This window comes from Magnolia sinica, chromosome 2 (assembly GCF_029962835.1).
Source record: "Magnolia sinica isolate HGM2019 chromosome 2, MsV1, whole genome shotgun sequence".
NCBI lineage: Eukaryota > Viridiplantae > Streptophyta > Magnoliopsida > Magnoliales > Magnoliaceae > Magnolia > Magnolia sinica.
In genome coordinates, this window is record NC_080574.1 from 133,739,025 (window position 1) to 133,811,113 (window position 72,089).

Consider the following 72,089-nt stretch of genomic DNA (forward strand, 5'->3'; position numbering starts at 1 on the left):
AGAAAAACCGTCCATATTAAGCGTTACAATAACAGCCCAATTGATAATCGGAGCATAGTGATTTTCTTGCCATGGATCATACAAAGTAGAACTAGCATAATGAACGGCTCGAATATCTCATACATGTGGAACGAATTGGAGAGTAGCAATCCAACGGCTGTTAATGCGAGTAACCATCGCATTGTTCTTTTTCAAAAGAAACGAACGTTGGTCAATAAGCAAGCATATTCACAATGGAAATTGTGCGCAGAGAATTCGATTCGTTGTTTCTGACCTAACTTTTCGCCGTTGATCTTGTCGGTCTAACTTTGGATATGAGATTCCCCCCAAAAAACCCAGATTTGAAAATCTTAACCCCATGATGGATGGGATTCTTTTCTTTAAACCTGACCGTTGATGGTTTTTTAATCTTAACCGTCAAGTTGTAGGCTGCTCATCGAACGGTCGCAATCTACCAATCTGGATGCTTTTGGAATTTACCACCATCTACCGTGGGGACTATCAAATCAACGGTTGGATCATCAATATATGGCCCACCTATGGAGACTCCTGTAGGTCAATAAACTCTACGGTTGTAGACGAGCAGTGATGGTGACTCCAACCACTGGAACCTTCCTAGGGCCCACCGTGATGTTTATTTGTCATCCAACCTATTCATAAGCTTTTTCAAAAAAATAAAAAACTTGATGAAAGGAAGATATAAATTTCAGCTCGATCCAAAACTTCTGTGGCTCCCAAGAAGTTTTTAACGGTGGGAGTTCAATCCTAACTGTGTGGTCCAAATGAGCGTTGAATCTGTCTCGGTTTTTTAATAGACCATTAAATTATCTGAGAAAATGGATGAACGGTGTAGATAAAACTCATACATTACAATGTGCCCCATAGAGCCCCTGCGCAGACCTACTTTGTCCAGGTGAGGGCAGGACGCAATTCCGCTTCCACTCAGGACCGACCCACGTGTGCATGTGGAGAGTGGCAAATTCGTAATATGGAGAAAGTCAAGCATGAGATGACTGCGCCCGCGGTTGGCATGGTACCGGGTTCGGACGTCGGGTTTCGGGTCCCAATTAACCCCTAGAGTCCGGCTTGGGCCTGTCACAGAGACCCAGGGATCGGGTACGGGCCTATTTTTTATGCCCGGTTTATGAGTTTGGCCCAAGCCTAGGCAATACAATAGGCATGATTACTAAACCGGCCAATATATAATCGGGTCCATCTTGTTCTGACCCTTACCCGGCCCATTTCCATACCCGTTCCATACTGTCCTCTGTCCCATTCTGTTAGCAGAGGCTGGAATTAGGGCGGTAGACGAACCCCTCGGTTAGCTTGCCTCGGCTCTGACTTGAAAAAGCTCGATTTGGTTCGGTTCGAAACTAAATCCGGGTCGAATTGAGTTGATTTTTTGAGCTCGAAAAAATTTTGAACTGACTTTGAGCTTGCCCAAGCTCGACTTGACTCAAATAAAACCCTAACTCAGATCGAACTCGATTCAAAATAGTTCGGTGACTCAGTTATTTTGGTAATGATGTTGCTCACCAAGTGTTTGATGAACTAACTCAACTAAGTATTGGCTGGTGGCGAGAAAAGTATGGATATAAAACAAATACCCTTGTGTTTTGATTTTGATATTGCTTATTGAGTGTTTGATGAAATACCTGTAAAATTGTCATTGATGCTTTACATACAGTGAGAAATTGAAGATACATTCCATGTGTTGTGAAATGCTACACAAGTGAACACGGGTCTATGTTGGCTTGAACTACTGAGCAAACTAAGCCGGTGGCCAGTTAGGCTCAAGGACCGAGCCAAGCCGAGTTCAAGCTAAGATCAGCTAGTGCCCTAGCTGAGTCCAGCTGTGCCAAGCTCGACTCGTGAACACGTCTAGCTGGAATACCGGAGAACCATCTGGACAAAGTACATGTCGCAAGGTGATGCATCAATCTAAGCCGTCCATCCAGCGATACCTATCATGAGTGCTCTATAGAGAATCCTTACAGGCATTAGAGAATCCTTTCCGTCACTTTTCTTCGCTACCCCCACCGACTGTTGACCATTTCATACCGTAGCAATTGAAAATCACAGTTCAGACGGATCGCATCATCTGACGGAGGCGTACGGACGCAGATTAGGTACTACCTCCGCCTGTCCCGAGTTCGGAGCAGGCAGGGGCTCTGAGGGGCCCACCGTGATGTATGGATTTATCACCACCATCCATCGATTTTGACACATCATTTTAGGGTACAAGGAGAAAAAAATGAGGCAGTTATAATGCTCAAGGGACGACACAGTGGCGATTAAATAACTACCGTTGAAAACTTTTCGGGGCCACCTAAATTTTGGATCAAGCTGATATTTGTGTTTTTCCTTCATCCAGGTCTACGTGATCTTAAGAACAGGTTGGATGGAAAATAAAAATCCTAGGAAAGTTTCAACGGTGGAAGTAATTATCACCACTGCTTCCTATGGTGGTCCACTTGAGGCTTGGATCTGGCTCATTTTTGAGGTTTTATACTAAAATTATATATATAAATGGATAGACGGTGTAGATAAGCCCATAAATCACGGTGGCCCATCAGAGCCCCAGCAACAGGCGGGGAAGTACCTAATCCGCGCTTGTATTTTAAACCTATTGCTGTAAAGGAAAGTAGATGGACGGTCCTGCTGCCGTGGAGAGATGGCCTTACCATATTCCTCTTCTGCTCTTCTACCCACCCTACGTATCACCTCCCCAGTTCTAGCGACCACAAGACGACAAGCTACTGCTGAGCTGTAACCTGTGGGTCCCACCATTATTGCCATTAGATTACATAGCCTAACATTTTTGTCCCCAAGCTAGCGATGCAAGGGGTGGATCCAGTGCCTCGATGTCATTTCTGCACTCGTGGCATGTATGGACAAGATCCAACCGTTTATTTGGTGTTTGCAATTCTAAGTGGGTCATGGTCCAAAAATCAGTGTTTGGCAAATCCCGTCCTCTTAATTGTTACCGTACAAATGAACACTCAAGCACAAAAATCGGCTACTGCTCCATTCAGTGCCAAAAGATCTATTTATTTGACGGTTAAGTAGCTTGATTTAAGATAATTTCAATCCTTGACCAATCAATGGCGGTGGGACACGATAGATGAATGACTGGATCGAACTTACACACACACACGGAAACGCTCACCCGCGAACCAGTTCGTACAAATTTTTTGAGAACCCATCATACGTGATGTGGATCCAAAATCTCAACCGTTCATGTGAAGCAGCACCTCCTGAAACCCCTTTGGGGTTTTACTTTGATCTAAAACTTTGATGGGCCATGAAAAATGAAAATAATTTCCTCCCTTGATTTGCATTTCTCTTTCCTATGGCCCACCAGAATATTAGATCAGGGTGAAATTTTGTTACATGGGGTTTTATGAGATTCCGCATCACATGGACCGTTCATATTAGACACCCAGGGCACGTGTGCAAAGGTGCGCATGTGCGTAGGTGCATAGGGGAGCATGACTCTCTCTCTCTCTTTGTGCACGTGCGTAAGTGCATAGGGGAGCATGACTCACTCTCTCTCTCTCTCTCTCTCTCTCTCTCTCTCTCTCTCTCTCTCTCTATATATATATATATATATATATATATATATGGTACGAGAGAGAGAGGAATGCTTACCTACGCACCTTTTTATGTGCGCACCTTTGGACACATGTTATGGGCGCAAAAACTAAACGGTTCACATGATACAGAACCCATTGAAACCTTATAAGCTCAACTTTCAGTCCGGTACAAAACTCTAGTAAGCCATAGGAAAGAGAAATGTAAATCAAGAGAGGAAATTGTTTCTTTTTTTCATGGCCCACCAGAGTTTTGTATCGGGCTGAAATTTAGGATTATGAGGTTTCAACGGGTGACGCATTATGTGAACTACTCGTGCGCAAAGGTGTGCATGGGTGCTCACATAAGAAGGTCTGCACATGCCCACTTAAGCATTCCTATATATATATATATAGGAAAAAGGTACTATGTGCCCATCCCATGAGGTCGAGCTGCGTGGGCCCCACCGTGATGCGTTTCGAACATCTACCCCATCAGTCAGATGCACCATTCCATCATGGGCCTAGGTCTCACAAATCAAGTCAATCCGTGACTTGTGTGGGCCACACCACATACAGAAGTGGAGAGGGGCCGTGCACCATTAAAACATTCATAATCATTTTTTGGGCCCACCGAGATATGGTTTGCAAATCCAGCCCATCCATTATGTGTGTCCCACTTGGATGAGGGTTCAGACAAAGTTTCAGACGCATGCAAATTTCAGGTGGGCCCCACCAAGTGCTTTTATATGTTTTAACGGTGTCTTCACAAAATTTTAGATGGTATGGCCCACCTGAGTTCCGTATACGGCTGATTTTTGGGATATCCCATAATTTACAGGGGACCCATCAAATGCACGGTGTTGATGGTCGACACGCATCACGGTGGGGCCCACACAGCTCGACCTCATGGGAGTTAATCGTGAGGTCGAGCGCATAGTACCTTTTCCCTATATACATACATACATACATACATACATACATACATACATATAAAACCCCCCAGGACCAAGTTTTACTTTGATCTAGAACTTTGATGGGCCATGAAAAATTAAAACATTTTCCTCCCTTGATTTGCATTTCTCTTTGCTATGGCCCACCAGAATTTTAGATCAGGTTGAAAATTTCTCACGTAAGGTTTCATGGGATTCCGCATCACATGGACCGTTCAGATTAGACACCCATGACACGTGTACAAAGGTGCGCACGTGCGTAGGTGCGCAGGGGAGCATGACTCTCTCTCTCTCTCTCTCTCTCTCTCTCTCTATATATATATATATATATATATGTGGGAAAAGGTACTATGCACTCGACCTCACGAGTCCGTCCCATGAGGTCCAGCTGTGTGGGCCCCACCGTGATGCGTTTCGAAAATCTACCCCATCAACCAAATGCATCATTCCATCGTGGGCCTAGGTCTCAAAAATCAAGTCAATCCGTGACTTGTGTGGGTCACACCACATACAGAAGTGGGGAGGGGCCGTGCACCATTAAAACATTCATAATTAGTTTTTTAGGCCCACCGAGACGTGGTTTGCAAATCCAGCCCATCCATTATGTGTGTTCCACTTGGATGAGGGTTCAGACCAAGTTTCAGCAACATTAAAAACTCAGGTGGGCCTCACCAAGTGCTTTTATATGTTTTAACGGTGTCTTCACATGATTTTAGATGGTATGGCCCACCTGAGTTCCGTATACGGCTAATTTTTGGCATATCCCATAATTTAGAGGGGACCCATCAATTGCACGATGTTGATGGTCGACACGCATCACAGTGGGGCCCACACAGCTCGACCTCACGGGAGCTTATCGTGAGGTCGAGTGCATAGTACCTTTTCCCTATATATATATATATATATATATATATATATATATATATATATATATATAGAGAGAGAGAGAGAGAGAGAGAGAGAGAGAGAGAGAGAGAGAGAGTAATGGTCTCCTACGTATTGTACCACAAGGAGTTTATATGCGAGCCTTCATGTAAGTTGTAGAATTAGGAGAACGGTTGGGATTCAACTTCATTGAGAGAGGGAAAGAAAATTAGAATTGCAAGAGAATTTCCCGTGGAAGCCTTTCACATGAAGATCATGAGAACGCCTTTCAGTGTGAGGCCTACTATGATGTTTGTGATAAATCCCACCCATCCATCCGTTTTTCAAAATCATTTTAGGATATGCGACTAAGAATGAGGAGGTTCACCGTAATTTTCTTCCTTCTCATGGAGGTAAGGTTCTTTGCTCCCTTCTATCCACCTTCACACACAATGATTACACATGTGACATATTCTTTACAATGATGTATTTATTATATCCACACCGTTCATTCATTTTTCGAGATCATTATAGAGCATTATAAAAAAAATGAATCATATCGAAAGCTCAAATGGACCACACCAAAAATAGCAGCGAGGATAATGATTTCACCGTTAAAAAATTCGTAGAGTCCACCATAACATTTATTTTCCATCTAATATGTTAATAAGGTCACAAATACATGTATGAAGAAGAAAAACAAATATCATATTGATTCGAAACTTCTGTGACCCCAAAAGGGTTTCAATGGTAGACATTCAATCTCCCACTGCATTTTGCAGTGTTGTCCACTTGATCTAAATATCTATCTTATTTTTTGGTTCGAGCCTTAATACGAGATCACCAAATGGATGGACAGTTTGGATATAACATATAGCTCATGATGGGACCCACAGAACTGGCTGATGTCAATACAGCAGCTATATAGCTAGTGTGTGTTACACCAGCCAATCTGCTTCTAAAAGTTGCTCGACCGTACAATGATTGGTCAGGCGCCCACTAGGAGAAGGAAACAGATTGGCTACTCCCCCTGCCACCAGCCCCGTGGCTGGTGGTCGGTGCTCTGTGGGCCCCACCATGACGTATGTGTTTCATCCATTCCGTTCATCAATTTTTACATATCATTTTAGGGCCTGATCCTAAAAATTAGAGGGATATAAATCTCAAGTGGACCACACCACATGAAAACAATAGTGATTGGATATCCACCATTAAAATCCTCCTAAGGCCCAATATATTGTTTATTTGACATCCAATTTGTTGATTTGGTCATACAGGCCCAAATGAAGGGAAAAAACAAAAATCACCTTGATCTAAAACTTCTATGGCCCCCAAAATGTTTTTAATGGTCGACGCTCATTCAACAATGTTTCCAATAATGTGGTCCATTTGAGATAGGGATATATCTCATTTTTGGTATCATACCGTGAAATAATCTATAAAAATAGATGGACCGCATAGATGTAACACATACATCATGGTGGGGCCCACAGAGCACCGACCACCAGCCATTGGCTGGTATCGGGGGAGTAGCCAATCCGTTTCCCAGGGAGAATGGAACGAGGGATAGCCACCTCTCTACAAACTCGGATTGGGTAGTGAGTAGCCACCCCTCCACTGCCCAATTCGTAGTGGAAAAGCTCTATAGGCACCGCCATAATATATGGTTTCATACACGGCTGAAACATTTATAGGGACCACCATGATGTAGTTTTTATATCCAACCTATTCATAAGTTGACATAGACATAGATGAAGTGAAAAAAAAAATATAAGCTTGATTAGAAACTTATGTGGCCTTTAAGAAGTTTTGAACGGTGAATGTCATTGTCCCCACTATTTTCTATGGTGGGGTCCACTTGAACTTTATATCTCTCTCATTATTTTTCTCATGCTATAAAACTATCTCTCCAAATGGATGGATGGTATGGATACAACACATGCATCATGGTGGGGTGCACAGAGCTTGGTGACGTCACTTCAATAGTGAGTACCTTGTCACTATCTAATTCGCGCCTGTCCGGGAAGGTATTGTGTGCGAAGGAAGCGGATTGGCTGGTGTTCCACACACACCACCGATTGGTTGGTGTGTTGATGTCACCAAGTTTCGTGGGTCCCATCATGAGGTATGAGTTATATCCAAACGGTCCGTCCACTTGGTGACATAGTCTTAGTACTTGAGCCGAAAAATAAGACAGATCTAAAACTAAGTGGCCCACACTGTAAAAAGCAGTGGGGGATTGAACGCCTGCCATTGAAACCCTTTTGGGGTCACATAAATCATGGATTAATATGATATTTGTTTTTTTAATCTCCATCCAGGTCCGTGTGACCTGATGAAGAGATTGGATGGAAAGTAAATGTTACAGGGGGCCCTATGAATGTTTTAATGGTGGGAATCACGCCCACCGTTAAAAACTTCTTGAGGGCCACAAGTTTTGGATGAAATAGATATTTTTGTTTTCTCATCGCCCAAGTATGTGTGATCCAACGAACAAGTTAGATGGCAAATAAACATCACAATGGGCTTAGGAAGTTTTTAACGATGGGTGTTTAATCACAACTATTTTCCTATGGTGAGGTCTATTTGAGATTTGGATATACTTCGTTACTGGGTTCATGATTGAAAACGATCTGAACAATTAGATGGATGGCATGGATTAAACACATACATTATGATAAACCCATAGAGCACCATCCAATAGCTTCCCAGCTGTATACAATATGCAATTCCCGTAAGAGTGCGGAAATCTTGGCGTGCGAGTCATTATTTTGCAGACTTTCTCATTCTTACTGCTTCTGAATCCCAACTGTGAGTGTAATCTAACATCTAATATGAAAGCTTGCATTAAAGTTCCATGCAGCCTTGTGTGTAGGAGACTGAGACTCTCTATATATATATATATATATATATATATAGGGAAATGGTACTATGAGGTTGACCTCATGGGAACTTCCCATGAGGTCGAGCTGTGTGGGCCCCACCGTGACGCGTGTCAAAAGTCTGTCCCATCAAACTTGCTAGAATTTTCATTTCTCCATCTGGACCTTCACATTCGATCCCTTGAACCCATGTCTCAGATTCAATCTAGACTCCCAACATAAAGCCTACGCTCTGATACCACTTGTTGTATGAAACCACCACACTAAGGCATGGAAGCAAAATTGTAATGAATCAAACATGCAATAGAGAAATGAAAATTCGAGCAATTATAGAGAACACAACGATTTTATGTGAAAATATCCTTACGAAAAAAAAACCACCGCACCAAGTAACAAATGATCCACTATGAAAATAGAATTACAAGAGATGGACAACTTACAGGTATGAAACATTCACCTCTCAAGATTAATTCCCCTTCTCAAAATTCTAAGTCTCTCTAGAACTTTCTCTAATCAACCCTAATCTCGCAATAACATGGATTATATAACTCGGTTACATAATTAGTAACAAAACCAACTCGTTTATGCAAAGTTGTGCACACTGTCGATCGAATCTTCGAACAATCAAGTCCGATCAATGGACCTCGATGGAATCGACTTGATTCTATAGATGGATCAATGATACCAAAAGTGTCCAAAGAGAAAACTTGGTTTTTTAAATATTCTCGATCAATCGAACCCTAATGTTCGATCAATCGAACATATCTAAAACTATTCAAAGACCAAACTTGCTAATTCAAGATTTTCTCGATCGATCAATTAAACTATTGATCAATCAAAGACCCTAAATTTTATCGGATTGAAGGCACCTTGATTAACAACTTGATCGTTGATCACAACTAGTGGTTAACTCAGTAGCTAGATTTCTGAATTTGGTCCTACACATTCGTTTTGGTATAGGTGTCACTAACGTTCAATCAAACATTGAGCCGAGTATGATTCCAGCACACCCACACATTATAATTACACATAAAATATGAATACTGCCCTTGATCACATGTGTGGCCTTATGTTTGATTAAATTATGCAAGCACTTTCATCCATTTAATAGCTATAAAATTAAAGGTTCATAGCACAATAGTAAGTAGTCTAAGTTGAAAGGGAGAACTTGATAGCATTACCTCCATTAGGTTATACTCCATCATAGTGGTTAGTGATTTGGAGAGTCTGGATTGCCATACAGCTATGCCATTTGTACGGATGAGGAGCCTTCGTTTTCCAAGCTGTAGGACCAGTTGTAAACACCTCACAAGCACCCCAATATTTGTTGCATAGGATGTTATAGCACATGTATGGTGATCAGAATCATTAAAGAGGTAGGACTAGCTAGGGGTGTACATGAACCGAGCTAGCTCGGTCAACTCGCTTGACTTGGCTCGAAAAAGCTCGAATCGGCTTGGTTCGAAGCTGAGTTCGATCCAAGTCGAGCTGGTTTTTAGAGTTCGAAAATGAGTTCAAGCTGAGTTCAAGCTGGCCCCAGCTCGACTCGAATCGGTTCAATATATAGCTCGAACCTGGCTCGACTTGGGTATTCTCTGATGTTGCTCACCAAGTGTTTGATGAAACAACTCAATGAAGTGTCGGCTGGTGGCAAGGAAGGTATGTTTCATCAAACAATCCTGTTTTTTCTTGATTTTAATGTTGTTTATAAGGTGTTTGATGAAATATCTGTAAAACTGCTGCTGGTGTTTTATATTCGGTGAGAATTTGAAGGTGTAGTCCATGTGTTTGTGAAAATGCTGCATAGGCGAACTCGGCTCGATCTTGGCTTGAACTAGCTCGAGTTGCTGACCGAACCGAGCCGAGCTGACCAGTCAAGCTCGAGGACCGAGCCGAGCTGAGTTCGACTAGTGGCCGAGCCGAGTCGATCTGAGGCCAGCTCGACTCGGTTCGACTAGATGTACACCCCTAGGTAGGACTAACTATTGACAAACCATGGCCCAAAATTCAGCGCATTTCAACATAATCCTAACCATTTCAAGAAAAATAAATAGTTTTAGAAAAAAATAGACCATCAGTTCCGACTCAATAGACAAGATAAATACTGAATGAATGGTTTTGATTACCCCAGCTTGGGTTGGCCTATTCATGGTCAGGTCCACCATTTAATCCCTTCCTGTCACTGTATCATTGCTCATTCTTCTAAACCATCCATCATTACAATCTGATGTGGACCATATTTCTTTTAAACCGTCCAGACGATGAGGCAAATCAGGACAATGGTGCAATCATCGATCAATGTATTATACGTAGGGCCCATAATTTGGATGCGTGAGATTGGCCAACATTAATTATACTGTGTTTAATCCCTCAATTGATATGATAAGAGACTGATCACACGGTTGAAATCTCTATATTTTCCGTACAAAAGAATCAGATGAGATGGACATTCTCTCCCATTTGGTTCGAGATTGTTGTGACTTTGTAAAGGGTGAGATGATGGGTGGAGGAAAAGAGGATGGTTGACATGGAATCCACACGCTCCTATGTGGACCACGAGTTTTTCTTTGGGAGGGTATCTTGAAAGGCCGAATCAAAGGGGTCCATTAAAGTCAATGAGGTCCATGCTGTTGACATTCCCACCAAGTCAATGCTCTCTCTTTCTTTCTATATATATATATATATATATATATATATATATATATATATATATATATATATATATATATATTGCATATAATGCCTCTAAAATCTTTTTTTTTTTTTAACAAAAAGAGACCCCTTTTATTTTTATTTTTTACAGGGCTCAGCACAATCGAAAACAAACCCCTCCCAATAAAGGAGAGGGTCAAACGCGAGAGGGCATAAGCGCCCGCCTATCTACAAGATGAGCCGAAAGGACAAAAAGAACTACTGAGCTAGTCATTAGATCTAAGCGCACCTAGCCCGACCCTATCCAAAAAGATCATACCACAGACTACCAGAGGAAGGCACCTGAGATGGAGATAGATCGAAGACTATTGAAGGTGACTCCCTTCCCGAGCCAAACCATCAGTCGGACTGTTACCTTCTCTGAGAATGTGAGTGAAAGCAAAAGTTCCTAGTCGGCGTAAGCGGTTAATTCTAGACAGCCAAGGATTCCACTTCCAAGGGGTGTTGGAGTGATTGGTGAGGCTATTAATTATTATTTTTGAATCAGATTCCACTTTCTCTATATTATATTAATATAGAGGAATTCTCTCACATGTGCGCCTTCTTACGTTAGCACTCGTGTGCACCTTTGCTCATGTGTCATGGGCATAGAATCTGAACGGTCCACGTGATGTGGCACCCCTTGAAACTCTATGGCCCAATTTTCAGCTAGATCTAAAACTCTAGTGAGCGATAGCAAAGAGAAATGCAAATCAAGAAAACTATTTCCTTTTGCCATGGGCCACCAAAGTTTTGTATCGGGCTGAAAGTTGGGCTAGTGAGGTTTCAAGGGGTGCCACATCATGCTGACTATTCAAATTTTGTGCCTAAGATACGTGTACAAAGGTGTGCATAGGTGCTCACATAAGAAGGCGCGCAGGTGAGCATTCCTCTCACACACACCATGCATGCAAACATACATACACTCTACTACTACACAAACTGAGTTAGCTTGGTTAACTTGTTCAACTTGACTCGAAAAAGCTCAATTCAACTTGGTTCGAAACTAAGTTGGAGCCGAGTCAAGTTGATTTTTGGAGCTCAAAAAAATTTCAAGCCGAGTTGGAGCTTGTCCAAGTTTGAATCGACTCAAATCGAACCTTAACTTGAATCGACTCAGATCGAATCAGTTCGGTGACTTAGTTATTTTGATAACACTACTCACCAAGTGTTTGATGAAATGACTCAACGAAGTGTTGTTTCGAGTGCATACATTCTTCGCGGGATTGGCTGGTGGCGAGGCATGTATGGATACGAAACAAATCACAATAAAAAAATAAATAAATAATTTACATGATAAAACTACATCTTAATTTTGATGTTGTTTGCCGAGTGTTTGATGAAATACCTGTAAACTACTACTACTGTTTTGCATACCGTGAGAAATTAAAGGTGCACTTTGTGTTTGAGAAAATGTCCCACAAGCTCGAACCAGGCTCGAACTGGCCGAGCTGCTGACTGAACCAAGCTGAGCTGGCCAGTTAGGCTTGAGGACCGAGCCAAGCTGAGCTGAGTGGCGTCAAGCTCGACTCATGTACAGCTCTATTGTGTATGGTATCCAACCTATTCAAGAGGGTTGTCTCACCATGAAATTTGGATGAGCCAAAAGGTAGGCCATCCAAACATCATGTGTGCTGTCGCTTGAATTCGGAGGTTATTGGATGACATATATACAGGTGGGTGCCACCATAGAAAACACCGAACAACCATTCGAAATCCTCCAAATTCATGCAGTAGTCCACATCATGGTGGGATCTTATGTGATTTTGGGACGCTACAATTTTCAGTGGGGCAACCATTCTAAACAGGTTGGGTGATGAGCCCATGCAGCACTTGCAGGATAAGCTTATTCAACTGGACTTGTAGTGGAATTGGCCTCGTACATATAATGCATGCACACGAATTCCAATGTATTTTTGTAGGAGAGAGCCGTGTGATTATACAGGTAAGGAGAGAGGGGAGAGAGTTTTTGTGTGTGCATACGTATCTAGAAGAGAGATTGGTGAATGTACACGTATAGAGAAAAAGAATATATGTATATGCATGTTTATAGAGAAAGAAAGAGAATATATGCATGTGTGTGGAGCGTATGTGGAGAGAGAGAGAGAGAGAGAGAGAGAGAGAGAGAGAGAGAGAGAGAGAGAGCATATGCATATGGGTGGAAAAGGGTAGCTAGGGGTTGTGAATATACAGCGAAAGAGAGAGGATATATAGAGAGAGTGAGAGTAGATAGTGATAGAGATAGAATTATCAACCCGGAGAGATTCTTGGTAGCAAGTGGAGTCTCCCAATGGTGTGGATTGGCGCGAACGTCGATGTTTCGTTATGAATATGCCTCCAAAACCTCAGATGAACACTCCCCCAAGCCACACGATTTTCACACGCTTTAGGAATCATTTCAACCCTTTTTAAAAAAGCATCCCTTCTCTCATCAAGAAAAAACAAACCAAAAAAAGTCCCACTTTTTATGTGGGCCCCAAAAGACCACCCACTACTCTTACATCCTTGACCACTAATCATGGTCCCTCTCTCTATAGGCATTTTCCTACCACCCCTTGCATATAAATACAACCCCAACGAGCCCTCCTTCCCCATCTCCTAACATAGCAACATCTCCATCTCCATCTCTTTTGCCACATACACTTTCCATGGCTGAGTCTTTGGAGTCTTCAAGGTAACTACCACCTTCAATATTTCATCCACAGTCCTTGGATATCATACCAGGCATTTACATGATCCTCCTCCTCCTCCCCTTGTATGTGTCCTTTGTGTCGATAAACATCCATATATTCATGCCTACATGGAACACCAAATAGCTTTGATAGGCTATGGTGATGGTGATGATATTGGTGATGTCTTGATGATGAGGAATCACACATACTAATGCATTCCATTATAGAAACAACCTGCGGAATTAGTATAAAGAAATTGTCATTACAAAGATCAATGTATGAAGGTATACAATTTAGTTACAACTATAAAGATTTAATTACATCTAAACATATGTTTAAATCTTTAATCAACGGTGTATGGTCACTCATGTGTATGATACATCAAAAGACCATCTTTTTATTTCATTTCTTTAATATCTAATCGATCGTTAACAGCCCACGATGCGATTTCTCTCTTTCGAATTACATATTAACATGTTTCATTAATATCATGTTTACTCTATTTTTTAGCTTTTTTTTCTCTAATCAATGTGTTTTCAAGACAAATAAGTTCATGTTCATCGTCACCAGGAATAAATGTGCCGCATGTTTTAGACAATTCAATAAAATGGAGCACCTCGTCGAGCACATGAGGATTTCATACCACTCGGATCACGAGCCCATATGTGGAATATGTAAGAAGCATTGCCGATCATTCGAGTCGCTAAGGGAACATCTTATCGGTAAAACCCGAATTACTATCTGCAATCACCATTGTTGATCTCTTTTGTAGTCTGTGCTGGATAATGAAATGTACTAGTTTGCTTCCCTAGGGCCACTGCCAAAAGTCGAATGTGCACGGATATTCACTGTCCGTGGATGCAACCTATGCTTAAGCATTTTCGATAGCCAAAATGCACTTAGAGTTCACCGATCGATGTGCCAGATGTCGCGGGCCACGCAGGCATGTTAATGCACTAACTCATTATGTTTAAACGTACATAGGTTCATCTAAATTACAGTATGGTAGAATTGAGAGAACTCTTGTTTCTTTTCTTTTCTTTTTCTTTTTTTTTTCTTTTTTCTTTCCTTCTTTAGGGACTTGTTTCTCAAATGTCTAGGCTTAGCATTCATGTTCCTTCTGAAAATGAGATGTACGGTGGTAGAAGAACATATGGCCCACAGGTGGTTGCATTAGCTTGTAAGATGGTCGGTGGTGGCAACGACGGATCGTTAGATCTTTGTGGAAGGGTCTGTCTCATCGATGAAGATGAAAAAATCATCTTCCAAACTTACATAAAACCCAATGCTCAAGTTACAAACTACAGGTAAAAGATCATTTTGAAATTGTTGATTATGCGTCCTTCATTTGGGAGTAAATAGTCTACAGATCATTGTCATAGAAACCTTCAAATTTCAAGAAAAAATTTTTTTAAAAAAAAATATATCATTTTTTTCAGGTATGAGACAACCGGCATTAGAGCCGAGTACCTACACGACGCAATGCCATTGAAGCAAGTTGCAAGGAAGATTCAGGACTTCTTGTGCAATGGAGAAGCATTGTGGAAGATTCGAAACAAAGGTGGGAAAGCAAGGATTCTTGTGGGCCATGGTTTAGATCATGATCTCCAGTGTTTAGATATTGAATATCCAGCACACTTAATCAGGTAATATCTTTAATGATGCTAGTTAACGGCGCATTTTGTTGCACCAAATATCATGAAATTTCATTATATCACCCGAAAGGGACGTTTGGATACTCGATTGGATTGTGATAATTACTTAATTCAGTGAAGTGTAAATGATAAATTTGCAATTATATTACTTTCAAGTTGGACTTGAAATGAATGCAATTGCAATTCATAAGTATACTTTATCTTTATTGAAACGATTATCATGATTTGATTTGACATCCAAACGCGGACTATCTTGGAACAAACCCATATTAAAAAATCAACCAATTTCTAATATATGACCTTGTTATGTGGATATACCTATGTAGGGACACTGCAAAATATCCACCGTTGATGAAAACAAGCAAGCTTAGTAACTCATTGAAGTACCTAACACAAGCCTATCTTGGGCAAGTATCTTGTACCTCTCCATATGTGCATTTTACTCAACAGTCAAATTTCATTTCAATTCTAGACACTTGGGTTTTTTTTTTTAATTTTCTACAGGTATGACATCCAAACGGGTATACAGGACCCATATGAGGATTGTGTGGCCATGATGAGGCTCTACCTGAGGATGCGATCACAAGTTCATCCGACGGATGAAATCCCATCATCGTTTGAATTGCAGAACCGTAACAATTTCGCTACATGGAGGCAGAGAGAACTTGAGCGGATGACGCCGGATGCATTGCTTGAGATTTCGAGGTCGGATTATTACTGTTGGTGCTTGGACTCTAAGCAAGTGTGGGACCCTTAATCTTCGATCTTGATAATATGTGGCCATTTGGAGGTGTTTGGTCACTCAATAGTAATACACTAAAATGTGGTTTTTTAAGTTATATTTGGTTTAAGTTATGGGCTTTGAATCTTAATCCTATGCCATCGGATTTTATGTATTTTGGTTTACGGATGTTGTAATGAACTAAATAAAAATAAAAATAAAGATAGAAATATTGTAATGAACTAAATAAAAATAAAAATAAAGATAGAAATATTGTAATGAACTACTCAATCAATGCTAATGTGATGGAGTTATCGATCCAAACAGGTTATTGGACGTAAATGGCAAATTGGGGTGTGAAATCCATGCAATTCATTGCCTGGGATTTTAGTTTTTATGAGTTCCATTTTACCTAAGTTGTGGCTCAGGAGAATTTGTCGGCCTATTTGGACCCACATACTGAGATGTTCTAATGATTTTGAACCGTTCATGTCCTCAATTAAGCTATGTTCCAATAACCACACTTCAGAGATGATACTGGACGTTGATTTTTCGCATCAAATGTGAGTCATCCATTGAGAAAGTTCTTTTCAATGTTTTAAATTCATCTCCAAAGTGATGATTTGAATAATCCTTTCACTGTAGATCTCGTAGAGTAGCCTGTATAATATAGTGTTTAGAACATGGACGGTTCAGATCATCTGACGATCTAATCATGTGGGTCACGCGTCTAGCGTTGTACATCTGCACTCCAATGCATCTGTAAATACAGCAAACGCTCAAGATCTGAACCATCAATTCAGTGGGCTACACTTGTAGATGTTCTGGATTACAAATCAGGCCAGTCCACTAGTGGCCAGTCTTTTAACCAAATGGACGGATTAAACAAGTTTTTTCCTAGCCATCCATTTGCTTAATACATTGTGACCCACTTGATAATTTCCGACTAGGAAATCTACTACAGTGTGTGGCCCATCTGATGGACTGATGGCTCTTGTACATGCATCCAACATTAACACGTGCGAGGCACGCGCACTGGCGTGCGAATAAATGGGGATGTGTGTACACCTGGGCTTATCAAAACCCGCTAATGAACAATGTCAGCCACGGTCATGCATTGGAATCCGACCCACGGCGGGGTGAGAGAAAGAGTGTGGTTCAACACTAGGTCATGGGTTCGCGAGTATCATGTAATATTGAGTGTGTACAATAAATAAATATATAAAACCATAGTTATTTGTATGCCTTTAATATGATGTCCTAAAATCGGCGGGTCACACTATGGTGATAACCCAAAGGTCAACTTTGATATCAGTTTAACATCTACTCTGTCTAGTGGATATCATTTTAAGATGTGAGCTAAAAAATGAAGCAGATCCAAAACTTAAGTAAGCCACACTAAAGGAAATAGTAGATATGATAACTCCAACCATTGAAACTTCTCGGTGCTTGCCGTGATCTTTATATTCATAAGACATCTAACCCACTAAGATGTAAGTAAAACACAAATCTCAGGCAAAACTTCTATGAGCTCCAATAAAGTTTCAATAGCAAGCCTTCAGTACTCCTCACTGTTTCCTGTGTGTTTGATCAAATTGATAGGGTTATGTAGGAAGAATGTTCAAATTTCTCAGTCTCTAATGAAGCAGTACTGGGAAGAGCTCGATGTTTGCTGTTTGTGGAGGCATGTTAATCTCGTATCAGGTAATAGAAGCTACAGTAGTGGTGGGGTAGAATGCGATAGTGTTTTTAGTTTAACTTCTGCAGGTTATGAGAGTTTGCTGCCTTGATTTCTTGCTTATGGTAGTTTGAATCCATTCTCAACTAGATATATAGGAGGAAGTCCCTGTTCTCCTGTGCAGCGCCTGCTTGGAGGTAGCTTTGGCTAGCTGTTGTCCTCTTTGTGCTTGATGGTTTTGTTATATGGAGGTTGTGTCCCTTGCATGGGTTTTTTTTTTTTTTGGCAGTAGTTGTGGGCTGTTTGCAGATGTGTTTGTGTGCGGATGTTAAATGTTGAAGTTCATTTTTTTAGGTTTAGTTTTTTTTTTTTTTTTTTTTTTTAATTTTTTTATTTTTTATTAGAGTGATGTAATGTGGTTTTTTTTTTTTTTTTTTTGTGCCGGGGACCTTTTTATTATTTTGCACTATGGGACTCACTTACACGTGCATGTGTGTTTGACACATGTCCCCCCTCTCTCTCCTTTTCTACTTTTTCAATCCTAATTTTCCATGCTATCATGAGAATCCAGCTCATTAAATGTAAATCCTCTCGTAAAAGAGAGTTGGTTGTGCCATCTCTTTCCATATCACTTGTAATCTAAGAAAGGAAAAGAAAATAAAAAAGGGAGAGAGATAACAAGGAGAAGTCCAGCAACCCTCAAGCTCATACAAGGTAGATTTCTCTTTTCTTCTTTACATTAACTTGATGATTATCCCTTTCACATCTTCATCTATTGTCTTGTTCTTCTTTCTTCCTTGGTTGTGAATCTTTGCTAGTGTGACCTTGTTACACTATTTAAGAAGCAGATTGTTTCGGTATTGTGACTTTCATTGTTCTCCACATGGTATCATTGCTACAAGGGTGATACTTTTGTCTTAACTCCCTTGGTGAAGAAGATCAACCGATCTTTTGAAGATGGATTGGGTGGAAGGTTTCATAGTTTTGGTATTGAGTTGCCCAATCAGTCAAACTACAAGATATATATGGAAGTCTTGTATGGAGTCTTACCTTGTTGGTGAAGACTTATGAGAAGTTGGTGAAAATGATTTGAAGGCTTCTTCCAATACTTCGGAAAATGCTAATGCCTTAAAAAAGTGGCAAATGACGAATGCAAAGGCGGAGTCTATTTTGAAGAGGTCTATTTCTCCCAATTCATTTAAATATATCATGGATTGTAAGTCGTTTCGTGAGACTTGTACTACTTTTCATGGGTTGTTCAATAAGAAGGATGTGGCTCAGTTGCAATTGTTGGAGAATGAGTTGGAGAATTCAACTCGAGGTGATCTCTCCATTTCACAGTTCTTTTTGAAGATCAAAAACTTTCTTTGAAAATTTCTAATCTTGATCCAAAAGAACTTATTTCAGAAGCAAGAATGAAGTGGCACATCATTGGGTTAAAGAGGGTGCATATTCCCTATGTTAAATCTATTCAAGGGTGGAATGTTCAACCCTCCTTGATGGAGTTTAAAAATCTTCTTACTTTACAAGAGTCATTGGCTTAACTGATGACTGAATGTTCAATTTTCAAAAGTGACAGAGATGCACTTTTGAAAATTGCATCAGCCAGAAGAGTAAAGCAAATGCCTCTCGTGAGAAGCTCACCTCCCATTTGAATCAGCCCTCTCATGTCGCTGTGGATGATGATTCCAAAAGGCACCGAATCTACAAAAGGATCGAGATAGAAGCAAGTCTCAATGATAGATAACATTCTTCTTTGGAACGTCCGCGGTATTGGGAATGTGAGGACGATCAGATCGATCAAGCATCTGGTGGCCTCCCATGACCCCTGCATTCTCATTTTTCTGGATCCCATGTTAGCAGATGCTAAACGAGTGCGCACAGGTTTGAAACTTGATTTTCATGCCTCTGTCTCTAATGCAATTGAAGGCGGAAAGATATGGATTTTCTTTAAAAACTGTATATCTCTTTCTGTGCATTCCTCCTCCTCCCTGACTATTACTGTTTTATTCCACTGCTGTAATTTCCCTTCCCCTATTTATTTGACATGTGTATATGCTAGCTGTGATAGTCGAATTAGGAGAGTTCTGTGGCAGGAATTGGCAGATTTTGCATCCACATTACAAGGTCCTTGGGCGATTGGAGGTGATTTTAATGCAATCGTCTCCGCTAATGAGAGGAGAAGTAGAAGGCCTCAGCCCACCCACAGCTCAGACGATTTCGAAGAGGCCATCAATCGAGCTAATATCATCGATGCGAGTTTCACAGGACCCAGGTTCACATGGTGTAATAATCAAGAGGGCACTGCCAGAGCCTGGGCTAGACTCGACCGAGTCCTCATCAATCACGCTTTTATGGTAGCCATACCATCTTTCTTGGTTCAGCACTTGCCGCGGATTAACTAGGACCACGCCCCTCTCCTTCTCTCAGCTCCTCCTTAGCCCGCTCCAGCTCCAAAGCCATTTAGGTTTCAACGCATGTGGGTTCTCCATGAAGGCTTCCTTCAGACTATTTCCCTAGCCTGGAATGAAAGCGGTTGTGACCACCCCCTGTTCAATTTTCTGTTTAAGCTGAAATCAGTTAAACGTGCCCTTAAGCGATGGAACAAAGAGTGTTTTGGTAACATTTTTCAACGTATAAAGGAGGCTGAATCCAAGCTCAGCGTGCTAGAAATTCAGTTGCAGGACAGGACAGATTAGCCCTCCATGTCTGCTTTCAGGTAGGCCTCCATTGATGTGGCAGCAGAAGAGATTAAGAATCTGGAACTGAAGGAAGAAATCTATTGGAAACAGAAAGCTAGGAACAACTAGTTGGAGGAAGGTGATCGTAACACAAAGCTTTTCCATGCCTCCGCTTTAGAATGCTAGCGCTGAGCGACTATTTCCTCTATTCGCCTCGAAGATGGTCGGATGCTGGATAATATAGCTGATATTAAAGTTGCTGTGATTGAGCATTTCTCTTCCTCTTTCTCTGCCAGGATCGCCTCGCTCTGTCCTCAATTGCTGGATGTGATCCTACTAGCTGTTCGGGCTGATCAGAATCTAATCCTCACAGCCCCTCCAACTCTCCAGGAAGTTCTCGCTGCAATAAAAACCATCCCTATTGATGCGGCTCCAGGCCCTGACGGTTTCTCAGCAAGCTTCTATTCATCGTGTTGGGACATTGTGAGGCAGGACTTACTCAAGGCTGCAGTGCACATTATTAGGGGATGCTCTATTCCGCGGGCAGTTTCATCCACCTTGCTCTATCTCATCCTGAAGACATTTGCCCCTACTTCGTTTTCAGACTTCCGACCCATCAGCTTATGTAATTGCCTCTACAAGATCATCGCTAGTATCATTGCGTCTAGGCTATCTGAGGTTCTCCCCGACCTTATTTCCTACGAACAGGCTGCGTTTGTCAAGGGGCGTTCGATGCCGGAGAGCATTGCCCTCACTCAAGAACTGGTTAGGGACATCAATAGGATAGTACGTGGTGGCAATATTATTTTGAAATTAGACATGATGAAGGCTTACGACTGGCTGGACTGGTCTTTCATAAAACAAGTGCTGATTCGGTTTGGCTTCGCCCCTCCGTGGATCCAGATGGTTGAGAACTGCTGGAGTAGTGCGTGGTTCTCGGTTAATATAAATGGTCAAGCCTCGGGTTTCTTCAAGTTCTCAAGGGGCATTCGGCAAGGAGACCCTCTATCTCCCAGCCTTTTCATCCTTGCGGCTGAGGTCCTGAGTAGAGGCATCACCCGTTTGCTGAACACGGGTGAATGTACCCCTTACAAGCTCAAAAGGGGCTACATTCCGGTTTCTCATCTGTTATATGCAGATGATACGCTGATCTTCACAAACGGTGGCCGAAAGTCGCTCCGGGTGCTCTCCAACTTCCTCGAATTATATCAACAATCCTCTGATCAACAAATCAACTTCTCCAAGAGCGCTCTAATGTGCTCCAACAAGATCCCTCCCTCCAGAATCAGAACCATAGAAAGATTCTTGCTTATTCCATCTACCTGCTCCACTCTGCTTTATCTTGGAGTGCCGATAGCCTTTGGTAGGGTTAAGGCGAGCTCCTTTCAACCTCTGATCGACAAGGTTGCTGCTAGGATTAATGGGTGGCGCATTTGATTTTTGTCCCAGGCAGGCAGACTCGTTCTTCTTCAACACGTCCTCGGTAGCATCCCTGTCCACTCCCTGGCAGCCACCCATATTCCAATTAAAGTCATTGTAGCGTTAGAACGTCGATTTGCAGATTTTTATGGGGGTGGTCTAAGGGAAAGCAGAAACTTCACTGGGTCCATTGGAAGGCTGTTGGTACCCCAAAATCAGAAGGCGGCTTGGGAGTCAGGTTGTTGAAAGAGTTCTTATCTGCCCTTCGAATGAAGTTGGCCTGGTCGATCACTAATGTAGCCAATGTTAGTCTTTGGAAATCTTTTATGTCCTCCAAGCACAATCTGGCTCGCCAGCGACAGATCTTCTCTTCTCCCACTATTGCGGCTTCCCCTTTGTGGAAAGAGGTGAAGGCGCTGATCCCCACTCTGGAGAGTCAGGCGCAATGGCATATTGGTCTCGGAAAGTGTAATTTTTTGATTGAGAATTGGTCGGGTTTGCGTCAGCTGTTAGATCATGCGATTTCTCAGGTTCCCGCTGATCTCCTCTCCACTAGAGTTAACCAAGGGTTGGGTAAATCAGGCCCCTCCCTCCTTCTTTTGTCTACGATCACGTCCCCCAGAAAATAGTGGATTATATTTTCCAGGCCGGGTTTTGTTTATCTAACAACCCGGATTGCAGGTTCTAGCCGTTCGCCCCCTCTGGTTCTTTCTCGGTTAGCTCGGGTTGAGATCTTTGTCGGACGAGAAACCCTCATAGAGCGTGGTCGAAATGGGTTTGGCACCCCAGCTAGCCGCCTCGAATATCACTTCTAGTCTAGCGGGTGTTGAACAAAGCTATACCTGTCGATGTGAAAGTTCAGAAACATGGAGTCGCTATGGTGTCCAGCTGTGTTTGCTACTCATATAGCCTGGATGCTAACCGATCGGTGGAATCGTTAGAGCACATCTTCATTTTCAGCCCTCTAGCAAGGTCAACTTGGAACTTCTTTGGGGGTGCTTGCGGGATGGTTTTTAACTCTATCTCCACCATCAGTGGGATGTTGTTGGCTTGGTTGAATGCCCCTAACCACTCCTCCCCGCTTCAGCTTATCACCCCCTGTGTGATCCTATGGGAAATTTGGAATGCCCATAATGCAACCAGGTTTGAGGGCATCAGGCCCTCTCCATCCTCCCTCCGCTCAGGTATTTCTCGATGGCTGTCCACACTCACTTCTGATTTCATGAATTTACTCCACTCTACACCCAGGCGTTCTTTCTTGGCTGAATTAGGCCTCAACCCCTCCCTAGGTTGCACCAAGCGGCCGGATCAAGGCTAGGTCAAGCTCAATGTGGATGGATCTGCCCGAGAGAACCTGGGTCCATCAGGAGGTGGCGGGATCTGCAGAGACGATAAGGGTCATTTTATTTTTGCTTTCACCTCGGATTTTGGTCTGGCCTCTAACGTCAGAAGGGCCTATGTCAGATCAATGTGGAATCGGACTCTAGTCTGGTCATTGGTTTCTTAAACGGGACAATTACTCCCGGTTGGCAATGGAAATACTGGATTGCTCGGATTGCCAGATTCAACTCCTTAGCCCGAATCACCTTCTCTCACATCTTCAGGGAAGGCAATGGGCCGGCCGATGGCTTGGCTAAATTGGCTAGCAGCTCTCAGAGTAACTCTCTCATCATGCAATACGCGCTCCTCCCTGCCAATGTTAGGGGTTGCCTCTTCCTGGACAAGGTTGGTCTCGGGGCTATCCAGCTCGGTCCCTAGATATTAGGCCAGTCTTCGTTTGCCCTTCCCTCCCATTTCCTATTATTTCTGTTTCAAGTCCAACTCCCTCTTCTTCTTACATGATAGGTGAGGCCTGTCCTTTTTGTTGGCCCCCACCCAAAAGAATGTAAATGTTCTGAAAGTAATGAAATCGTGGCATCAGCCATCTTCCTTTAAAATAAAAAATAAAATAATAATAATAATAAAGATGCACTATTTTTAAGCAACAAAAAGTGCTTTATCAAGGAGAAAGTCAAAGTTAAAGGTTTCAAAATTTGTGAAAACTCTGATGATGCTTCTGATAAGTACGGTAATGGAAAATTGTGAAAATTTGCAAACCAGTTTGTTGAACGTGTTAATATGTTCAAATAGATTTGACTCTTTCGTCATTTTTAGAATATAAAACCGCATCTTTAGAAATAAATGATTGGTGAGAGATTTTGTCATGTAAATACTCTCCAACTTCACGAATAAACCTGTACTAGCTAGTTGTCTCATCTATGACATCATAAAGGACTTCATCGGCTAAGCACAATTGAATTTTACTAATTGCCCTTTAATCAAGTTTATCCTAATATTCTTTCTTCACAGTTTTCGGACAATGCGCTTTCCCAAGAAATGCATAATGCAGCCCTTGCTGAACTAGATAGGCTTTCGACTTCAATCTTCATAGTTTAAAGTTGTTTTTACCCATGAATTTCTCTGTCCTGAACTTCACATTCGATCCTCTTGACGACATATCTCAAATCAAACTTAACAAACCAACCTAGCTCTGATAACACCTGTTGGAGATCTGGCCATGCGGAAGCACTTTAATCTAAATTGAAACAAATAAGATAAAATGAAAATTCAAACAAACACATAGATAACACAATTTTTACATGAAAAAAAAAAAAAAAAAAGCAGCAGAAAGTGACACTCAATTTACTATTCAAAGAAAATTAGAAGGATGGAGAGAACTTATAATTAAAACCCTATCTCTTTCTTCTTGAAGACTCTTAAAAAAACACTAAAAAATCATAACTCTCTCCTAATCCCAACATAAATAACTCTAAAAGCCACCATTTATGAGAAAAATGTTAAAAAATTCTTCCAATGATCTACTAATACTTGAACCTTATTAGCATGTGAAACATGGGTTATATAGGCTCAAAAAAGTTAATAGACCTAATAATAATTTTGGTGTCACAATTTTAACATACACTGTAAAGGAGGGAGTTCTTGGCTTTCATTCAGGATGTAGCACTTAATCTGGCAAGGTAACCAGGCCAAGATTGTCTAAATATCTCTTCAAGGCTTAATAGTTTCTGTGATGTCTTTTTTTGTTAGAAAAAATTGAATCCTCTGGCTGGTTATGATGATTCATCCCCATATATACACTATTCACTCTTCAAGTATGTTGGGTGATTGGTGGTACCGTCTTCTTATTCGGCTACTGGACAAGTATGCTGCAAGGTGTGATTAGTTCAGGCAGAATTGTGGTTATCTCCGTGGGGATTGTTTTGCATGCTGCATTGTGGTTTGTCTGTTGTGCATCCAAAAGGGTTGTAACGTATCCCCAATGGGCTGTCCGGATATCTAATGTTCAGGTTCGACAGCATGGTAGGTTGGGTGGGACCCTGACCGTAGGGTTCACCTCAATGCCTTCATTGTATATCCACGCCGCCCATCTGTTTTGAAAGCTTATTTTAGAGCATGGTCCCAAAAATGAAGATAATACAAATTTTAGGTGGCCCACACCATGGGAAACAGTGATCGTTGAACACCACCATTAAAAACTTCCTAGGGTCCACCATAATGTTTTTTGACCATCCAACCTGTTGATAAGGTCAAACAGACCTGGATGAAAGGAAAGAAACAAATATCGGATTGATCTAAAACTTTTGTGGCTCAAAAAAGGTCCACCTGAAGTTTGTATCTGCATCATTTATGGGACCACACACTAAAATAAGCTAGCAAAACAGATGAACCACGTGGATATACAGTGCATACATTGAGGTGGGCCCTGAACCAAAACCAAACGTCCTTGCATCTCAAAAGGTAGAGATGACATTGTCCCAGCCAAAAGAGCTCTCAATATCAGTTCTTCTCCAGTTCTCCAGCCATAAACGTGCCTATTTGTTACACATGTGAAGCATCCAAACCATCCATCAGGTGCACCATTACACAATCATACATCCACTCAAAATTCAAGCCCATTATCCACTGTTGGTTAAAAATGAGTAGGATTAATGGTTTTCTTGTTATCATCCAAACAAGCCCTAAAACACCCATCACAAAAGTGCCAAATACAAACCCAAGCACCCTACCCAACCGTGCCACACTTGCCAATGTGGCACATGTGCATTAGGTCTAGGACCTTAAATACTCAAGCCCAAAAAAGGAACAGACCCATTTATCAGGTGGGCCATACATTTTCAAAGAAATGGATGGTTGGAAAATGATAAACCAGTGGTCCATATCAACATCATGTATTTTAGGTCAGCTTTGTAATTCCTGTTTTGCTAGACAACTTCAACTACCAGCCCATGTAACATCAACCATCTTCTATTTGCACCTACAATCTATGAAGGTTTTCAGTCTGTGAAAGTGGTGCTGCTGTCAATGAATCTCTTCTCAGACAATCTATTTTCAGGCCACAAATTGCGAAATTAATATCGTCCCGTCAAAGAGCCTGTTTGAAGCATGGGCATGCCCAATAGATCAACGGTCTGGATCGATGAACCATGCAACACATTTCCACAAACTGAGCAAAGACTTCTATAAATTCTTCATTTCCATATCAATATTTATATGATCCATCTCAAATTCCTGTACCTTGTTACACATGAATTCCTACATGGGGCTCAAGATGGTCCACCTACGGTCGCAGCGGGGGTCCCACCATAATCGTACATGGACAAAAATTACAGAGATTGACCGGATGATCAGTCCAACCTGCAAAATGAAGGGCACAAGTAAAATGGTCAGGCCACCCATTTTGCATTCCTTACTGAAATGGCAGTCTCAATCCTTAGAATATTCATGAGCAATCCATGGTGAATCCACCTATCTAACGGCCTGCTCTGATCATATGCTGGGCTGACATAGGAATTCAATATATAACAAGGTACAAATATTCTATTGAAACGATACACTTTGTATCAGTACCATACATATTCATAATGTGCAACAACAAGCAGCCATACTCGATTCCACACCTGTATATATGTTTGTATTAGATTAACGTGACAACATAGCCATATATTGCAGAGATAAACTCGAATACATCAGCCTCAGAGAGGAAGACTCAGAACCCCCAATAACACAACAAGGTGAAAATACTAAAACCCACTATGGATAGCTAAAATGGCATGTTTACTAGAGAAGATTTACTACACTGAGAAAAAACGGTTTTTCAAGGAATTGGATATATGACTACCTTTCCAATGGCATGCCCCTTCTCAAGATAAGAAAAGGCTTCCGTAACCTGCGAGAATGGGTATGGGCCCGACGGGTCCAGCACTGGCTTCACCTTTCCACTCTCCGAATACGGGTTGAGTTTCGTCAGAGCTGAGCCGTTCGAAGTGACCACGAATCTGATATTCGGGGGAGAGACTGTTGGAATATTTAGTTGAATTAAATAGACTATTAAAAATCGAGAACCAAAAATGAAAAATAAATTTTGAGAAAGAAGAACTTATTGAATGAGTCGAGGCGTGACTGAGTCACTCGGCTTGAAATCGAATTTGCTCCCCTTGGACAGCGTCCCAAGTGCAACAGGTTCCCAGAGCAATCGACCTCCAGGATACAACGACTATGACCCGGTCCCAGCGGTGCACTCACTGTACACGGGCTCGAACCACTTGCAGTTTAATCCGAAAGTGCTGAGTTGACTCAGCGATGAACTTAGTAGAAAATGCTTAAAACCGAATATCAGAGAGTGTTTTATAAGAGAAGAATTTTTCGTATATTAAAACTGGAATCGGTAGTCTTTATATAGACTCCGAAGTGGTGCATAAGCACCCTTTACAAAAGGTTAGGTCCGTTGGGTTTAAACCCAACAGGTGCGACCAACCGGAAGGGACGCATCTCTCTGGTTTAAAACGAAAAGGCGCAAGTGCGAGTACACTCCCGCACATACAGTCCTGCGAGTACCCATACACACACCCACGCGAGTACACTCACACCGCGCCCGCACCCGCACCCGCGCCCACGCCCACGCCCAGCCCAGCCCTTCCTGTCCCGTCCCGTCCCGTCGCGTCGCGCACGCGCACACGCACGCGCACACGCACGCGCACACGGACTCGGACTCGGCTCGGCGCGCGCGCGCGTGTGTGGTTAATGGCATAGATTAGAGCTATTGGCATAGCCCCCCCACAGGACCAAATTCACATGCCCCCTGAAAGGGGCTCAAGCCCTAAGCAAAAATACTATCTTATATACAAGATAGTTTACCTTTTCAAATCCGATGTGGGACAAAACCCACAACACAAAAATACTACAACTTTTCAAAATTGGAGGGAAATTACCGAAAATTTAAAAATTCAAATTTTAATGCTATTTTAAAACAAAATACAACAATCCCCCACATGTTTTAAAATAAACCCTTTCGAATTAAAGCGTAATAGTTGTGCAATGGTGCCGGTGTCACCATAGACTTGAACCGACATTAGAGTAAGCAAGACAGGTCTACAGGAATCAGGTGACACCATAGTCTTGAACCTGAATCCTTTTAATGTAGATCGCAAGTACATGCCACTCACACAACTCTTCCTCTGCAAGTGATTCTGCGGTTCGGTGCGTTTCGGTCATACACCATTACCTGGATTTCATGAGTGCTCTAGAGAATTCGCCTAGATTCTCATAGGAGGCGGCCTCCACCTCCACACCCATATAGGTGAATTCCATCAAGTGTATGCAGCAACTGTATACACCACCAAATATATGGCTTATGGATTCATTAAGAGTTCTAACAACTCATCCTTCTACGTTGCTGCTCGCACTGTACACCATAGAAGGGGCTCATACAACTCAGTGCAATCGTCTACCTCGTGTCTTGTTGTTTACCCATTGAACCTATCTCATGGGATCTCCACTTGTATAGGTTGGGTTGCCGACACTGGCAGCTCATATATTAGGCTCAGCCCCATTCTCTTCGATGTATCATTGACTAACCTTTTAGATAGTCCTTTAGTCAGAGGATCTGCTAGATTCTTTTCTGACCTCACAAAGTCAATAGATATGACTCAATCACGCAACATATGTTTCACTATGTTGTGTCTGAGTCTAATATGCCTGCTCTTTCCATTATATATTTTACTCTTTGCTTTTGCTATAGCTGCTTGACAGTCACAATGAATAGATACGGCCGATACAGGCTTTGGCCACAATGGTATATCAGCTAAGAGATTTCTAAGCCACTCGGTTTCTGATCCAGCCTTTTCTAAGGCAATAAACTCGGATTCCATAGTAGACCGAGCGATACATGTCTGCTTGGTAGACTTCCAAGAGACTGCTCCTCCACCTAAAGTGAAGACATATCCACTCGTGGATTTTGTCTCATCTGAATCACTGATCCAGTTAGCATCACTGTATCCTTCTAATACAGCAGGAAAACCATTATAATGTAAACCATAGGCTATACTGCCTTTTAGGTATCTTAAAATCCTAGATAAAGCATTCCAATGCTCTTTTCCAGGGTTATGTGTATATCTACTTAGCCTTCCTACTGCAAAAGCTATGTCTGGTCTAGTGCAGTTTGTTAGATACATAAGGCTACCAATTATTCTGGAATACTCCAATTGAGACACACTATTTTCTGTATTCTTCATGAGAGTCACACTATAATCATAAGGAGTACTGACAGGTAAACAGTCAAAATGGTTAAACTTTCTCAATATCTTCTCAATATAATGAGATTGAGATAATATAATAACATCATTTTTCCTGGTTACTTCAATACCCAAGATTACACTAGCCTCTCCTAAGTCTTTCATGTCAAACTTAGATGACAAGAATTTCTTAGTTGTATTAACTAATTTAATACTAGTTCCAAAAATAAGCATGTCATCAACATAAAGGCATATAATAACATAATCATTTCCAGAAATTTTACTATATACACATCTATCTACATCATTTATATGATAACCATTTGATTTTAAAACACCATCAAATTTTTCATGCCATTGTTTAGGAGCCTGTTTTAAACCATATAATGATTTAATTAGTTTACATACTTTATTTTCTTTTCCTAATATCTTATAACCCTCAGGTTGTTCCATATATATTTCTTCTTCTAAGTCTCCATTTAGGAAAGCTGTCTTAACATCCATTTGGTGTACCACCAGTTTATATATGGAAGCTATCGCTATTAAGACCCTGATTGTTGTAATTCTAGTTACAGGAGAGTATGTATCAAAGTAATCTATTCCTTCTTTTTGTTTAAAGCCTTTCGCTACCAACCTAGCCTTAAACTTATCAATAGTCCCATCTGGTTTTAGTTTCTTTCTAAACACCCATTTACAACCTATTGATTTATTTCCAGGTGGTAGGTCTACAATTTCCCAAGTGTTATTACATATAATAGATTCTAACTCATCATTTATTGCTTCCTTCCAAAAGGTTGCATCTGGAGAGTTAATTGCTTCTATATAGGTTGTAGGATCATCTTCTACTAAGAAAGTGAAAAAACCATCTCCTAGGTTAGTTTCTCTTCTAACCCTAGTACTTTTTCTTGGTTGTATTTCTTCTACTACTTTCTCGTATGCATTTTTACTAGTAGATGCAATATCTGATTCATTGACTTCTTCTATTCTTATAGATTTAGATTTCATAGGGAATACGTTCTCAAAGAACTCTGCATCCCTAGCTTCTATAATTGTATTAGGATCTAGAATATTATCCTTAGTTTTTAAAACTAGAAACCTATAGGCCGCACTATTTTGTGCGTAACCTATAAATACACAGTCGGTCGTTTTAGGACCTAACTTTCTTTTCTTAATTTCAGGTAATCCTACTTTAGCAAGACACCCCCACACTTTAATATATTTGTAACTAGGAACATGATTCTTCCATAATTCATATGGTGTTTGTTCAGAAGATTTAGAAGGAATCCTATTTAGAATATAACAAGCAGATAGAATTGCTTCTCCCCACATATTTGAGGGTAAGCCTGAACTATTTAACATAGCATTCATCATCTCTTTTAGAGTTCTATTCTTACGTTCTGCTATTCCATTCTGTTTTGGTGTATAAGGAGCTGTAGTTTCGTGAACTATTCCATTCTTTTCACATAATTCTCTAAATTGAGAAGATTCATATTCATCTCCTCTATCTGTTCTAAGTCTTTTAATTTTTATATTTAACTGATTTTCAACTTCAATTTTGTATTTAGAAAAAGCATTTAAAGCTTCATCTTTGTTCCTTAACAGATAGACTCTAGTAAACCTAGAGTAATCATCTACAAAAGTTATGTAATATCTTTTTCCACCTCTAGACATGTGATTTCTAAAATCACCTAAGTCACTGTGTATTAACTCTAATAGAACAGATGATCTTTCTATTTGTTTAAAGGGTTTTCTAATGAATTTTGATTCGACACATGTTTCACATTTGTCAAATTCTTCATTAGATATATTAGGTAATAAACCTAATCTTTTCATTTTCTTCAAAGATGTTATATTCACATGACCTAATCTACTATGCCATAGATAACAAGGTTCAACGGTATAAACAGAACTGAATGTCTTCTTATTATTATCATTGGATACATTTATAATGAATAAGCCATCGCTACAGTACCCCTTACCAACAAAGGTTCCATTCTTAGTCATTAGAAGCTTATCTGAATCAAATACTAACTTAACACCAGCCTTATTGAGGAGTGAACCAGAGACCAAGTTTCTTCTAATGTCGGGCACATGTAGGACATCATTCAACATCAGAGTCTTTCCAGAAGTGAGTTTCAGAAGTACTTTTCCTTTCCCTACAACTGGAGACGTTCTAGCATTACCCATGAACACCTGTTCATCATCTCCTGATACTTGATAGGAGGTAAACATACTACGATCCTTGCACACGTGCCTAGTTGCACCAGTGTCTAGTACCCACTCCAAGTTGTTTACAAGGAAGACTTCTGACACCACAGCTACTATCATGTCAGACTCATTGCCTGTTTCTGTAAGATTAGCTTGCGGCTTATCTTTGTTTTTCTTAAGCCTGCAGGTTTTGACATGATGCTCAGGCTTTCCACAGTTGTAGCAGTTTCCCTTTTTCTTATTATTTACTCGACTTGATTCCACAAGATTCGCCTTTGAATCTATCTCATTTTTATTTTCTTTTTGGTCCCTGATTCTATTGGCCTCCTCTATTCGTATGTGTACGATAGTGGTTTCCAAAGAAACACCGTTCTTTTTATGTTTCATTCTATTCTTATATTCTTTCCAGGAGGGCGGTAACTTTTCTATTAGTGCTCCTGACAGAAATACTTCATCCAACTTAATTCCTTCTGTCGATAGTTCATGAACTAGACTTTGAAAATCATGAATCTGATTTGTGACAGGTATATCGTCTGTCATTTCATAATGAAGGAAATTAGCAATTGCATGTTTCTTAGCGCCTGCATCTTCTAATATGTATTTCTTTTCCAAAGCAGTCCATATGTCTTTAGCAGACACATAAGAAGCATACACGTCATATAGTTCGTTGGATAAAGAATTTAGAATATAATTTTTACAATTATTTTCATCTGTTACTTCAGTTTGATTTGCTGGATCTATAGTAAATGATTCAGATAATATGTATGAAACTTTCAGGGTGGTCAGAGCGAACATCAGTTTCTGTTTCCACCGTTTAAATGATTGTCCAGCGAACGGTTCGATTTTGGCTAACTCAGTAGAAGCATTTACTGTTACTGTAGCCATAGTCTATGTAATTCAACAAATTCGATTTCAAGATTGTTGGAATATTTAGTTGAATTAAATAGACTATTAAAAATCGAGAACCAAAAATGAAAAATAAATTTTGAGAAAGAAGAACTTATTGAATTGAGTCGAGGCGTGACTGAGTCACTCGGCTTGAAATCGAATTTGCTCCCCTTGGACAGCGTCCCAAGTGCAACAGGTTTCCAGAGCAATCGACCTCCAGGATACAACGACTATGACCCGGTCCCAGCGGTGCACTCACTGTACACGAGCTCGAACCACTTGCAGTTTAATCCGAAAGTGCTGAGTTGACTCAGCGATGAACTTAGTAGAAAATGCTTAAAACCGAATATCAGAGAGTGTTTTATAAGAGAAGAATTTTTCGTATATTAAAACTGGAATCGGTAGTCTTTATATAGACTCCGAAGTGGTGCATAAGCACCCTTTACAAAAGGTTAGGTCCGTTGGGTTTAAACCCAACAGGTGCGACCAACCGGAAGGGACGCATCTCTCTGGTTTAAAACGAAAAGGCGCAAGTGCGAGTACACTCCCGCACATACAGTCCTGCGAGTACCCATACACACACCCACGCGAGTACACCGCACCCGCACCCGCACCCGCGCCCACGCCCAGCCCAGCCCAGCCCGTCCCGTCCCGTCGCGTCGCGTCGCGCACGCGCACACGGACACGGACTCGGACACGCACACGGACACGGACTCGGACTCGGCTCGGCACGGCGCGGCACGGCTCGGCTCGGCTCGGCGCACGCGCGTGTGGTTAATGGCATAGATTAGAGCTATTGGCATAGCCCCCCTACAGGACCAAATTCACATGCCCCCTAAAAGGGGCTCAAGCCCTAAGCAAAAATACTATCTTATATACAAGATAGTTTACCTTTTCAAATCCGATGTGGGACAAAACCCACAACACAAAAATACTACAACTTTTCAAAATTGGAGGGAAATTACCGAAAATTTAAAAATTCAAATTTTAATGCTATTTTAAAACAAAATACAACAGAGACTACACCCGTTAGCTGGACAACGATGCCGCCTTCCTTAACCGCTTTAACTGCCTTATCACCCTGCCCTGTATATGATAATTTACCATGCCCTGTATATGATAATTATACATTCTTTCAGTGAGGCTATGACAACTGAGTGAATCAAATAGATTAGGCTCTCTATAATATGCGCCGCAGTGGGAAGATGGTGATTAACTGGGTCCATGTGATCATATGGGCTAGGAAGCACTTATCCAGCACATGGGTTAGATCCGGACCAGTCATCTGGCACACCAAGATGGGCCATAGACAAGATCAAACCTATTGGATACTGCTAACAGTCTGATTGGATGACTTTTTTAGTATTGCCAATGAAGGGGTGGTCAGAATTGCTCCATTAATGTCATTTTTTTGGTGCATGCCATCCATCGTATTGCCATATGAACGGTTGTGATCTTGCATGTGTACTGCATATGCATGGGGTTAACCACATGATACCAGATCATCATTAGTAGGAATGCAATATGTTTTCCATTGTCACCTAATATAAGAGCTTTTGAGTCTTAAACAAGGGAAAAGATGCAAACTTCTCAAGATTAATTCAATGAGGAATTATAGGATCCTCGGCAACTTTGCACCGTCTACTCTTCAATAGTGATAAGTGGGCCAGATGGCTTAATAATGTAGAACATTTTCTTTTTTGTGTCCCACACATGGATGCACCATGCCCCAAAATACTACTGGGTTTAAAGATCCAAGACACCAATCTTGGCCCTTTCTACATTGAATGTGAACCTCTGTTGTATTACTCTTCCTGAAAATCCAGTAGTAGACCACAAATCATAAGGTTAGGCCAGGAGATCTGCAGGGCAAAGTCCATCCATAACAGGGCCAGTGGACCAATGGTCTAGATTACTGGCCAATGGACGTCAGAACTGAAACCCCCTCTACAAAACCGGTACCTCAGATTAAGGATCCTATAATCCATGCAATTCATGTGTAAACAAAATGTGCGTTTGGCTGCACTATCGGTTTGAATTACAATAATTAGTCTAAGTGGAAGTAACCAAGTTGAAATACCATCCTTGAACTTGAGCATTTTGGCCAACGGATTGGACTCCAAATTGCAATTACATCACTTTCAAGTGGGGCTTGAATGCCCAAGCTGAGTTGGGAAATTGTAACTCTAGTTTGAGGGCTGCTTCCTAATATTGAAGGGCATGTTTGGATGCATTATTCTCTTGGATTGCAATAATAGTTTACAGAACAGAAAGACCATATTGTTATTACCTTCCTCAACATTGATATTGAGAGATTCGCCTCGAAATTTCAATTACGTTTCTTTGAAGTTGGACTTGGAATATAACTGCAATTGGATGGTTGTTCCTCAGTGTTAATACGAGGAAGAGGCCGCTTCCTATACAACATGTATCCAATAAGCTTATTCTACAATGTGGTGTGTGGGACCCACCGTGATGTATGGACCACATCCAATACATCCATAAGGTATGCCGCTTCATCTTCACCCATGCCGAAACTTAGGCTAATCCAAGTCATAGGTGGGTCAAGGAACAGCTGGGATGAGGATGCCCACAATTAAAACCTTCTATATTGTTTCACGCTCAACCTGCTTTGTGTAAGCCATCCAATCCATTCAAAAGATGCACCCCACCATGATGAATGGACACCCAAAAATCCAGCCATGCAAAAACTCAGGCAGGCAATAACATGTTATTTTAGAGGTTTCAGGCATGATTATACATGGTGTAGTTGACCAGAGTTTCGGATTAGCCTGATTTTTGGAATCCAAAGTGTTGAGATGTGGAGCCACATCTGGGGGGCTGCTCGACCAGTCGAGTGCCCTGCTCAACCAGTCGAGTGGCCCACTCGACCAGTCGAGGACTGGCTCAACTCAAAGTCCAATGAGCATCGGTTTTTAGGTTCCGCGGTACTCGACCGGTCGAGGCCCATGCTCGACCAATCGAGGGTCCGCTCAACTGGTCGAGCAGCCTGCTCGACTAGTTGAGGTTACGCAAATTCGTTTTCGGATTTTATGCGCAATGTAGTTTTTTGAGTCGGTTTTTGCAGAGGTGCAAAAGGAAAGTTACATAAACTATAAATAGGTGTCCCTAGTGCTTTTCTAGGGTATGGAAAATAATACTAAGGTGTGAGCAAAGGGTTTTCTTTATACTTCCGAGAGAGATGTTAATATATTGCCTTATAATCTTCATTTTTCTTCATAGTAGAAGTTTGCATCCGTGGTTTTTTACTCTTGTTGGGGTTTTTCCACGTATATCTTGTCTTGTGGAATGTTTGGAATGCTTTGATTCTTTTTCTAGTTTATATTTCTTTCTGTTTATCTTTTGTGGGTGAGACCGGAGATTGGATCTCGGTTCACTGCGTTGTTGGCGTGCTGCGCAACAACTGGTATCAGAGCTATTGGTTTTTAGTTCTATTGGGAGCAATGATGGAAGAAGGGACGACCAGAATTGAGAAGTTTGATGGTTCAAACTTTGCCTTCTGGAAGATGCAGATGGAGGATTATCTGTATCAGAAGGACCTCTATATTCCTCTAAGAGGAAAAGAGAAGAAACCAAAAAAGATGACAGATGATGAATAGTTTTTATTGGATCGGAAGGCTTTAGGAACAATCCAACTCTCTTTGTTTAAGAGCGTCGCCTTCAATATATCCAAGATAAAAACTACAAAAGAATTAATGGAAGCCCTAACCACCATGTATGAAAAACCCTCAGCGTCCATCAAAGTTCATCTTATGAAACAGCTATTCAACATGAAGATGTCAGATGGTGGGAGCGTGGCTGAACATCTAAACGAGTTCAACACAGTCATGAGTCAGTTGGAATCCGTTAGCGTTATTTTTTAGGAGAAGGTCCGGGTGTTATTAATCTTATATATCCAGTCTGTCAGACAGTTGGGATGGTTTGGTGATTGCTGTGAGCAATTCTTCAGGGTCGACAAAGATAAAATTTGATGATGAGGCTGGTTTAATTCTCAGCGAAGAATCTAGAAGAAAGACATCAGGAGTTTTAGGGGATTCAGGGAATGCTTTAAACGTTGAAGGAATAGGAAGATCGCTGAACAAAGAAGGCAATAAACACGAACGTTCTAAGTCGAGGAAGAAGTCCAAGGGACCGAAAGACAAAGACGGGTGTTGGCATTGCGACATGAAGGGGCACATGAAACGTGATTGCAAGGCGCTCAAGAAATAAGAAGGAAGCTCTCAAGGCAGAAAAGATTCAGTGAATCTATCTGACGAGAGTGACACAGAGGCGTTGATCTTGTCTCTTGATGTGAGGAATGAGTCGTGGGTTATAGACTCGGGTGCTTCGTTTCATGTCACTTCGTGTAAGGAAATTCTGTGTAACTATGCATCAAATGACTTCGGGAGAGTCTACCTGGGTGATGATGAGCCGTGCAGTATTGTTGGAAAGGGAGACGTTCACGTAAATTAGAAAGACGGAATGACTTTTAAATTGAAGGATGTCAGATATGGACCGAGTTTGAAACGTAACTTGATCTCAGTGGGACAGTTGGCCAATACCGGTTATGTGACGATATTCACCAGTGATTCCTGGAAGATCACAAAAAGTGTCTATATCTCGAGGCAAGAAGGAAGGTACCTTATACGTAACTTCAAGATTGTATAGTTCACTCACAGTCACATCAACTGGAGTGAATGGGCAGTTATGGCATCAGAGGTTGGGACAAATGTGTGAGCAAGGAATGAAAGTACTATTGTCAAAAGGGAACTTACCAAGGATGAAGTCTATTGACTTGGAATTCTGCGAGGACTGCGTGTATGGCAAGCAGAAGAAGGTAAGTTTCAAGAAGACAGGACGCGCTCCAAAGACGCATCTGTTGGAGCTTATACACACTGATGTGTGGGAACCGGCACAGGTATTATCTCTTGGTGGCTCACGTTACTTTGTTTCTTTTATTGATGATGCTAGTAGAAAACTGTGGGTCTATTTTTTATAGCATAAATATGATGTATTTGATGTATTTAAGAAGTAGAAAGTTATGGTACAAAACGAGACAGGTAAAACAGTAAAGTGTCTCAGATCAAATAATGGGAGAGAATACTATGATAAGAGATTTGAGGAGTATTGTGCAGCAAATGGAATCAAACATTAAAAAATGATTCCAGGGACACCGCAATAAAATAGTGTGGCTGAGCGCATTAACACGACCATCCTTGAGCACGCCAGGAGCATGAGGTTACATGCAGGGTTGCCCAAGAACTTTTGGGCAGATGCTATGAATACTGTCATATATCTCATCAATATAAGCCCCTCAGCATCATTGGATGGTGGGCTACAAGAAGAAACGTGGACTGGAAAAGAAGTGAAGCTCGCACATCTCAAAGTGTTCGGTTGCACTTCATATGTTCACATTGATGCAGAGCACAGAAACAAGAGTACATTTATAGGCTACGGGTAGCATGATTTTGGCTACAGGTTTTGGGATGCAGAAAATAGAAAAATCATTAGAAGTAAGGACGAAGTCTTCAATGAAAAAGTGATGCATAAGGACAGTATGTAGGAAAATAAGGCCGAGGAGAAAGAATTCGTAGAGTTGGAAGAGTTACCGGATACGGGTGTAACAGTACCACGGGATGATCATGCACAGGAGCATTATGAGGTAGAGCCACATACACCGGTTATGAGGAGGTCTACTCGGGAGAGGAGACCCACAATCTGATACTCACCCTCCTTACATTATCTACTGCTGACAGATAATGGTGAACCAGAGTGTTTTGAAGAGGCATTACAGTTGGATACGCGGGTTAAGTGGGAGCAGGCCATGGATGATGAGATGGACTCTCTTGAGTCAATTGTACATGGGAGCTAGTCACTCTACCCAAGGGTAAGAAAGCTCTTCATAACAAGTGGGTTTACAGACTGAAGGAGGAGCACGATGATTCGAAACGCTACAAGGCTAGACTAGTTGTGAAAGGATTTCAACAAAATGCGGGTATTGATTTCACTGAAATATTTTCACCAGTAGTGAAAATGTCTATGATTCGCATGGTCTTGAGTATAGTAGATACAGAGGACTTACATTTAGAGCAGCTAGATGTTAAGACTGTAAGACCCGTATCCTAGCCTATACTGTTCCGACGACTCCCGTGATCCTTCCCGTCGAATTCCAGCAACCTGCGACGTATAATCGATGTTTACGCACGACCCTAAGTCGTATCCCGTAGATTTGAGTCGGCTTAATCCGAGACTTGTATCATTATGACCGCACCGTCGCCGCGATTCCAACGTCGCGTCTTGCGCACCGGTGCGATACCCTGGTTGAAAGATGTGGACCGACGTTTATTTCGAAGAAACACCGCGCTTTTGCAATCCCAAGAAAATCTCTACAACATGTCCTATCAATCAATTACTTCATCAATCAATCACATCACATCATGTCAAGTACAAGAGCAACCTATGCTTCCTTTCTCCACAAGTCAAGCAAACCCCAAAGTCAACTAATCACTCACCTCACATCCATCACTCTCTCTCCTTACATCCAATCTCTCCCTCTCTTTTCCTTCACATTTTCCAAGCAAAAATCCAAGCAAGAGAGTGGACGTCCATGGTTTTCCAAGAGAGGAAGTGCATGTGTGTGGCCTACCTTTCCATTTCAAAACCCATCATCCTAGCCATTCAAACCTCATCTTCCACCATCAAAGTGAGGCACAAGGAGGTCGGCTTTCCAACGGACCGAGAAAATCAAATGGTGGGTGCTTCTTTAGGCTAGTTTTCATGTTTTTGTGATGGCCCAAGTGAGGCCTACCGATCGATGGTATGGATCTCACTTTGGACCCTAAGATGTGGCCGATGGCCCACCTTGATCTTCATGATCATTCCATGATGGGGCCATTCTCCATGGACCGCATCATGATGTTTATTTTTTAGCTTGAAAAAGGGTCATCTAGACCTTCTATTTCGGTGGAAAAAGGATCTCCACCGTTAATTTTGATCGGTGGGTCCATATGAAATGGGACCCACTTGTTGTATGTTTTAAATCATGCAAAGGAGGGCCCATAATGTCGTGGTCCCTCCATCACACGTGTGTCCCACCTTTTCTTTCTCTCTCCCTCTCTTTCATTTTCTTTTATTGTTGTGTGATATGGCCGTGTGGCCCACCCAGATGGACCCCATCATGAAGCATGTATTTTTCCTAAGCCATTTGTAGGCGAGACCCACTTTATATATATGTTGTACCCACACCACCTAGCCGTTTGGTGGCCCACCTGAGCAGGGCCCACCTTAGATTTGTGTGCGCCCAAACCGTCCAAGCGTACCTGACGCTAGACGCTGTAATGAAAACAAAAGTATCAGCTTGATTTGGAACTTAGAGTGAACCGCTCACACAAGCCCCACCCTGATGCATTAATCCGATCCACACCGTCCATCTCATTCCCTGGATCATTTTAGGTGTTGAACCGAAAAATGAAGCTGATCTGACTAACTGGTGGGCCATACCTTAGCAAATAGTGATTTTCACCATTTAAATTCACTTAAATCTTTTTTCCATGCCAAGACATATCGCATATTGGACTCGTTTGGTCTGTCTCAAGCCATAGGATCCAATGGGTGGAGTGGATTTACTTGACGCAGACCCCACCTAAGAAATTCCTCACAAAAACAACTTTTCAAAAAATATATATATTAGAGAGAGAGAGAGAGAGAGAGAGAGAGAGAGAGAGAGCAGCAGCATCATCTGCTGCCTCTGACGACGCCAGCGGCATCCTGCGCTGGACGGTCGGCCAGGGACGGTGGGTCCCCAAACCTAAGCCCCACCGTGATGTGTGTTGAACAGCCACACCGTCCAGTTTGTGGGCCCCCTCGGGGCAGTGGCCCCCACCAAAAATCAGCCATATACGTTACTCAGGTGGCCCACACCATAGGAAACAGTGAGAATGAATGGTTGCCATTGAAAGCCTCTTTCTATGGTTACAGAAGTCTTGGATCATATGAAATTTGTTTTCCCTATTCATCAGGGTCCATGGGACCTTATCAACAAAGTGGATGGAAAATAAACTTCATGGTGGACCCCACATGGGACCCACATCATGGATGTGTTTGTGTATACCGTCCATCCACGCCAACAGCCGCATGCTGCTGCCATGACGTCACCAAGCTCTGTGGGACCCACCATTGTATGCCATCTCCAGACGTGGCCCACCCCACACGTGTGGGATGGGGCCACCTTTCACACCTGCGTAGTTTCATTCAGGCCGTCCATCCATCTCTGGCCGTTGGTTGGGCTGGATGCCTTTTACCTATTACATCATAATATAATATAATATATATTATAAATTATATTATTATATTATATGGTGATATGGAATGGCTGTCCGCCGCACGCACCACCAGCTATATAACTGCTGTGTGGAGCCCACCTTTATGTATTTATATCCACACCGTCCATAATGTTTGGATGGTGCTGGACAACATTTGGACGGTGCCCATGTTACATGGATAATGTTTGGACAGTGCTAACTTACTTGGACAATGTTTGAACAGTGTTGATCATCATTAGTGCGGCCCACGTGATGTGGCTCACTTACCATAGTTATGAGGCCCATGGGTTGAGGCCCATTGTACTGTATTTGGGAACCATGGGTTAAGCCCCATGGCGATATATTATGCCCATGGGTTGAGGCTAGTTGTTGGGGCTCACCTTGATGTGTATGAGGCAATTGTTGGGGCTCACCTTGATGTGTATGATGCCGTTGTTGAGCCCACTTTGATATGAATGTAAGGCCCATTGTAACGTATTCAAAGGCCCAGGGGTTATGGCCTATTGCAATGCACATAAGGCCTATTGATGCGGCCCACTTGATTTATAAAAGGCCCATTTGAGAAGGCCCACCTTGATGTATTTGAGGCCCGATGTTGAGGCCCACCTTGGTATATACATAAGGTCCATTTGAGAAGGCCCACCTTGATGTATTTGTGACCTGTTGTTGAGGCCCACCTTGATATTTATAAGGCCCATTTGAGGAGGCCCACCTTGATGTATTTGTGGCCTGTTGTTGAAGCCCACCTTGATATTTATGAGGCCCATTTGGTGTATCTAAGGCCTGGGGGTCAAGGCCTAACAGGATGTCCTTAGGGTCCATTGCAATGTGTGATTCCTCAATGGTTTATATAATAATGTTTTATGGCGGGTCATGCCTTAGGAACAATGTTGGTTTGACGTCCACATTGTAAGAATAATGTTGGTTTAATGTCCGCATTATAAATCTCCCTAGGGCCCATTGATAGACCCATATTGGTTGTGCGTAGGCCATCTAGGCCCATCTTCGTTGTGAGGATAGTTCATCACTTTATAACATGTTTAGTGTAATTCCATGACTCATGCCCATATGCATCATTTGTATGCTTGATATGATGAATGTTTGATTATAGCATAAGCTGGTTAAGCTGAGACATTTACGGGACTCCTTATGAGACGGAGTACCCCACATGATCGCGCAGTACGCGCTAGATTGCTGCATGATTTGACGGTGTGAATCATGCATCTCGCATTTGTGTGTCATGATCATTATACGCCCTAGCGACATCAGGGTCGTGGCTCCACAGGCACATCGTGGATGGCTAGATGGGACACCGGAAATGCTTGGTTCTAACACTGTGGGCACGTAGGATGTCCTTGGGTGAAAATCTCAAAACCTCCTTGGTACCAAGAGATGCTCCAACGTCTAGACCGAGTGGAATATGAGCGTCGGTGCCTATACCATAAGGTCGTGTCTCCCACTGTGTCGTAGTCGGTTAGAAGGGGGTGTGGCCTTATTCGTCCGAGTGAGAGGGCTATAAGCTAAGCTGAGTATGACCAGCTCGTAAATGGGTGTAACACCCTGGTTTTCAGAACCCGAGTATACAACTCGGATTCCAAGAACCCGGGAGTTAGCTGATGATCAACCAATAAATCAAAGTGCGATATAGCGGAAATGAGAATTATGTCATAAATATAGCTTCAAAATAGGAACAATATTTGGGCCCACCCAGCTGGGGGCCACTTACAAAACCTCAAGTTTCCTTAAAATCCGAATATACTGAAATAGAATAGATGACTAAACTACTGATTCAGCCCGTAGTAGGCTGCCGCCTCCTGCTGCATCTCATCATATGGCTCCTCCTCGACGGCCTCCGCCTCCGGGCCTGCCCCATCCTCAACGTTTCCCGTACCTACATCCTCTGTACGGTTGAATATTGATGAATGAGTGGCCAGCTCAGTGTGATCTCCCCTCAAGATTACACACCGCCGCCCTAAACGAGGAATAGCATAAGAGCACACAGATAATCCAAAACACAGTATATGCAATCTTGTTAAATGCATGAATGCATGAATATAATCATCGACCTGGGTAAATCATCCGGATGGTCGGTGCCCCAGGAGAAATATCCAGACAGGCAGTGGGGTCGTCACCCATGGATGTGACTGGTCGTCAGCGCAACACTCAGCGTAATCGCATGGGCATGAGGATCCTGGTCATCATCATAAATCAATCGGCTGGTCATTAGCGCAACACGCAGCGTAATCGTATGAGCATAATGATCCAAGCCGTCGTAGTATGCTGTGCATGCATGTCTTACCAGCCCATTATTAGTCCATTTTCAATCAGCCATTTTAGAATGAGCTCAGGGTCACTACGGGGAGCGCAAGGCCCAGCGTAGGCCGACGGCTCGGGCATAGTGTCCCATTACCACCATCCCCGGCCCATGAGGCTACCGTCTTAGGGTGCGTATAGTGCCCGCTAACATGTGGTCAATCAATTCAACATAAGGGGGCCACCACCAATGCTGACTGGGTATGAAATGTTGAAATCATCAAATGTAGCGTTTAAACCATGACGGCATGAATGATACAAGGACGAGTAAACAGCGGTATTTAGAAATGTTATAAAGTTCATCCAAGTCAATTAGGCGGATACCCACATGGATGGTATACCCCATGGTCAATACCCCAACCAAAACCTCCATGTCAGGGACCTACATAGATCACAGCTAGTCTAATTACACCCCAAGCACGGACTCTCTTTTGATAGGAATTCCCATAGAGAGATTTTAGCAATATGTGTGTCATAGCAACATGCGTCACAATTTTGAAGGGAAATAAGGAACAATAACTGAAATCGCATAATGACTGGATTATTCATTTAGACAGTTCAAATAAATAAATATTCTAAACAATAGTAAGCATGAGGACTTTCATGTTAAGCAAATAACTCACAATTCATCATTAGTCTAGTTAACCATTTACACTACTAAAACTACTTATTTCTAGTTTAGATAGGGATGGAAAGCTTAAGGGGAGGAGATCATCACCAGACAAGTTGTAGAATGCTCCTAGAGGCAAGGTTCCTTGAGAAGACGGTGAATTTCTACCACTCACGCAACTTCCTGCACAATTTTAATCCGTATTTAGACACGAGTCCCAATGTCTAATACATAAGGATAGGTGGAGGGCTGGGAAGCCCTAAACCGAGGTGGTCCCGGCTATACTCGAGGGAAAACGGGCTCACCAAGCATGAGTCCCCATCATGATCAAATTGGGTCTAGTCAGGGCCCACTTGATCACTAGATCTGCCCATTCCCTTCTCAGACCCTTGGAGCGAGTTTGCCCACAGGGTGGATGGCGTAGATAAATTTCATATGTCAAAGTGGGGTTCACAGAGTTGCCAACTGCAATGGGCCTACATAAAATATATGTATGCATTACCTACACGCATCTGGTGGATCCTTATTGCATATTACATGCACAGAAGGCTTTCCAGCCCATGACAACAAGTGGGGCTCATTGAGATTGAAATCTTTGAGCACGGCCCACTGTTTTGGACAGTGGGGCCCACCAATGCGTATGTATGCATACACATACATTACCCCGCATGTACACTTAACACGGTTCATGATCCAAACGTCCAGGTTTGGACGTCGGTCGATGGATGGCCTAGATTTAAAGTACCACCCACAGCTTAATAGCTGGTGCATACGTACACCAACCATCCATTTCTCAGATGGGTCCATCCAGCCCGGGCTTTATGCAGCGCCCCTGATGGACGGTTTAGGAAAATCCCATAATCCAGGTGGGCCCCGTGTGTGGTCTATTACTGAGGCAGGGTGTGGCCCGCTTGCTGATGCAAGGTGCGGCCCAGCAGAAGCTTGGTGGAGCCCAATGTTAGACAGCCCACCCGAGATTGGTGAGGCCCATCTACGTTTTTGGTGAGGCCCAAAGTCATCGCAGCCTGCAAACGCAGAACAGTCCCACTGCCGCACGCTGCAGGGCTGTTCTAGGCGTTGGTTCTTCAGATTGAAAATGGTCCGATCCCCACCGTTTCTTCAGCCCCAAACTGGGACTGTATGCATCATGGCTCGGCCCCAAACAGGGCCTGATGCAAACCTCATTTGGAGTGCAACTCGGCAGCAGCTGAAAGAGCTGGTTTCGCTCCATCTTCACCACCATTGACGAGCCACGATTTCTCAGTTGAGAAGACAACCATTGCTTGGTTTGTCTACAACACCAAACAGAGCTCCATGCTACTCGACTATGGCCCATTATGCGGCCGACATTTAGGACTGTTGCCTAACTGGAAACCCAACCATTGTTTGGTCGGTTTTGACTCCAGAACAGGGCCGTTGTATGGTCTGTTGCGCACATGATTTCAGCTCCAACAGGAGTCGATGAAGACTCGTTCCTCAGCTGAATCGCAGCTATCTGGACGGACATTGTTTAGGCCTGGAGTCAGCTTGGAATCAAGGCCATTGGTTGGCCTAGCTCCATCTTGAAATAGGGTCCCTAAACCGATCGAACTTGGCCTAATGCATAGCCTACTGGAAGGCACGTTCCCTGCTCAAACTGAGCTTCAGCTGGGTCAGTTTTCTGTCTGGAACAGGGCCATGGATTGGCTCAGTTCCAGTCCAGAACAGGGACCCAACAACAGAATCATAGCCATTGATTGGCCTGCCTCCTGAGCTAAAAAAAAATTACACGGGCGTGACATGCAGAGGGAAGATGTCTTTCCCCAAGGATGGCTGAATCCTTCCTTACCTATGTCAGTTTAGAGGATCGGTCTCCCTGTCCCTTCTTTCCTCACTCACTCTCTCTTGCCTGTGGTGCTACTACGGGTCCACACTGACCCGACTCAATCTGGTTTTTCCCCACGGCTGAGGCGGTGCAGGGTGCACTGAGTTCACCCTCTGCTCACGGCCACACCCTTTCCCTCTTCTATCTCTCTTTCTCACCAGCCTGTGAAGCTACAATCCCAACTGATCCGACTCGGTCCAAACCTCACATGGACTGAGTTGGAGCAGTGGAAACCGAGACCACACAGTCGGCCCACTCTCTTTTCTTCCTCTACTATCTCTCTCTCTCTCTCTCTCTCTCTCTCTCTCTTGTTGGTGTGAAACCCAAGGCTACAGGACTCTTTATATAGAGGGAGAGGGAGAGCACCAACGGCTAGAAGTGCACCGACTGTGCATGGCTGAGATCTAAAATCAGGTTTGCATGGGGTCCATCCATCCATTTGGATGAAGAGCTGAACTTGGGGCCCATCAAAAAAGCATTCTTTCAGGTCTGGTGGGGCCCATCTCGTCGTTTCATGTGGGTTTTCAGCGGGGAAGATGACCCGATCTTTAATGGCGGATCGACGATTATCGTGCATGGGCACGATCTGATCCATCTGGTCGGTCCAGATGGGACCCAGGATCAGTGTGGGGCCTACTTCTCGTGTCCCAAATGTTCATCTCCTCATATCCCACGAGAATCTCCAATTCTCGTGAGATGGAGCTCGAGTTTTCGTCTTCATTAGGTCCCGCCTCGCACCATCGACAGGGATGGAGCCACGTGTCCCCAAGAACGGCTAGGAGAGATTCCGCGTCTCTTTTCCGGAGTGGAATGCAGCTCCTAGCTTTTTCTTACACAGCCCTTGCCCGGCCATTTCTGGAACGAAGAGAGCACGCCTCTCTGTGGAAGTTGGATGGCTGAGATGGCGCCATCGGGCCAATCATGAACCGTCCAACCATTTCCAGATGGGTTCCGTTCAACGGATTTTTGCCACATGTAATGAAATGGACGGTGGTTTCCTTTCTTTCTCGTCCGTTTACAGTGGCCCACAAAGCTATACGGTTTTGTTGACCCGGGCCCCTTGGAGAAAATGAACGGTCTAGATGTCTTGGAAAGTGACTAGGGTGGGCCACTTAGAGGTTCAAAGATCCGTTATTTTAAAAAAGAAACGGCGGGAAACGCCATTTTTCGATTTTTTTTTGAGAGAGGGTCGGTCAAAGGCCGTTTGACCGACCCCATGGTTCCAGCGCACATCGTGTACATGTGCACTCGATGCACACGCACTGCGTGGGGTCTCCAATGGGATGTTAGTGCTCCATCCACACCGTCCATTCGCACTGAGGGACCCTCATAGGGGTCCCTACCGACTTCTGGGTTGATGGTAAGGCCCAGGTGGGCCGTTATACTCCTCTTTAGGCTATTATTGGCCCATATAACGCGACCCGACGGCCCAGTGGGTCTGATATTTATTTTCAACGGTTAATATCCTATACTGGTCGTGCTGAAGGTTTGATTGCCACTAACGAGTCTTCAAACATTGGGGATAAGTGCGTCGTGGCAGTCTTTTATCAACATAAGTGTTCTAATTTAAAGTGTTTAGGAAATCTCACCCTCTGTGTATTATGGGGCACGTTCCGGCACCTGGAGGACTTGGATGGATGACTTTAATTTTAGTTGGAACCTCCGTCCTACACGAACCAAGTTCAAGTCAGCTTGACTTAAATTAATGTGGGTTTATAAGGGTAACACCCGAGTACCAGAGGTACGGGGTGTTACAATGGGTCTGCTATCGACGAGCCGGGCCTGATATTGGCAGGCGGATAGTGAGGTCTCTTCCACTCATTGGGCTGTGCAGGTAGGGACGAGGCAGTCGGAGTGGAGTGTAATAGACCCCAGTAATTTCCCCGGAGAGTAACCATACTGATATGAGGACTCATTGAGCATGAATTGCATATCCATTCATTCATTCATTCACTATCCACTCGGGCTGCTGGTGTGTAACTATTTATTACGTGTACCATCGCATGGCCAGGATTTCGGTTGGGCGCGCGACTAACCTGAGATCAGGAGTTTACCACATTGTGTTTGACTATCTAAATTTAGGTATAGGACTGGTTTGGATAGAAATCCCTTGTGATGGACCCCATAGCCTGTAATACTTCGTACTATCACCCGACTTCACATTCCAGCATGGTCATTTCATTCACACCGCATATCATATTACATCTGCAATACTTAACATTTTGGGTTACTATGTTTTTGCACTTATAGCCTAGATGAGGTTGATGGTATTCATGGCTCGTCAGGATTTGCATATTGCATTGTATCCTCAGCATTTGTTATTATCTTTTATGTTTCGTATCGCATAGCCTTGGTATGACCGATAGCATTCATGCCTTATATCACACAGCTTTGGTACAGCTGATAGCATTCATGGACTTACCCCATATTTTCGCATTACTCTGATATTGTATGATTCATGATCTTATCAGTATTTCCACTTATTCCGATGATGTATGATTTATGAGCTTTATGGTATACTTGGCACTTACCTTGGGCACACACTTTCACCACCCTCTAAGCTTTTATAAGCTTATGCACGATAGATGCGTGCAGGTGACGTTGGGTTGCAGCAGCGTTGAGCTTGGGGTGTGCAGCGGTCTTATAAAGTTTTGATTTTCGACATATGTATTTCCCTTTCAGCATTGTATTCAAATATTTATATTAGTGGATATGTGATGATGATGTTGCCTTTGTGATTTGGGTAAACTTGTGGTTATGCTCTATAAAAAAAATCATCATACTGAAAATCCTCCTTGTAGGATCCCAGGATCGAAATATAGCGCATGCACACTGGGAGCCGAGAATGGGGTACTACGGAGGCTGTCAGTACCGGATCCAGCAATCGAGAATTTTGTGAGCCCGGTTTTCGAGTTTGGGGCGTGACGAAGACAGTCTTTCTTCATGGGGACCTTGAAAAGAGATATACATGCATCAGCAGACAGGATACGTGGCACCAGGAAAGGAGAACAAGGTGTGCAGACTGAAGAAGAGTTTATATGACCTGAAGCAGGCCCCAAGGCAATAGTACAAGAAGTTTGACAGTTTCATGTCGAGAAACGGTTTTAGGAGATGTAATGCAGACCACTGTTGCTATTTGAAGAAGTTTGATGCGTCGTACATCATCTTTCTTCTATACGTTGATGATATGCTTGCGGCTGGTTCAAGCATGAAGAACATCTTAGATCTCAAAAGACAGCTATTTAGAGAATTTGCCATAAAGGATTTAGGAGCTGCAAAACAAATCCTAAGCATGAGGATAAAGTGTGACAGAGAAAACAAGAAACTAGTTTTGTCACAGACAGAGTACATAGCCAAGGTACTTGATCGATTCAATATGGGAGGTGCTAAGCCGGTTAGCACTCCATTAGCCAACCACTTCAAACTATCTAAGGAGCAAGGGGACAAAGGCGCAGGAGGAACGAGACTACATGGTTAAAGTCTCATATGTGTCAGCTTTTGGGAGTCTCATGCATGCTATAGTGAGCACGAGGCTAGACATTGCTTAAGCAGTAGGAGTTGTTAGCAAGTTCATGAACAACCCTGGGAAGGAACATTGGGAAGCTGTGAAGTGGATCCTCAGATACCTGGTAGGTACTAAGGATGTAGGGTTGTATTATGGAGGATCAGAAATCAAGCTGCATGTTCACTCCCCAAGTATAGGGTTGTGATGTAGTAATAAACTCGATAAGACCGAGATCGAATCCACAGGAACTGAAACCTGTACGTAGTCTGAAAATAACCAGAACTAGAACTAGATTAAGATGAAATTTAATCAGATGAATATGAAGGAATAATGGTGAAATAATAATCTAAAACTTAAGGAATTTAGAGGTAGGAAACTAGGGATTTAGAGGATCCACTTGTGGAGATCAGGGAGATCTATGGTCGATTCATGAACTCAACTGGACTTCGAGTCCCATCTTCATCCAGTTGGAAGATATAACCTGAAAATCAATTCTGAACTTCATTTAATCTAGTTTTCAAGAGATCAAACGGGTGTAAATTAGAATGGATTCCATCACCAAACCATGCCCATAAGACAAGATAAACAATAGAATTAAACCAAGCCACAGCCAATCTGAGAGATGTATGAATGTTAGGAAGGATTCCATCATCCAACCATGCCTAAGAGACGATGGTGAACAACAGGGTTCCCAAATTCATAAACCCTATAATGCTAAGAACATGCTCAAAGTTATCACAAATCTATTATAATTTCAGTCAGAACAAACCATTAAAAACTGAAAGCATTCCTATTAAGCAAACTAAATCAACATCAATTCAGTCTAACATGAATCAAAGCCATAGAATCGTTCCCATCACACCACAAGGTTCACCTCTTAGCCCTAGCTAAGAGGTTCAGCCCAACATGAATGGGCTGGATCCCTTGAACAAAACAAAATAAAATAAAATAAAATAAAAAGAAAAAGAAAGAAAATATGACAAACTCTACTCTCTCTGTCTAGCCCCCTCCTCTCTCACGTTCTCTCTTTCTTATAGGTAATTCAGGCGGTGGAGAGGTGTGCTGGCTTGCGTCAAAAGATAGCCAACTGTACTCCTTTCGCGGCAAACAACTTGCGCCCGCCTCAATCCGCGTTTTGGCACTGTGGAAGAACCCGAACGGCTAATCTGAGCTGTTCAGTCTTCCTAAGCCTGGTCGGTCACACCTTGAAACTAGTTTGGACGGTCTAGATGGACGGACCGACCGTCTTCTCGACTGTAGAACGGCCCTACAATGATCAGTTCTCGCAGTGCGCAACAGAGCCTGCGCAACCGTCCGCTGTGACGCTGGTGGGGCCCTTTTTGATGTCGTGTTGATAAATCCACGCCGTCCACTGAATTCTAATCAGAATTTCGGTTGGGAAAGGGTTTTTTGGCCATCCTTTAATGTGGCTAACGGAATCTGTAAATCCACCGTCCGTCTTCCGTTTGAGCGGCTGAGATCTCATAGTTTTTATTTCTTCAAATTTTGTCACCTAGGCCTTAGTAATATGGGCCGTCGAAATCTAATGGACAGTCCAAATTCATCATCTGGACCACAATGGTAGCCCACGATGATCACCCATAAATGTCCATGCGAACGCTGGAAAAGGAAACTGATGTTTTCGTTTTTGTGAAGAAGACTCGGTCAAACCGAGTTTGACCAGCTTGAGGGGTCCGGTGCACATCCGGTATACATGTGCTCGTGTACACCCTACCTGAGGTGGGGTCCACAGTGATGTAGTGTGAGATATCTGCATCGTCCATCTCCTTACTCATCTGATTTAAGGGGTTGAGACCAAAATTGAAGCATATCCAGTTTTTTTAATTTCTTTTTCTTTTTCTACTTTTAATTTTCATTTCATTTTATTTATGCATGCATTGTTGTGGGTTTTATAAATATGGTTCTTTTGTTCTATGAAATTAGTTTGTGTAGCTCTCTCTCTCTCTCTCTCTCTCTCTCTCTCTCTCTCTCTCTCTCTCTCTCTCTCTCTCTCTCTCTCTCAATAGGCATTAGGAGATTTATTTTTTATTTTTTTTCTCTTTTAAAGAACAGAATTCTCTAGCAGTAATTTCCTATTTTTCTTAGGCAATTTGCTTTTTTGTTTTATATTTTTATTTTACTCTTCATGCATGGATTTGTGTTTAAAGATTGTTTAATTGTTGGAGGGAATGGCTTTGTGCCTGTGGCCCAATAATCTGCACTGGTGGGGCCCACCTAGGGATCTAAATAATTCATATGGTGGATCCATTCTGGATGAGAAATAACCCTAAAAAAAATCTCCCCCATAGAGGATCCGAAGCAGCGGATGTGGCCTTTGCTGAGTGTGGATCATTGATCACAATCACAACTGTCCATTTTCATCAAGAGGCCAGATATTAGGTGATAGATCATCCAATAATGGGTCACTCCACTTCAATGATTTAAGTCATGGAGAGGATCTCATGGTAAGAGCAAGATTTCAATGAGAGCAGTGAGCACCAGGAGTCGGAATGCAAATAATCTCCCATCATTAAATGATGGTCGGCGGGATTCTAGCAACCATTTCCAAATGTGAAATTTCAAATTCTCAAATGCAACTTTTATGTAGACTGTCCTCCAGACTGCAAATCATACAATGCCTCTTCATAGTCCCTGAATTCGGCTTTTGTATAGACTATTCCAGGCTACGATGTCGCTGGTGTGGTAGTGAAGGTAGGCAGTCAAGTGAAAAATCTGAAGGTGATGAAGTATATGGAGATATCAATGAGAAATCTTTGGAATTTCCTAAACAGTTCGGATCGTTGGCCGAATACACCGCCGTAGAGGAAAAGCTGTTGGCTCTAAAACCCAAGAATCTTGATTTCATACAGGTTGCTAGCCTTCCTCTTGCGATCGAGACTGCTTACGAAGGTCTTGAGAAGGCCGGATTTTCTGCTGGCAAATCCATCCTTGTATTGGGTGGCGCTGGTGGGATTGGATCATTGGTAATTCAGGTAATTTTAAAAAAAAAAAAACTTTTTTTTTAAGACAAATTAAGTCTAGGTTAGTAATTGGTAATTTGTGACTGTTGATCTAGTGGGCCACGTGCAAATAAAAAAAATCAAGACGTTGGGTTACTCTGACCATCCAGCTCTGAGTTCTGGCCTGTTCAAAGTGGGCCATTGCTCTGTTTTGAACAAAGTGTCCTTATCTCTGGCTAATTATCAGATGGGTGGGTACCAGAGGCTCATCCCCTTGATACTTGGACATGGCCCATTCACGTTATGGTGGTGCAACAAATCAATGGCTCTGATCACTGTACACAAGCATCCCATGTTCCTTGCACTCGTCGTAGTTTTGGTTTGTACAAGTGGGTCTAAGTTCGAGTTATCCAAGCTGTTGACATGATGGGCCCCACCATTGATGGATGATGCCTAGGTTGGGAGATCCCATCCATCAAATCTTTGGTCTCTTTTCAGTTGAATGTTGACTGTGGCTGAATTTCTTTTATTTTCCTTCTAGTTTCTGGCCACCAATTGAAAGGCTAGGATTGCTTGCTGCATTCACTTGTGGGGTCCATTAGATCGACATCCTTGTGTCAAGGACCATATAATTCTTCTCTTTCACTGGCTCTCACATTGAATTTCTTGGAGACACTCAACACTACCTTTTACTCTTATAAGAATCCAGCCTTTCTCTTAGCTGTATGAGCCTGAAACACTCCATTTTTTCGTGGACAGCTAGCCAAGCAGGTTTTCAATGCTTCAAGAGTTGTGGCTACTGCTAGCACGAGAAAACTGGAACTGTTGAGGAGCTTGGGAGCCGATTTGGCAATCGACTACACAAAAGAGAACTTCGAAGAACTGCCCGAGAAATTCGATGTTGCATATGATGCAGTGGGTAAGCTTCATTCCATGTTCGGGCTGTGTTTGGATGCACAGATGAATCAAATTGCAGACATTTATTTGAATCAAGAAGAAATAAGATGTTTCAGGGCTGTGTTTGGATGCACATGTGAATTGAGGCATGGACATTCAGTTTAATAAAGAGGATATGACCATATTAGAATGACATTTCCTAGTAGAGGCCTGTTCTTCTACAATGATTGTAGACTGAGCTTATTCTACAACTCGATCTGTGTGTGGGGCCCACCATGAAGTTTGCATGACATCCTATCCATCCATCTGCGGTCTCTCGTGTTTTCCTTGTGTTGCGCAGCACGCCAACAACGCAGTGAACCGAGTACCAATCTCTGGTCTCACCCACAAACGATAAACAGAAAGAAATATAAATTATAAAAAGAATCAAAGCATTCCAAACAAACCACAAGACAAGATATACGTTAAAAAATCCCAACAAGGATAAAAAATCACGGATGCAAACTTCCACTATGAAGAAAAACGAAAATTACAAGACTATACTAACTTCTTCCTCAGAAGTATAGAGAAAACCCTTTACCCACACCTTAGAATTATTTCCCATACCCTAGAAAAGCCCTATGGATACCTATTTATAGTACATGCAACTTTCCTTTCGCACCTCTGCGAAAACCGACTCAAAAATTTGCAGTCTGCATCAAATTCAGAAATGAATCTGCGTAACCTCGATTAGTCGAGCAGGCTGCTCGACTGGTCGAGCGGACCCTCGACTAGTCGAGCATGGGCCTTGACCGGTTGAGTACCGCAGAACCCAAAAACCGATGCTTGCTGGACTTTGAGTCGAGCCATTCCTCGACTGGTCGAGTGGGCCACTCGACCGGTCGAGCAGGGAAATTGACTAGTCGAGAGGCCCCCAGATGTAGCTCCACTTCTCAACAATTTCCTACTTGGAGACACATCGCCATAAACCTTCGTCTTCTACATCTAGAGTGTACCACCTCCCTGTCTTCAATCCTAAAGACCAATCAAAGTGAACAGAGCTTCAGCTTCTCCCGTGTGACCGCCTTGGTCAGCATATCGCAGGATTCTCACTTGTATGAATCTTCTCCAGAGCAATTGATCCATCTTCAAGTAACGAACGTATGAAGTGATATCTGATGGCGATATGCTTAGTCCTTGAATAAAAGGCTGAATTCTTAGCCAAGTATATTGCACTCTGATTGTCATTGTACAGCTTGCAATCTATTTACTTCTTACCCAACTCTTCCATGAAACTTTACATCCATACCATCTCCTTACACGCTTCTGTAGCCATAACATATTCTGCTTCCGTCGTACTGATAGATACTATCTTCTGTAACTGAGAGACCCAACTGACTATAACACTACCCAGAGAAAAAACATAACCTCTATTACTTCTTCTGCTATCGATATCTCCTGTCAAATTTGAATTCACGTAGCCTTGTAATGTTGAGGGTCAAATATTACATATCAGACCCCAGTTATTGCCTGAATTTACGAACATGATACTGTTTAACGCCCCAATTTAATCGTGTTTGTGATGCAGGGTGTATTTATGAGCGTGAACTGAAAAGGATGCTAAAAGCATGGATTTAACGTTCATGAGTCACCAAGGCAAGGGACGGACTCCAGGAGACTAAGATTGATGGATTTACATACCAGAAATTCGAGGAAATCAAGCCGTTCACATTAAAGAGGCCTGAAAGTTGTCCAGAACGCAAGATCACAAGGTTCCCACCATCCGTTCAAATTGAAACTTTATATATGGCCTGAGGACCCTAAATTAACCGTACACGTCGAATTTTAACTATTAGATCCTTGTAGAAGTAGCCCAATGGACAGATCAGCCCATAAATATCTGATCTGGGGCCACACATGAAAACCAAAAAAAGGGAACGAAATTATAGGGAGAGAATTCTGTGTTTAGAAAACTTACAAAAAAAAAAACCTCCCAATTTTAAATTATATATCTTTAAAACAAATTAAACTATACAAATGAGCTCAGACTCTCCAACAACCATTTAAAGGGAAAAAAAAAATACCCACCACTAAAAAAAAAAGAAAAAAAAAAAATACAAGGCCACATTCATGCTACATTAAAATAATAATAACTAATTAATTAATTAAATAAAATATTTTTTTCAGAAAAAATAATAATAAATTACACAAATTGGCACAAACCCATTTCCTATAACGGTATAAAAAAAAAAAAAAAAAAAAAAAAAAAAAAAAAAAAAAAAAACACAAAAAAAAAAAAAACTAAGCACAAAATTGTAAAATATATATTAAAAAAAAAAAAAAAAAAAAAATCTTACAGGTAAAAGAGATTCAGTAGCTTTGAATTTGCCCTGCCTCCTCTGGAAATCGACGGGATTGAGCGCGGCTGCCACAACCTTCACCAGAACCTGATCTTCTTTCACTTCAGGGACTGAAACCTTGTCGTCGAATTTCAATACGTCGACGCCTCCATATTCTCCATACACCCAAGCTTTCATGTCAGATGGGATGCGAGAGGTGGAGGGAGCTGCCATGGAAGAAGTAGGGGTACTTTGGGAATTTGCAGAAATCCTAAGAGAGATGGGAAGATGTTGGGTTCTCCAAGCAGTTTAAGTTCTTCTTCTTCTACTGTCTTCTTTGGAGAAGGGAAGAGAAAAAGAGGAAGGCTTTAAGGAGAGATTGAATTGCTGTTGCTGTAGGCGATATAGAGGTTTGGGGTCTCCGAGGTGACAGGGAGATGATAATAAATAGATTAGAGCGAATACGGATCCTCTGTTTGGGTCAAGCATGCAGGATAATCGTGGCTGTTGCAGTCTAACACAGTTATTACTGTTGCTGTAGGCGATAAAGAGGTTTGCGGTCTTCGAAGTGACAGGGAGATGATAGTAAACAGATTAGTACGAATGCGGATCCTTTGTTTGGGTCAAACACAAAAATCGTGGTTGGTGCAGCCTAACGGGACGGTAACATTACACAGTCATTGCTGTTGCTCTAGGCGATACAGAGATTGAGGTGACTGGGAGATGATAATAGATAGATTAGAATGAATACGGATCCCCTATATGGGTCAAGCGAAAACCATGTTTGTTGCGGTCTAATTGGACGGTATCATTACACACGGTCATTGCTGTTGCTGTAGGCCATATAGAGGTTGAGGTGACAAGGAGATGATAGTAGATAGATTAAAATGAATACGGATACTCTATTTGAGTCAAGCACGAAAATCATGGTTGTTGCAGTCTAATTGGACGGTATCATTACACATGGTCATTGTTGTTGCTGTAGGCTATATAGAGGTTGAGGTGACAGGGAGATGATAGTAGATAGATTAGAACGAACACAGATCCTCTGTTTGGGTCAAGCACGAAAATTGTAGTTGCAGTCTAATTGGACGGAATCATTACACAGTCATTGTTGTTGCTGTAGGCGATACAGAGGTTGAGGTGATATAGAGGTTGAGGTGACAGGGAGATGATAGTAGATAGATTAGAACGTATACAGATCCTCTGTTTAGGTGAAGCACAAAAATTGTGGTTGTTGCAGTCTAATTAGACGGTATCATAACGCACCGTCCTTGCTGTTGCTATAGGCGATATAGAGGTTTGGGGTCTCCGAGGTAACACGTGGATGATAGTAGATAGATTAGACCAAATACAGATCCTTTGTTTGCGTCAAGCGGGAAAATCGTGGTTGTTGCAGTCTAATTGGACTATATCATTACACACAGTCATTGTTGTTGCTGTAGGCAATATAGAGGTTTGGGGTCTCCAAGGTGACACATGGATGATAGTAGATAGATTAGGAGTAGATAAGGATCCTCTGGTTGCGTCAAGCAAGAAAATCATAATTGTTGCAGTCTAATTGGACGGTATCATTACACACTGTCATTGTTGACTGGCATGGCATGGACTGGACTAATGATGATACAGGAAAGCAGAAAAGTCATGCTTTTGGCAAACAGAGGATCCATTTTCAGATCCGAACTCATTAGGAGCTTAGTGCTGATAGGTGCGGATCAGGTGTTACCTGGGTAACAGCTAATGGGTGTTACCCTTATCTTATGGCCCACCTTGATGATATGTTGCATATCCAATCCGTCCATCCATCCGTTGTTTCAGCTCGTTTTAAGACACGGTTTCAAAAATTTTAGCATATCCAAATTTCAAATGGACCATGCCATTAGAAGCATAACGATCAAAAGCTCATCAGTAAAAACTTTTCAAAGCCCACTGTAAGAAGATTCATAATATTTATTTGGCATGAAGTCCATTTCCAAGCTAACCAAATAAAAATAAAAATGGAGGGTAAATACAAATATTAACTTGATCTAAAACTTTGGTAGCCTACTAAAAGCTTTTAATATTTATTCACCACTTTTACCAGTGGTGTGATCCACGGGGGATTTGTACAGCTTAAGCTTTGGGATAACATCCTTAAATGAGTTGTAGATTTGATTAGTTTAAGCTTTGGGACAACATCCTTAAATGAGTTGTAAAAATGGATAAATAGAGTGTATATAAAACACATTGATCAAGGTGACCCCGTTAATGTGTCTAACACTCCTAAGTTATTATTTGAGTAACAGCTAATCGGCCCCTTATTATTTGGGTAATGGCTAATCCGCCCCCACATTGCTGGTGCTTATGCGGGTACTTGATCAAGGTGGGGTTGTGTTTTTAGAAATCATTTTAAGACATGCAATTAAAAATTAGGTGAATCCAAAACTCAAGTAGACCACTCAAGAGAAAATAGTAGAGATTGATCAATAACTCCGTTGGAACATTCTTATAGCCACTAAAGTTTTGCATCCAGTTAAGTTTTTGTGTTTTCAATTAATCTTAGTGAGAATAAATAGCCTTATAAAGAGTTTGAAGCAAATTAATATCAAGATGGACTTTGGGAAGATTTCAACTGTAGACATTTCTTTCCCTGGCTCTCTCCTATGGTTTCCTTGAGTTTTGGATTCATCTAATTTTGGTCTCATGTCCTAAAATAATTAAGCTGGAAAAATGAATTAATAAGTGGATTTTTCACAAAGTAGTGCCCCCATCTAGCTTTTCAAGGGGACGAACTTAGTACGAAAGCCTTTGGCAGGAAATGCGCGGCTGGGATGCGAGGCTGGATTTGGTGTGGCCCCGCCCTCACCCTAGATGGTGTGGCCTTTATCATGGGCCTAACTTTGTGTATATTCTATATCTAAATTGTCTATCTATTTTTCCAAATCATTTAAGGTGGAGTCCAAAAATAAAGTAGATCTAAATCTCAAGTGGACTACAACTTATAAAACAGTAGTGATTGAACAAACTACCATTAAAAACTTCCTAAGGCCTACTATAATGTTTATTTGACATCCAACCTATTAGTAAGATCACGTAAACTTGGATGAATGGAAAAAAATTAAATATCAGCTCGATCCAGAATGCTTGTTGCTCACAATAAGTTTTTAATGATCAATAACCACTGTTTTTTATGATATAGTTGTTCAGACTCCAACTATAAGGTTGTGATGTAATAATAATATCAGTAAGACCGAGGTCGAATCTACAGGGACTGAACCTTATACGTAATCTGAAAGTAACTCGATCTAAAACTAGGCGAAGATGTAAACTAAATCAAGGAAAATTAAGAGAATAATTGTGAATTTAATTAACTAAAATTTGTGAAATTCAAAGGTGGGAAATTAGGATGCCAAGGATCCACTTGTAAAGATCAGGGAGATCTATGCTTGATTCAAGAACACAACTGGAATCAGAGTCTCATCTTCAATCCAGATAGAAAATATATTATTAAAAATCAACTATGAACTTCCTTTGATCTAGTTTTCAAGAGATAACAGGTATGAAAATTAGAATTTATTCTATCACAAAATCATGCCCATAAGACAAAGCAAACAACAGAATTTAACCAATCCACAACCAATCTGAGGGATGTATGAATGTTAGGAAGGATTCCATCATCCAACCATGCCCAGGAGACGATGGTGAACAACAGGGCCTACTAAATTCACAATCCCTATAATGTTAAGAACATGCTCAAAGCTATCGCAGATCCATTGTAATTTAAGTCACAACAAACCATTAAAAACTGAAAGCATTCCTTAATATCAAACTATAATCAAAGAGAATCCATAAAACATGCTGTAGAAATCTATCACTCATGCTACAAGCTTCACCTCTTAACCCTAGCTAATAGGTTTAGTCTATCATAAGCATGATGAAACTAAAAACTCTTAGGAAAATGAAACAGAAAAATTTTAAAAAATTAAAAAACAAACAAACAAACTCTCACAGCTACTCCCCGTTCTCTCTCTCCTTGTTGTTCCCGTCCACCAGTTCGATCCCTATATCCTAGAGGGAGGGGTGTATTTATAAGGTTCTGGAAATCCAGAACCTTCTACGTATGCAGGTGTTATCGGTCCTTGTTGACGCAATTTCTATTTGCGCACCGGAAAGCTTCGCACCTGACCTACGCGTGATCTCGGTTTTGTGGAGTGGTTGAAGCCATCGTTCCCATCTGATGTCTAAGGGAGATCTTCTTGCAAGAGGGTCATTCAATGGACATTCCCGATCGTCTTTTAGCCGCGGGATGTCTTGTGCGTAAACCTTACGCAGCAAGGAAAGCGGAGTATTCCCTTGCTTATACTCTGTTTGCGTAATAAGGAGGAACGGCATTCCTATTGTGATGGGAATTTGAATTTGATCTTTCTGGCATTCACAATTGGGATCAGATTTGTCTTCCGTAGACTTTAAGTGGTTCGGATCTGATGGAGTTATCGTGATGGTGGGCCGCACTGAATTTCGAATAGACACAGTCCGTCCATTTGTTTCGGCGGAAAGAAGAAAGGAGTTTCCTTCTAATTTTCGGGCGTGAGGAGAGGAATCCATCCCGTTCATTGTTTTCACAAGGTCTTAATCGGTTATGGCCTCAAGTATGGGATATATCCTCTAATCAGATACCCCACAATTAAAGCAGGAAGATGAGGTAAAACCATCTTTACATCTGGGTTTTGTCGCCCGCTGTCGCAACTGCGGAAGGACACTGTTGAGATGTTTTGTTCAAAAAATAGGTGGGGCCCACTTCTGATGACATTCTCGGAGATCTACTCCACTCATCATCTTCTTAGTAACATGTAAGCTCATGAGTCAAAGTATGAAGTAAATCCAAACTCTATGTGGGCCACACCATCCACCTATGTTGAGGGACTACCCACCGTTGAGGGAAACCTCTGTTCTCTCTTACATAGGGAGTTTTGTTTATTTACAAATTTGTCACTCTCCCTTCTAGGAACTTCTATCGCTCGTTCCTCCCTACTGCACCGTCCAAAAGAAGTAAAATTTTACCACAAATTCTCATTTTTCAAGATCTTTCAACCGTTAAATTTGGCCCCAATCTGCCAAAGATGGCCGAGATGGTCCTTTAGTGGCTAATACACTCCATTTGACAACTTCTACAAAGATCCGAGGGCTGAAATTTTACGTGTACTGTTACTTTATGATCTTTAGGCCAGATATAAGGTTCCGAGCCAAACGGATGATGGGAACCCGGTGATCTTGCATTTAAGATGATTTTCAGGCCTCTTCATCTTCAATCACTTGATTTTCTCATATCTTTGGCGTGTGAATTCTTCAATCTCAGTCCCCTAAGATCCGTCCCTTGCTTTGGTGATTCTTGAGCATAAAATTCATGCTTTTATTACCCTTTTTCAGTCTAGGCTCCTAAATTCACCTTGCAACCAAACATGATTAAAATAGGACGTTAAGCATTATCATGTTTGTAAAATCAGGTAATAACTGAGGTCTAATATGCAATATTTGACCCTCAACAATAATCTACCTAAAATTTGGATCTGTTTTATTTTTAGGTTCATTCCGTAAAATGATCTAGAAAAATATATGGATGGTGTTAATGTAGAATACATACATCAAGTTAGACGCCAGGGTAAGGTCCACACATGATGGAAGGGACGTGGATGGGGTATTACTACCCTACCTGTCCCGAGTTCAGAATAGGCAGGTCTCTAAGGGGCCCATAGTGATGTGTTGGTTTTATCTATATGGTCCATCCAATTTTCTAAATCATTTTAGAGTAGATGCCCAAAAATGAGACAGATTTAAGGCTCAAGTGGACCACAAAGTGTGCACCCTCAGACCCGAGTTTCAATTCATAACTCGTACACAAAGTGTACTAACTTAATTCCTTAATTAAGTTTAATCAAAGGTGATAATTACATTTAGTCTGAGTTCCACCACAACTCCAATCACACATACATAACACTTAACACTAATCAACCAAGCATATATAAATCTTGATGAACCTCAAAATAATATAAATATTAAAAATTATTCATTTATTATATCATTATATTACAAATATGTTTATTCCAGACTAGCATTATTTCAATTAGATAAATCTAAACAATTTCTTAAAATCTCAAAATCAATACTAATATGCATTATATGCTAATCAAATTATTGTAACAAATAAATCACATAGTCAGAAATGGTCTAATGCTGCCACTTCATCTTCAGATAAGTATGACCACGTTTCACATGGGTCGTGTTCAGGTGCCGTAAATCCTTCCAGTTCTTGCGTCATATCTTCTGCTAATGGCTCCTCTGTACAATTTTTTCATCAATAAAAAGGTAAGCTGGCTAGACTTAGTGAAATAACCCAGCATGGTTCATAATCATAGCAATTAAAATAACATAAAATGTATGTACAGTGATATGGATGCAAATGGTGTATTAATGCATCAGATGGGATGATCGTCCATCTGCTTGAGTTGGAGGTCGTCAACCCGCATCCACCCGTTGAGTAGGCTTCCACCTTTCGATAGGCTTAGGCATAGCCCGCATCTGATAACGCTCTACTAGGATCAACATTCCTTCCAAGGAGGGTGTCGTAGCATTGACATTTCTTTCAGGTAAGGCCCCTGGGATTGACAATGCATTATGCAAATGTAATAAATGATAGATGATGTATGAATGTATCATTTTCATAACTGCCATATATTCTTGTCTTGATAAATAAATTCAATATACAATTATAATTTCATGCAATTTGACATAAATTAGCATATAATTTACCGCATCAGACAATATTTTAATAAAACACTCAAATCAGTACATCAATCAATCAAACCATCACAAATAATTTATTTTAATTCCAATGAATCATGAGACACGTTGGGTTACTCACCTGAGTCTGGTAGTATATAATCCATAAGGTAATTAGGTTGGTTTGAATTTAGAGTTTCTGTCAGTTATATCAATAACATTATTATTCATCTGGTTATATTATAAATTGATGCCTACCTTTGTTACATCCTAGGTGACCAAATCCTAAATAATCAAATAATTAAAATTATATGCTTATTAAATTTAATTATCAAAATTTAGATTTTTTTTAAAAATCCTGAAATTGAATGTCAAATAATTAATCGGGGTGGCTCACCAGATGATTGGATCATCTAGATTCTTGAGGTCTTAACATATTTTGCCTCTACACATTGGATGAATGATGTGGATCTACACCACATATACACCAATGGTTCATCTCGACTTTCTACACTAAGTGATATTAATCAGTTACGCAGAAATCTCAACTTTCTTTATTAAACATTTATAAATCAGACTAATGTGGCTCATCTAATGGTCAGATCGACCTGAAATTCAAGGCACTGTTATCTTTTGGTGCTTAGGATCAAATGACCCGTTCGGATCTATTTGAACACAATCAGATTGCACCCATTAAATTTATTCCTAAAATATTACTGAACAGATCGAAAATCATAAAGCATCATTTTGTTAGAATTGTCTCTACATACCTATAAAATAATCATGTGGATGATCCCACCATCCATTGTATTGATCAAGAAGAAATTAACAACATAATAAAAAAATTAAAAAGATCTAAAGGTTGAAACTTACCTGATCAAGCCCTCTTAAAATCTCCTCTCCATTTTTCTTTAGGGCTTCCTATCTCTTTTTTTCTTATGTAGAAACTTATATCCCTTTTTAAAGAAACTTCTGATGAAATAGGATGAGCACATCCTCCCTTATCCTAAATTTGAATTTTTTTTTATTTTTGACATTTGATTTAAAAAATTATTATTACTACTCCAAGAATCAATCCTTAAACCTCACTCTTAACTAAAAATATCTCTACCAACTCAACTATTGACTTATTTTTTTTCTTATTAAAAATAAAATCTTTAAATATTTATTTTAGTATTTTTTTTTGCACCAAAATTTAGGGTTGTTACATTCCACCCCCCTTAAAATAAAATCTCATCCTCGAGATTTAGAAACTAACATCTCAAAATTTTCTGGTTTTAATGGTGTTGATCACGTTTATGATATGGATGGTTTTAGACAATGGATTGGTCTCTTAGTTTTTCTAGTAGTGAATTTATAAGTATGTAAAATTTTGTCAAAAACTAAGGTTTATATAAGATTCAAAAATTCAAACAATGAGGGTTGTCTAGAAATAAACGTTTTTTTTTCAATTAAAAATAAAATAAATTTTGGTTTAAAAATTTTTAAATTTCTAATTTCTTAATTATTTTCTTTTGAACTTGATTTATCAATCTACGATGTGGCCTTTAAATCACCTTAATTGGAGTCGTACTTAATTAGTTATAAGTTTCTCAAATCAAGTGATTTTCATTATTTAATAAAATATGAAGGGCAAATTATTTTTTTTAAAAATAAATATTATAGCGTCCATGTTGTGTTTATAAGTTTCAGACATCATAAAATCAATGATCTTATATATTGCATCTCTCGAAATGACCAACGGAAATTTTCAAATTCGGACTGACAAACACAATGTTATTTACGGAATTTTAACATTCGAACCAAAAGTCATAATGACTTGAAATTTAGAAAGTATGTCATTAACTATTTTGTGGATTAAAAAAATAAGATTAAAATTATTACTTTTACTAGGGTTTTCATCGCTACTAAAGGAAAAAATCATGTTATCTAACAGTCGTTACTATCGTTTACATCTTAGTGCTTAAATATTTATAATTTCTATACAACTCGAATCATCGTAAAATTTTACAGAGTTGTCTAGGGGTATGTATATGACTCAAAAAAAATATTCAAAAATTATTTTGAATAATAATTTTATCTGGCTTGATCAAGTATACTAAAACAGTCTAGATTTTCACTCTATAATATTGAAATTTGTTAGAAAATTAGAAATACATTCCCCATACCTTAAAACTTAAGTAAGACGTTGTCCTATACCTGAAAAAAGATTCTAATGAGTTTGATATTTAATTTTTCATCTTCTATTTTTTTCTTTAAGTAAAAAATCTTTTTTTTTCACCAAGTATGGACTTATGATCCTATAAGAGGGAATTTTAAAATTTAGTAGAGATTATGGTTTTTTTATTTTATTTTATTTTACACTTAATATATATATATATATATATTATTTTATTTATATATATATAAATAAAATAATTTAAATAAAAATCTTAATTTCACTAAAGGTAGTTATCAAAAAAAAAAACTCTATTAGCTTAATCGATAGAAAATCAGTATGGGCAGATTGATTTTCGGTTTGATGATTATTGTTTCTATCACATTTTATTGTACTTGAAATTTCAGATTAGGTTCAAAATATTTATGGCGATCTTATTATAAGTTTACTATGTCTCTATAAAATCTTAGCTAAAATTCTAACTACAAAAAATTTTAAAATTCCTGCAGTCAGACCTGTCCAGAATTTGATGATTTATAACCAGCCTGTACTAACTCACTGGATTAGTATAGTGACTATGAGATTCAAATTTTATTATTATTTTTATCTTAATTTATACTTTTCTATCTTCGATCAGGCTTTTAAATCACCTCAATCGGAGTAGTAGTTTTATAGTTATGAATTTTATTAGTTAGGTAATTCTTGTTGCCCATTGTTGTCCAACAGAATTTTGTGGATTAAATATATTTAAAATTCATTTTCATTATATTAATCCATCTTAATCTAAATTATATTCAAATATGAGTGCAAGGAATATAAATTTTTATTTCTACATTCCACAAAAATTAATAGAAACTTAGATTTGGGTCTCTAAGTTCATCAATCCATACGTTAATCAAAGGGATATCCTAATGAAATGTTTTTAATATCAAGGGTCTACAATTTATGAAATTTAGTGGGGTACATAACCGATAAGTCACTCTAATTTTTAGAAAATGCCTCTCTTTAATACCATTCTGTCACACCCCGAAATTCGAGTACAGAGTGTGCACCCTCAGACCCGAGTTTCAATTCGTAACTCGTACACAAAGTGTACTAACTTAATTCCTTAATCAGTTTAATCAGAGGTGATAATTACATTCAATCTAAGTTCCACCACAACACCAATCACACATACATAACACTTAACACCAATCAACCAGGCATATATAAATCTTGACGACCCTTAAAATAATATAAATTATTAAAAATCATTCATTTATTATATCATTATACTACAAATATGTTTATTCCAGACTAACATTATTTCAATTAGATAAATCTAAATAATTTCTTAAAATCTCAAAATCAATACCAATATGCATTATACGCTAATCAAACTATTCTAGCAAATAAATCATATAATCAGAAATGGTTTAACGCCGCTACTTTATCTTAAGATAAGTATGACCACGTTTTACATAGGTCGTGTTCAGGTGCGGTAAATTCTTCCGGTTCTTGCATCACATCATCTGCTAATGACTCCTCTGTACGATTTTTTCATCAATAAAAAAGTAACCTGGCCAGGCTTAGTGAAATAACTCAGCATGGTTCATAATCATAGCAATTAAAATTACATAAAAATGTATGTACAATGATATGGATGCAAATGATGTATGAATGCATCAGATGGGATGATCGTCCATCTGCTTGGGTTGGAGGTCGTCAACCTACATCCACCCATTGGGTAGGCTTCCACCTTTCGGTAGGCTTGGCCATAGTCTGCATCTGATAGTGCTCTACCAGGATTGAAATTTCTTCTATGGAGGGCCTGTATGATTGACATTTCTTTTAAGGTGGGTCCCTAGGATCGACAATATATTATGCAAATGTAATGAATGATAATGATGTATAAATGTATCATTTTCATAACTGCCATATATTCTTGTCTTGATAAATAAATTTAATGTACAATTATAATTTCATACCATTTGATACAGATTAGCATATAATTTACCGCATCATACAATATTTCAATAAAACACTCAAATCAGTACGTCAATCAATCAAACCATCACAAATAATTTATTTTAATTCTAATGAATCATGAGACACGTTGAGTTACTCACCTGAGTCTGATAGTGTAGAATCCACAAGGTAATTAGGTTGGTTTGAATTTAGAGCTTCTATCAGTTATATCAACAACATTATTATTCATCTGGTTATATTATAGAGTGAGGCCCACCTTTGTTACGTCCTAGGTGGCCAAACCCTAAATGATCAAATAATTAAAATTATATATTTATTAAATTCAATTATCAAAATTTAGATTTTCTTTTTAAGATCCTGAAATTGAATGTCAAATAATTAATCAAGGTGGCTCACCAAATGATTGAATCATCCAAATTCTTGAAGTCTTATCATATTTTGTCTCTACACATTATGGTGTGGATCTAACCACATATACATCAATGGCCCATCTCGACTTTTTACGCTAAGTGATACCAATCAGTTGCGCAGAAATCTCAACTTTCCTTATTAAACATTTATAGATCTGACTAGTGTGGCTCATCTAATGGTCAAATCGACCTGAAATTCAAGGCACTGTTATCTTTTAGTGCTTATGATCAAATAACCCATTCAGATCTATCTTAACACAATCAAATTGCACCGATCAAATTTATTCCTAAAATATTATTGAACAGATCTGAAATCATAAAGCATCACTTTGTTAAAATTGTCTCTACATACCTATGCAATGATCATGTGAATGATCCACACTATCCATTGTATAGATCAAGAAGAAATTAACAACATAATAAAAAATTTAAAAAGATGTAAGGGTTGAAACTTACCTAATCAAGCTCTCTTAGAATCTCCTCTCTCTTTTTCTTTAGGGCTTCCTATCTCTTTTTTTCTTATTTTTTTCTTATACAGAAACCTCTCCGTATCCCTTTAGATAGGATGAGCAAATCCTCCCTTATCCTAAATTTGAAAAAAAAAAATTTGACATTTGATAAAAAATTTATTATTACTCCAAGAATTAATCCCTAAACCTCACTCTTAACTAAGAATATCTCTACCAACTCAACTATTAACTTATTTTTATTTTTTATTTAAAAATAAAATCTTTAAATATTTATTTTAGTTTTTTTTTTTTTTTGCACCAAAATTTAGGATTGTTATAACATTCATTTGACGTTGACAAATATGAGTGTTTCGATGGCTCCACACTAAAATTGAAGAAAAAAACCATACACTTATTAGAATTTGTGAGGGCCACCTTTATGTATGTATGTGTCTGATCCATGCTGCCCATCTATTTCACCTACACATTTTAGGCCATGACCCAAAAGATAAGGCAAATCCAAAGGTCTTGTAGACCACACTATAGAAAACAGTGGCAATTAAATGCCCGTCTATGAAAACATTTTAGAAGCTATGGAAGCTTTAGATCAAGTTAATATTTTTGTTTTCCCTTCATCTATGTTTGTAAAACCTCATGAACAGGTTGGAGGATAGATACACATTCCTGTAGGCCGCAAGCCACGTTTCAACTTTCAATGATGAATGGCACAATGCCTCTTATATCATGTGGTGTGGTCCACTTGAGCAATATATCATTTTTTGGCTCGTGCACTAAAATGAGTTGGCCAAAACAGATGAGCGGTGTGGATCAGACACTTACATCATGTTGATGGTCAAATATTGCATATTAGACCCCGATTATTACTCAATTTTGCGAACATGATACTATTTAACGACCTATTTTAATCGCGTTTGTGATGCAAGGTGTATTTACGAGCACGAAATGAAAAAGGGTACTAAAAGCGTGGATTTGATGCTCATAAATAATCAAGGCAAGGGACGGACTCCAAAGGACCGAGATCGATAATTCTACACGCAGCTTGAAAAAACCAAGCCACTCACGTTGAACGGGCCCGAAAATTGTCTAAAATACAAGATCACAGAGTTCCCACCATCCGTTCGTCTTGAAACTTTATATCTGGACTGAGGACCATAGATTAATTATACACATCAAATATCAGCCATTGGATCCTTGTGAAAGTGGCCCAATGGACAAATCAGCCCCTAAAATCCTGATTTGGTACCCACCTAATGTATGCGTATGCTTCAAGTTTGGTCTCAACTCTTAAAATGAGGTGGTAAAGTAGATGGACAGTGTGGATTTATTACAACATCACCATGGGGCTTACACCAGTGCGAGCGTGCACATGAAGTGTCCACGTTCGCTGTGCACCGAACATCACAAAAGTCGGTCAGCATGCGCTGACCAACGTTTCTTCCCAAACCCATTTCCTCTGGAGAAATTTGGGACTGTGGACCCCACATTTTATCCAGCAGATTTTATGAAGCAATACAAACTTCGTTTGGGAACTTAGACCTGCTCGTACGGACAGCGAATTTGAGGACAAAAATACCCCTCCTTTCACGGAAACGGATTGGGTACTCCCCTTACCACTAGCCAATGGCGGATGGTCGGTGGTCTGTGGGCCCCACCATGATGTATGCTTTTCATCCATGCCATCCATATATTTTTCCACATCATTTTATAGTATGAGACCAAAAATGAGGTATATCCAAATCTCAAGTGTACCACATTACAGGAAACAGTGTTGAATGAGCGTCGACCATTAAAAACTTTTTGGGGGCCCACCGTGATGTTTGTGAGAAATCCTCCCCGTCTAAGTTCATTCACAAGGTCACAAAGACCTAGATGAAGAGGAAAAACAAATTTCATAATGATCCAAAACTTCTATAACCCCTAAAAGGGTTTCAATGGTAGACGTTCAATTCCCCATTGCCTTTTACATGTGGTCTACTTGATAGTTAGATCTATCTTATTTTTCATCTCAAGCCTTAATATGAGCTTGCTAAATAGATGGACGGTTTGAATATAACACAGACCTCATGATGGGACCCACAAAAGAAATGTGATTTCGGAAAGCTGGGTTACCCTATTGCTACGGATTATAACTGTAGCCATAACCGTAGCCCCTACTTTTTCGATATGTCCTTCGATATATATCGAAGGTATTTCGATATATACTTCAATATATCAAAGGTCTTTCGATATTATCGAAAAAGGTCTAGAATTGTACAGCGAGTTTGCCTTAAAAATCCTGCAATTTTCGATACAAATCAAAGAATATTCAACATGTATCGAAGGTGATTTTACCTATAGCTATGGATTATAACCGTAGCCATAACTAGTCCATGCAAATTTTTTATTTTATTTTTATTTTATTTTTTTATTTTTATTTTTTTACATGGAGAACTTTATTCTACTTACAATTTTCTCTAGTACATATTTATATAAATATGTATATATAAGCATATAAAAAAAAATCTCTCTTTTTTTTCATTTCTTTCTTTATTCATTTAACAAGAATATCTTCTAAACGAAAATTAGTTACTTTAGCCAACAACCTGTTTATTTTTCAAGATTCCATCAAGTCAATGATCGAAAATCAGCGGGGCAAACTAGAAATTCAGTGGGGCAAACATAAAATCGAGCAGGGCAAACACGAAATTCAGCGGGGCAAACTAGAAATTCAGCGGGACAAAATAGAAATTCAGCAGAGCAAACATGAGATTGAGTGGGGCAAACATAAGGTTTGTGATAGGGACCGAATGCATTTTATATAGGGGGAGTGGCTATGGGAGAGAGTTTTGTGGGTCTTATCACGGGGTATATGTTATATCCAGATCGTACATCCATTTGGGGAGCTTGTCTTAAGGCTTGAGATGAAAAATAAGACAGATCTAACTATTAAGTGGACCACACTGCAAAAACCAATAGAGGATTGAACGTCTACCATTAAAACCCTTTTTGGGGTCACAGAAGTTTTGGATCAATATGAAATTTGTTTTTACTCTTCATTCAGGTGTTTATGACCTTATGAAAAGATTGGATGTAAAATAAACATTATGGTGGGCCCTACAAATTGTTTAACGGTGAAAATCATTATTGCTGCTACTATTTATGGTGTGGTCCAGATGATCTTTGGATATGATTCAGTTTTTGGATAATGCTCTAAAATAATCTAGATATAATAAATACATCATTGTGTGGCTATGTAACTTTGATCTCCTTTGAACCGTTCGTACAACTTGGAGATCAAGGAGTGTTAGTGCTCCTCTTCCAACAACACGTACTTACACTAGCTGTACACCAGCCAATCAGCTTCCCTCTCCGGCACAACACACGATCATTTGAGGCGCTGACATGTTAAGAAAGCCTAATGGTGGAAAACTGTAGGATTTTTTAGGCAAACTCGTTGGACAGTTTTGGACCTATTTCGATGTATCGAAAGAACTTCGATACATATTGAAAAAGCAGTGGCTGTGGCTATGGCTACGGTTATAATCCGTAGCTATAGAAATTACGGTAGGTTGTGTTTGTTTTTTTATTTTTATTTTTACAGTTGTAATCCCCACCGGCTTTTGTGGGTCCCATCATGAGGTCTGTGTTATATCCAAACCGTCCATCTATTTGGAGAGATCATATTAAGCTTGAAACATAAAATAAGACAGATCTAACTGTCAAGTGGACCACACTGTAAAAGGCAGTGGGGAATTGAACTTCTACCATTGAAACCCTTTTAGGGGTTACAGAAGTTTTGGATCATTATGAAATTTTTTTTTTCCTCTTCATCCAGCCCTTTGTGACCTTATGAATAGATTGGATGGAAAATAAATGTTATGGTGGGCCCTAAAAAATTTTTAAAGGTGAAAATCAGTTTTCCTGCTGCTCTTTGTGGTGTGGTCCGGTTGATCTTTGGATATGATTTTTTTTTTTTGGATAATGCTCCGAAATGATCTTGAAATATGGATGAACGTTGTGGATATAATAAATACATAGTTGTGGGGCCATGTAACTTTGATCTCTTTCGAGCCGTTCGTACAACTCTCGGTTGGAGGAGCGTCAGCGCTCGTCTTCGAAAGGAAGGGAGGGGTATTTTTGTCCTCAAATTAACTGTCCGTACGAGCAGGTCTAAGTTCCCAAACCACGTTTGTATTGTTTCAAAAAAACAGTTGGATAAAAGGTAGGGTCCAGAATCCCAAATTTCTCTTTCCTCTGCTGCGAAGGCTTGAACAGAGAGTTGCAGTTGAACGTCAGTGGGCCACCATCATCATCCATTTTGATGATCCGAACTATCCAATGCATCCAGAGGAGGTGTGTTACCATCTCCAAGCTTTCTCTTTGGACCCAGGCAAATGTACTCGCGTAAGATCACCGTCAAACGCAGGATGAACGGTGGAAGCAAAGATTCGATGAGCCGCATCATAGGACGTCTAAAAATAGCCTTTCCCAAACGGTTTTTCGTCACGCATCTAATGGACGGCGTGGATTCCTCCGTAGACGTCAATAACGGGCCCCACCACGAATCAGCGCAGCTCCTTGCGTTGCGCTACGCACGTCCGAGAGAAAAATGGACGTCTGTTCGTTGCACGAGCATGGGGATGATCGTACCGGCCATATGGACCATCCAAACTTCTCCGAATAAGCGGCTGACCAATGCCAAGGAGGCTGAATGGAACGGATCATGCGGCCGGATCTTCGTTGTGCCAAGCTCTTATCCAAACGTAAGAAGATTTTGCGTTCTCGCTAGAGTTGGTGCGAAAGTTCCCACCGACCTCTCTCCAGCCACCGACTTCTCTCCAGCAAACCGATCCTGGTGATTATAAGAGAGAGAGAGAAAGAGAGAGAGAGAGAGAGAGAGAGAGAGAGAGAGAGAAAACGTGAGAGGGGATTGGATCTGAGCAAAGAGAGAGGGAGATCATGTGGCAGCCTTCCGACTCCTCTATTTTTGTTTATGTTTATAAGAGATTTTAGCCCACTCTTGATTATGATTTGCTAAACTTCTTAGCTAGGGCTAAGAGGTGAAGCTTGTAGTGAGATGGGAGACTTTCCTTTATGTCGTTGAT

The 72,089-nt window shown here is 40.8% G+C and overlaps 2 protein-coding genes across 2 annotated transcripts; both read left to right on the forward strand.

Annotated features, from left to right (window-relative positions):
• The first annotated feature begins 13,128 nt into the window (after positions 1 to 13,128).
• LOC131230690 (RNA exonuclease 4-like) lies at positions 13,129 to 16,161 on the forward strand. The gene is made up of 7 exons (XM_058226611.1): positions 13,129 to 13,636; positions 14,205 to 14,356; positions 14,447 to 14,577; positions 14,712 to 14,941; positions 15,074 to 15,280; positions 15,616 to 15,696; positions 15,794 to 16,161. Exons 1-7 carry the CDS (start codon positions 13,611 to 13,613, stop codon positions 16,044 to 16,046), a joined length of 1,080 nt encoding a protein of 359 aa, XP_058082594.1. The 5' UTR covers positions 13,129 to 13,610; the 3' UTR covers positions 16,047 to 16,161.
• Positions 16,162 to 22,665: 6,504 nt separating this feature from the next.
• On the forward strand, positions 22,666 to 53,193 carry LOC131228026 (trans-enoyl reductase pgmF-like). The gene is given in 5 exon segments (XM_058223851.1): positions 22,666 to 22,972; positions 23,365 to 23,513; positions 51,742 to 51,799; positions 51,802 to 52,061; positions 52,788 to 53,193. Coding segments are annotated over 5 exon segments (1,077 nt in total). The 3' UTR covers positions 53,091 to 53,193.
• Positions 53,194 to 72,089: the final 18,896 nt, after the last annotated feature.

Bases quoted from the DNA above. Each gene is read 5' to 3' on its own strand.
- LOC131230690 (XM_058226611.1), top strand. From the start codon at position 13,611: ATGGCTGAGTCTTTGGAGTCTTCAAG. The intron at 13,637-14,204 runs GTAACTACCACC...CATCGTCACCAG, and splicing joins GAGTCTTTGGAGTCTTCAAG to GAATAAATGTGCCGCATGTT. The intron at 15,281-15,615 runs GTAATATCTTTA...ATACCTATGTAG, and splicing joins TATCCAGCACACTTAATCAG to GGACACTGCAAAATATCCAC.